This window comes from Chenopodium album, chromosome 4, assembly GCF_948465745.1.
Source record: "Chenopodium album chromosome 4, dcCheAlbu1.1, whole genome shotgun sequence".
NCBI classification, from domain to species: domain Eukaryota; kingdom Viridiplantae; phylum Streptophyta; class Magnoliopsida; order Caryophyllales; family Amaranthaceae; genus Chenopodium; species Chenopodium album.
Window position 1 is genome coordinate 27,837,653 of NC_137837.1, and position 72,089 is coordinate 27,909,741.

Here is a 72,089-nt window from a genome sequence, read left to right on the forward strand (position 1 = left end):
TTCACCAAGGAATCATAAACCGTATGTTAGGAACTCCATGAAAGAAAAACGACGTCCATTCCTCTTCATTCTTATGCTTATAAAGGATTCGACGTCCAAGAAATGTCTTTACTCCATTAGCCTCAAGGTTTTGAGGCTGATAAACAATTCGCAAACGCTTCATGAGCCAAATCTGAAAAAAAAAAAACAAAAAAAAAATTATTATTTTGCGATTTATTACACGAGCAGGTGGCGCGCACAGCTAAATCAGTTGCGCGCAACTCTGAAGATTGTGTTGGTCATGCCAGCGCAACTTCTTGCCTTGCCCTGATAAACGCCTAAAAAAAAGACATACGTGTAATAGGAGTGGACTTCCCGTGAAACCGTTTTCGTTAGGATCTTCTCTAAGGCGATTCAAGCACATAACGGTTTCCGCCAAAACCAATGGAACGGGTGAATGACATCCCTCTATTTGCTCTATTATGGACACCATTGAATAATCTCCGTATTCTTTGCCTGTCCTAAGTAAACAATTAACAACAAGTCAATAACATAGAGCACGAATTTTAAAGCGTTGTTTAGTCATGTTGTCACGAGGGGCGACGAAGTGTTCAATAAATTGAATTAAGTTCACGCCTTCTTCAGTTCCTATGTTGGTCATATCATTGTCGGACAAACCAAAAAATCTTTGGAATATAGGTTTGGGATCCGACAAGGTAGGCGAATAAGTCACAGGGAGAGTGTTTGTGGGGAAACCTAGAAAGGCCTCGAACTCACCAGGAAGGGGGACAATTTCATCCCCTCTAAACAAGAAAAGATGGTGGTTAGAGTCCCAATAGTTGACGGCGGCATGAAGAAAATCAAAGTTAACCACTAGTTGCATGTAATTCAATAAAGGGTCTAAGTGGTAAATTTTGAAAGCTAGTTTGTCCTCGGTTGAAAGGGAGGTGACCCATTGCTTCAAACGTTGTTCAAAGGTCTTTACCATTGTTCAAAAAAAAAGAGAGAATAAGATTTTAGAGAGATTAATTCTTTTTAATTTCTTATCTTACTAAGCGAATGAATGCGAGATAATCAAAAGCCTACACAAAACCATGTTTAAATAGATCCAAGAGTGGCAAATTTTCGGCAAATTCGGTTTAAAGAAAAGTTCACTGACAGGTGGCGCGCGCAACTCCTGAGTTGCGCACGACACCCTCGCACGACACGAAGTTGCGCGCGACTCCCCTGACGCGGCATGTAATTATGGTTAATTTCCGTATTTTGGCTCATATAATGATGGAATCTTCACAAAATCTTAAGACGAATCATACGCTTGCCTTCTAACACTTTGTGTCCCTTTTCTTGCCTACTTTTTATTTTCTTTTCTTTTATTATTTCCTTAATTTCTTGTTTTCTTTTATTTTTCTTTTTTCCATTATTTTCCTACTTTCTTTTTATTTTTATTTTCTATTATTTTCCTACTTTTTATTTTTCTTTTTTTTTTCTTCTTTTTCCTTCTTTTTCCCTTCTTTTTGGAGTTTGTTTATTTTTTCGAGGGGGGTAAGTCGGGAACCCTTTCCCTCCCTCAAAAATTTTTCGCATTAATGTACACATGGAAACAAATAATAATAATAATAATAATAATAATAATAATAATAATAATAATAATAATAATGACATATATACAAATGTGTCATACATACAAAAAATATATATATATACTTAAGTTTCCTAAAAAATATATAAATTTATACAAGAGGAATCAGGGTGCTCGGCGACTACTAGACGGTTGTTGCACATCCTGCAAAATCCAAAACAAAGATTAATACATGAAACGTAATAACTTCGTTGCAAAGCAAAAAAAAAATAATAACAACTTACCGAGATCATCCGATGATCACGGCATGACAAAGTCACGAGGGCTCTCCGATAAGCAGCTCGGAAAGCACGTAAAGTCCTCACCATGTCGTTCACGGTCTCTCGCGGAACCTGTTCCAAGAATACAAGGACAGTTAGTAAACAAATGTATATGAAACAAAAAATAAAATGAAATATTTAAGTACATATACATAAAAGACATACCGACTCAACCGTCTCAGGTACGAACGGTATCCCCTCATCATCCTCCGCCGCTGGAAGGGTCTCACGAATTACCGATCCGGTAGCATCGGTATACGTGATCTCCGCTGTAAGAGGCACCCAACCACCTAGCTCGACCTGCTAAAAATACATATGACAAAAAATGATTAAAGGGTCAAAATTCCGAAAAATAAATAGAAACACGAAAAAAAAGAGTTAGGAAACTAACCGGAACAAAGGTCAGAAAAGGAGTCAGCCTGGATGCTATAAAAGCCAGATAAGAAGCATCCGGCAGCACCAGCTGCTCCATTGGATAACCAAGGATCGCTTGAGCTCAATCCTCGGTGACAGCAGGTCCGGACGGAGCATCCGGATCGGAGGATCCGCAGGAACCAAAGGCTCCTCGGTCGAAAGCTGCCAGAGAACACGCTTGCCAAAAAACCAAGCGTCGGTCCTCTGGAACACCGAGAGTCCCGTAAAGGGGGCCCGGAAACGGCAACGAACCATGCCACACCGGATAGCCTCAGGGACTCCGACGATTAAACTCCAAGGACGGAGATCGATCTATAAAACACAACCACATGAAAATCGTTAGAAAATGAGTAAAATCAAAAAACGAAAAGAAAACATAAAGTTTGGAATACTCACCGACGCACGAGTCGCCGAAAGAATTCTCTGGCGAAAGTCGCCAGCAAAAGTAGCTCGTCTCCTCTTAATCTCGACCAATCGATGGTCGATAGGGAAACAAGTAGCCCCAAGCACCCTAGGGGCTAAGAAAGGCAGGTACGAGTATCCCCAAGCCTGAAAACAAGAAAAGATAAGCCTAAAGGAAAAAACAAAAGTAATAACCGAAAAAGCTTAAAATACGTACCTCAGTAGCTGCCGCGAAATCCATGACCCGAAATCCGAAATGCCATGTAAGCGAGATCCGAGGCACCTCAGTAGCTGCCGCGAAATCCATGACCCGGGTCACCTTGCCCATAATCGTAAGCATACGGGCATACGACACCTCCGCCCAACTCAGGTTACCTACTTGCCCCAAATCGTTGAGGCAAATAAGTAACCTAATGGCGAAACGCTCTCCTCGATCACTCAAGATGGTGACGGAAAGAACATGGGCAATGTATATCTGAGCCAGTTGCTCAGGTGTACATCAAGCTCGTCAGTCGATAACTCGTCGGCAAGAACCAAGTACGGACAAGATTGCGCATACACGTGAAGGGCCGACGCAAGATCGTCCCCCACAAGGTCGCGCAATCTCTCGTCTGACCCTTAACGAGCTCTATAACTACAGGCTCGCCTCCAAAAGGAAAACCTGTAATCATAGAGAAATCGAAAGGGGTAACCGTCATCACTCCCCATGGATGGAGGAAAGTGTTGGTGGAATCCCACCAAAACTCCAGCAATCCACGGAGGAAAGCTAACGATGCAGACTTGCTCGATAAATCCCGAAGAGCTTCCAGCTGGGAGTCAATCCCAGAAAGTGCTATAATCTCCTTTGCCACCTCGGGCAAACTCTCAAAACGGGCTCGCAGGTCACCAGAGCTGTACAAATGGATGATAGGCTCACTCTAAAAATAAAAAAACGGTTACGGTTTAAAAAGGAGAAGAAATAAAAGAAAAAAAATAGACGAAGGCGCGGAAAACTCACGATGCCGCGCCACCCTCGGATCGAAACGTGGTGGTCTAGGTCCCACTTAAGGACCCTAGGGTCCCAGTTGGGAGGAGCCTCCCAAACCACCTCCTCCTGGCGACGTCGATCGACTGCGATGCGTCGCTCTCAAACCTCCTCTCGAGGACTGGTTACCCTCTTCCGAGGGCGAACCGCCTCGTCCGGACCAGCAAGAACCTCCTCGGCATCGACAAACGGAGGCGAGTCCATGCTATGACGGATAAGATTTCTTTAATTAGTTTATTTTATTTCCTAAACTAAACTAATATACATATTCTAGACCCATTTTGGCAGCATAACAGCTACCGATAGGGCAAAATACGAAAATCGAATGCCACCCACACTTGGGGTCTACGATACCTGCAATTAAATTCAGTAAATAGGGGCTTTTAACACCCACAAAAGCCATCCTATACCAGTTTCAACTAAGCATTCAAGGGATTATATTCTAAAATCTCAAAGAATCAACTAATTCTAGACGAATAACAGAAATATAAACATGATTATTGTCTACCAAACAATTTTGGAGTTCGAATATGGTGACCTATGTATACACTTCGCGCCATTTTTTCGGATTCAAAATTTTCAAAATGATAATTATGGAAGCAAAAACTAGTTCCAATACTACAATTGTTGCATAATTAACAAGTATAACCAAAATGGGCAAACAAAATAATAGAAAATCAAGCAAAAACTCGAAAAAGGAAGCAAGAACAAACTTGAAACAAGAAATGCTCACACAAGATTCAATACTTAACCATTTTTCATGAAATTTGTTGTAAAACACTCCTAAAACATAACATAACAACATAGAGGAAACAATTTCAAGAAAAATAAGTTGAATCAAAAACCCCCAAATTCGAAATTTGGGGTTTAACGATTCGAAAATCGTTCGAATTCAGCCAAAAAAAAGAAAATTTTAGCAAAAAATTTACATTGAATTACGACAAATATGAATTGAGAACGAGATTAGCTTCCTTTAGCTTCAAAAATTGCAAAAAACCGAGCTTTTTAGAGAGAGAAAGAGTCGAAAATGGCGAAGGAAGGAAAAAATGGCGAAATGAAAAATCGCGCCTGCGATTTTCATTTTACTGACATAAATGTCGCGCGTAACTTTAGATTTTGCGCGTGACATACCAGCGCAACTCAGAAAGATGCGCGCGCCTGGCCAGTGCGACCTTCTGAGTTGCGCGTGGATACTGGTCACTAAAAGACCGAATTTTTTATTTTGATCCGTTTGATCATTTTTGAACGGTTTTTGCTCGTTATTAAACGTAATGGCGCGCAAATCATCAAAATCTTTTTAATTGATTTGCATATTGTAGTTTATTTTCTTTTTCATTAGTTTTTTTCATCATATTGCATCACACCGTGCTTTGTGCCTTCCCCAAGCATACGTTTTGAACATTTTACGTAAGAATGCCTTAAGACGTTTCGCGGTGGTGCTTTACGTAAGAGCACCCATAGACAGGTTTGTCATTTTACTGTACTGGCGTTACAAATGTCCGGGTTTTCTTCTTTTTTCACATCCGAAGCAAAAAGCAAGGCGTTTTCATGCAGCATAAAAATGCAAATGGTGTATCGTACGACGCAAAATTGTATGGTGTAGGTGATGCGTAAAATTTCACTCAACCCAAGCTTTGCGAGATCTACCTCTCGAAACTAATAGGTAGAAAATTACTGTAGGCGTTATCTTAACGAGTTGACAGGCGCGCCGAACCTTCAGGAACAGGCACTTCTTGAATGGGAGCAAATACAGTAGTTAGTGCGCTTACTAACTTACCGGACAGTTAGGGTGTCTAATCCGCCCCCTGTATAAAGAAGCGATGAAACGATGTCGCGCCTATGTAGTCACGTGCCCCTAGTCCTGAACACGTGTGCTCATCTTGTGGACAAAACTGATGAGAGAGTTGCTGACTTTCTTCCCTCTCGCTGAATTTGGATATATGCCTCCAGTCCTGGGACATGTATTTCTATCTTGTGGACGTCCGGCTCGAATACCAGACCATTTCGGCTCGAATACCAGACCGTTTTGGCTCGAATTTCGAAAACCCCTTTTTCATCTTTTACTTTGTTAAAGTCAGGCTAAAGTTTCAATGACATATCGAGGGACTTTAGACCAACGATGACACGATTGAGAAGAAATCCTCCCCTTTTATTCTTTTAAAACCGATTTCTTCTCATGACCTAACATCACCCAGAATACTTTTACTTGTAAGAGCGTTCTACAATTGAAAAGGATCAATCTAGATTCTTTAGCGCGTTAAGACTAGGAAAGACTTTTCTAGCCTTAATAGATACTTGTTTTAAACACTTAGCGAACCAAAGATTGTTTCGACATCCGTAAACATTGCTGAAAGATTCTCTATCCTTAGAGAACTTTGCAGAATGAGTCTCGAATTTATTTCCTTGACTACTTTGATCATCGTCTATTCTAGACTCGATCAAAGTGGGGGCTAACTGTAGACATCTACTTTTGGCCTCCTGTCCCGACAGGAAGTGCAATGACGATAAATAAAGCCATCTTCGTGTTGGATCAAAGTGAAGAATACTTATGGATAACCGATTAAGCCACAAAACACAAAATATTAGCCCAAGTTAAAGAAAAAAAAGCCAAAACAAAGGTCCAATTAACTAAACCCGATCATAATTAGGCTTAAGCCCGTGCTTAAACCCTAATAATGACGGATTTAGGAGCGCCTAGTTTAAAACTTAGTATTGCCGCAAAAAAAGTCGCGCGAAACTCACTAAGTCGCGCTGGGAGGCTGCTGCGCGCGACACCCAGCGCAAATTCCAGAGTTGCGCTACATAAGATTTGTATTTATTCGGAAATTATACGGAAAATATAAAATCGAATCTTACAATAAAGCCGCGCGCAATAGTTGCGCTGCACATAGCAGTGTAACTCTAAAACTTGCTCTGGGTTGCCATGCGCAACTTCATCTATTGCGCGCAACACTTGCTGCGGCAGATTGCTCGAAACCTTAAACCTAATCCTTCTCTATAAATACGAGCTTAAACCGAGGCTTCAACAGACAGAAATTAACCTAAAAACTTTGGCGAAATAACTTGTGAACTTGTGTAACCTAGCCCTCTTGTCCTAAACACTCACCCTTTTGATACTTTGTTACTACGGTGGAGGTTCCCTAACAAGAAGGTGTCCATAAGTGTTCTAAACGAGATCTAGCAAAGAGAAGTGGTAAATTCCCGAGCACTTAGTTAAATCACCTTTATTTTCTTGTTTAAATGGACTTTAATTAATTAATTAGTGTTGTTTGATCACTTTTAAAATAATTAATTAATCAATTCCATATAGTATCTTGCGTTAAATAAAGACTAGAATTGAATTAAATAATTGTTGGTTGATCACCTAAGCCAAGGCGAATCTTGTTTATTTATTGTTCTTTCACGAATATTGATTAAACAAAGAATAACGACTTTTGCAATGTAATTCCTACGTGATTAAGGCTTGTAAATAAAATCAACTAATATAGTTTTAGGTATCACGTTGCATATATTGTTTGGTGATGAAATTATGAAAAAGGAAGAGCTAGTAGAGGCCGTATTAGGGCTAGGATAACTATTCCCCTCTAAAAGGAACGTTATCTTAGTACCCTTGCTCCCAAACTCATTTCTGGTTTATAGACCAATTTGGGCATGGGTAAAACTATGATTTGTGATAATTATTCCATGAACTCCACATGGAAGAAAGGCATGAACGAGGTTTATGAGTTTTTCCTAAAACTCATTGGCGACTCCTACTTGTTACTTATAAAAAAGCGTGATGATAGAATCAATTATAATTCAAGGTCCCAAACAGTCAGGAATTCAAATCCTACAACACTCTAACAAGTGTAAAGTCCTAGGCTTTTAAGTGGCCAATGGCATTTAAGGAGAGTACCCCTTACGATGAGATCACCCTCCTTACAATGACAATCCACGTTGAGGAACTTTTGCCGAAATTTATGATGAATAGAGACCTACGGCAATCCTTTGGGAAATTTTTCCATAGGGAACTGGGTGTATGACAATCCAATCTCGGAAAACTTGCCAGCGATGACAATCCAAACTTGGAAAAAATTGCCAAACAAAGAAGGAGCACGACAATCCAATCTTGGAAACTTTGTTAGAGATGACAATCCGATCTTGGAAAAATTGTCGTTTAAGAAGAATGCATGACAATCCATTTTTGGAAATATTGTCAGTTGGGGATGACTATCCAATCTTGGAAAAATTTTCGTTGAAGAAGATGCGTGACAATCCATATTTGGAAATATTGTCAATTGGGGATGACATTCCAATCTTGGAAAAATTTTCGTATAAGTGCTTGCTTTTGAACCGATGTGTTGGTGCTTGTAATGAGCCGATGCTTAGGTGCTTAAGCTAAGTGAGACGATCATCGTCAGGTCAATCACTTACTGCGATTGTAATCAAGCCAACTACTAATCATGTCAATTGCTTATAGGGGCTAACTAGCGTACCAAGGAACCCGAAAATTGTTATATGAGGTCCGCATAATCCAATATGGGGCATGTATCTCATCGCCGCACCGGCGTTTGCCGAAAGACTCTATCGTCGCGTTCTCGCTCTGTCGCCTGGCGACAGCCTTGTCGTCTGACGCATGAGTCAGGTTTTCATTCGCAACTTTTCAAAAAAATCCGGGAATGTTCTTGCTCACTGGAATGTACCTGCATTTATATTTTGGACTATAGGACTTTGCTTATCCTTCTTTAGGGTTGACCTAAGACTTAGTGTTGTTTGACTCATTGACTTGACATGACTCAAGGTATAAACTTGACTTAATGATGACTCACTTCGTGTGACTCGTGTGTGCATAGTATTGACTCATGAAGCTCAATATGTACATGACTAAAAATGCAGAAAAACAAAGTTTTCCATCATTTTTTGTGGAGGGTACCGACTTTCTCCCGAAAAAGAAAGACGCGAAAAAAGAATCAAAGTGTTTGAGGGTGCATGTTAAATGAGATTAGTCAAATATATGCGTTTGTTGCTGTCTCTTAAGGTGCAAAGGTTAATTCATCCTAGGCTATCCTAGTTGACTCAATAATGAAAGTATGTAGGTAACTTAGGCACGGAGGCTAAGCACTTCATACTTCGTAATGTGATAATAATTACAAGTGATGAGTTATTTTGATATGACAAGGCATGCTTCAATTTCGTGTTAAGATTTCATGACAAGGGGTTCCTAAGGGAAGTATATTTGGTCATGTATCTGTGATGTGTGTGATAGTGACACTAAAGTTAGGCCGCAAGGGCTAAGTGTATGCGAAAGCATATTGAAAAGAGTCAAATGGTGGTGACTCTTAGGCTGGGTAAGCTAATGATGTAGGGATCAAGCCCCCAAGTCTAGCTCTAAATGAATAGGGATGAGCATTGGAGATCCCTTGATATGATCATGATGAATATAAATATGAATGAATGAATTTTTATTACGGTCGCACCTCGATGTCAGGTTGCTTGTGTATCCGTTAGGAATCAGGCCGAACGTAGCTCTAACCGAACCTCGCACAAGTGTGTGTATACCTCAAAAAGGTTTTTTTTAAGGGTTGTAACGTGGTTAGGCTAAAGGTTGAAAAAGAAAGGGATAAAGGCTCAAGACCCTAGATAAGCCCCTAAGGTGTGCAACCTTGCTTTTGAATCTTTATATTTTCATGCTTAAGGCTTTTAACATTTTTTTTCCTCTCTTTTTTTTGCTTTTGCATTTTTTTTTATAAGTGTGGGCAATCCCGATCATGCGGTCTATCACTCACTTGGCAATCATGTTTCTCAGGCACGGTACCGAGCACTCGGTAAGAGACGCAATCTGAGACGTGTTCATATCAAAAACATGTTCATGTCAAAGACATTGGAACATTTCCCCTTTTGTACACTTTTATTTATTTTTTTGCTTATTTTTTGCTATTTTAATCTTTTGAAGTCACTCAAGATTTTTATGAAATCAAAAATTGCATAAGTTGCACACCATCCCATCCCAAGGTTAGGTAGATATTGTTTGAAAAAGAAAGGTCAATCGTTAGATGAGGCTCAAAGTGGTTTGTCAAAAAGGAATGCATATTTGTAGGGTGAAAGGTGATATGATGTGGCTACAAGAAGTGCCTCAAATCATTGGTATACCTTGTGCTTAGTTTGACATGATTTTTTTTTTTTTTTTGTATGCAATGCAATGCAATGGTCATATGTAAGGAAATAAATGCTCATTTTATTAAAAGGAAAAATTTCTACAAATTAAATCTAAGAGAAAAGAAAGATTCCTATGCTAGACTTATTGGGAAAAGGAATAAATAGAAAAAGAGGTCATAGAAATCTTGTCGTTGAAGCTCGCCTCTTGTCTTGTGTCGTTTGCTTCATCATCACCTAGTCTTCTCGCTAGCTAGAGGCAATGGGATCTTATTTGCTTCTATGAGATCTTGAATGAGATTTCGAAACCTGTAGCATTCTTCAGTGGTATGACCATTTCCTTGATGGTACTTGCAATAGGAATTGGGATCCCATCTTGAAGATCGCTTTTCTGGCGTTAGATCCTCGGTAGGGCCAATAGGTGTGATTAATCCTCGATCGTAGAGACGATCAAAAGCAACATCGTAGGTCATTCCAATGGGTGTGAACTCTCTTCTGGGTTTCTTTTTATATCCTTGATTATCCATAGCTAAGACTTCATTGTGATCAAAGGTACTAACATTATTACTAGAGTGGGCGTTTTCAGAAGAAGAAGGATTGTCGTTCTTCTTTCTTTTCCAGCCACTGTGGTTACTATTGTTAGTATCTTTTTGCTTTGCGAGGTCATCTTCGATTTCAATTCCGATGTCATAAACGGCCTTGAAAGTATTTAAGTTGTTTTGATATTTTAAATGCTTTGAATACTTTTCTTGTAAATTTTTGTGAACATCCTCATAGATTCTTTTCCAAAGGGCACCTCAATCATCTTAGCAGAAGTTTCCCTCCACTTATTAAAGAAAGAAGTAAAGCCTTCATTATCTTTTTGTCTTAGCATCTCAAGTTGTCTATAATCGGTTTCGACTTAAATATTACACTTATATCTATCAATGAAAGCGTTTACAATAGCATCCCCAGTAGAAGTTTTCTCTTTATCGAGAGAAAAGAACCATTGTTGACAAACGGTTTCAAGAGATAAAGAAAACAAGGAATGAAAGACTTTCCTATCAATCCCCTTAATGTTCATTATGGTTTCGAAAGCTCTTAAGTGGAAATAAGGATTATTTGTTTCCTTGAACTTAGGGATGTCAGTGGCATTGAATTTTTGCGGAAGAAGCTCCTTGTCCACTGAGACCTCTTGTGAACTAATGCCCTGGAATCTGTAATCATTAGATATCTTGCTCAAACTCTCTTGCATGAGCTCCATTTGTTGTTGCTTCACGGGGTCATTGATTTGGAGGTTTAGGGTCTTCAACACCTCAGTCACGTCAGTCATTTGCTTCTTAAGCTCATTGACTTCTTCTTGACTTGCCATTATCTTCTTAGCTTTTCTTTTTTGACCAACCGGTTTATCAAAAAGTTTTATTTGAATAAAGGTGTTGTCTTTGATCTTCTCTTCTTGACCAAGTACTGTGGAAAGGGAAATTAGGGATATTCACTATTAATTATTTGACTTAAACTCTGTTCAACATGCATGGATGGAAGAAGGTAGGAAGAATGAAGGTTGTGATATGGAGGAATCATGTAGAGAATGTAAAGATGATGTAGATGGAGAGATATGAGAACATTAGGAATAGAATGTACCCCCAACTCAAATGACGGAAAAAAAACCGACTCATGCATGAACCTAAGACATGGTCATGGTGACTAAACACAAAGTGTGTGCTACGACTAGTGAGTGTAGGTGACATGTTAAGACTTGTAACATGACCATGTGGCTAGACTATGTGACTAAACTCAAATAAGGACTTAACAAAGGTACTGTTAATAACAAAATAATCGAACTGATTAGCAAATTGTGGAATTAGACTCGTTGTGATGACTCGAGTAAAATGTTGAACTGTCACCAAAGCAACAGGGCTGTCGCTACACTCTGCAGTGCAGCGCCAGACGATAGAGTTGTCGCCCGGCGTTGCACAACAGCGTGTGGCGCTGCAGCCCAAATTGTGGCGCCATTAATGGAGCATTCATCTGGGACTGCTTTCAGCATTTTTACTCTACGGGACATGCCTAAAGTCGTACTAAGTCAATTCTGATTAAATTATTAGACTTTAATTATTCAAATTAATTAATTAATTAATTAGGCAAAGTCCTTTTAGTCATTAATCAGTTTATTTAGACTTAAACACAAGTCAAACAAACGGTTAGGAAAAGACACATGGAGTATGCAGAACAAATAATACACAATTAGTCAAGTAGGCACAATATGATGCAATGAGTTTGCAACCTAACCATGGCTCTAGTTCTCTAAAGTTTGGGATATGGGTTAGTCAAAGAGGGTCCATGTTTATGAGTCCAGATGCACCGCGCGGAAGCCTTACCTTTTGAAGGGTTGGCGCGAGTGGATGGGACCCTGCGAGTTAAAAACTCGCTTCCATGGTTTGGTGAATTCAACATTCTCGGATGTACCCCTTGTTGCACAGAGAGTTCAATCAGGTAGATGGAGCATGAATTCCCAGAGGGTTTTGTCCATATGTAGAACACATATGGGTTTCAGAAAAGTGAGAAAAACTCAATCAGGAAGTAGAATCGAGCCAACAGTGCTAAAACATATAAAAATCAAAGCTTTAGCCCTAACACGATACTAACATGATATTAGGAAAGAAAATAGGAAGCATCATAGGAAGCATACTTAATATTAGGAATTTTTAGTTGTTACCCTAAACATGATACTAGGAAGCAATAAAACATCCTAACATGATACTAGGAATCAAAATTACAATCTAAACCTGATTTCTATATCATAATATCAATTGAACAATTAACTCACTTACTTGGATGCCTCGTATCTCTTTCTAATAACAAAATACACACATTAGTAACTTCAAGGAAAATATAAAATCAAACAATTAAATTAAATAATTGAAATAGAGTTTAAGAAAGTTTAGACTAGATTTGGGACCAAACCCTCAGAAATCAAATCTTTCACATCTAGGGCGAAGGCAACTTCGAATTATGCTAGGTGTGTCTAGAACTTGTGAATGCTGAACTTTGTTTGAGAGAAGGCTAGTTTAGAAAAGAGAGAGAATATCAAGAATTTCTTTGATGAGAGTTGGTGAGAATTAGATGGAGAATTGATGAGAATTGATGAGAGTTGATATTTAAAACGGATGTTTTAGGAGGCTATTTATAACGAAAATCAGCCGGATATGATAAAAAAGAATCAGAGTTTCGAAAAGAATAAAACGCGACGCTGTCGTCAAATACGCGCCTGTCGCCAGACGTGTCGCAAGGCGATAGACCGTAGTTGCGGCGCTGCAATCAGTTTTTCCATGCGTTTTCTTATTTTGATAAAATTTAAGCGTACAAGAGGGTAAAATTGTAATTTCCTTAAAAAAACTTCTTTTATTCCAAATAAAACTCTTAAAACTCATTTGTCAATGTTAATCAAATTAAGATTTAAAAGAACCTTTTCCTCAAAAAAAAAAAGATTTAAAAGAACCTTCTAGAAGATTTTAAAAGACTATAATCAATCCTAATTGCATTAGGAATGATAAATCATAATAGGCCCTCCTCTAGATCATTGGGCCGCATATAAAGGTCAAACCGGGCCCAGATTAGTAATTTCGCCATAACTTCCTCATTATTAATCGGAATTGGGCTTATAATATATCGTTGGAAATCTCTTTTCCAGCCTAATCCAACTACACTATTATTGGACCATTGCTATGGACCAAACTAAACTGGATTGACTATTTTCATAAAATAGGTTTTCAAAAACAGAGAGAAAGAAAAGAATTAAAAACTAACCGCAACACTAGACTTTCCACACTTTCACTTCATTCGATTATGATTCGACGTGAAAGGTATTCATCACTGGGTTTGGTTTTGGGGAGACACGAATGAGTGTCTACAATACCCCTTACTAAATTGCCTAGAAAGCTCTGCCAAAAGTCGAGCAACCCGCATAGAAGCGGGCGCTCCAAAGTTAGTGCACTGCCTCTCCTAGGTGCAGCAGTGAGAGGTAAAATCATTCCAGACAGTTTGGAGCGGGCGCTCCTCATAGGGTTCGCGCCCCGCTCTTATCGGACTAGGCAAACCGCTCTGCTTCAAATGAACATATCTCCCATGTTTTACATCGGAATTGAGCATATGACCTTTTGTTGGAAAGCTCTCGAGATAAGATTTCATCTACAATCGGAATCACCCCAAAATGTTTCGTAGATCAAAAGATATAGGCGTTAGAAGTTTGATCTTTGCAAATGAAGTGCACATTTCTTCATTATTTGTTCTTTTATGTTTTATATTTCTTCAATCTTGAGCAATGAACTTATCCAAGTGTTCCTAAACATAAGAATAAATCAATATAGTTTAATCTAATGCCATAAACAACCAAAATATGCAAGAAAAGGCAAAATTAAGCAATAACAACATTTCATAGGCAAACACGACAAATGTAATAAAACATTTTTAATCCAAGTATAAAGACATCAAAACTATGAAAATCTAACTAGAAATTCCTAAAACATAGTGACATATTTGACACTTATCAGAGGAGAAGAACAAAAATAATTACAGTCGAAATTCTCAATACATAAACTAGTAGAAACACATTGTTTATACCCATTTATAATGTTTTTTTATACAATGCCCTAGTTTTTTATCCCAACACGCAGGGTAACTTAATTGTATACATAACCATTTATAATGTTTTTTATACAATGCCCTAGTTTTTTATCCCAGCAAGATACTATGAACACTACAATGTTAAAAAAATTGTAAAATTTACTCCGAATGTAGGGATCGAACCGAGCACAAGGAAAACAGAGACCACTATCAATACAAATTTAGTAAGGGGTATCAGCACAAACATTTTAATAAAACAAATTTATAATACACAAGAAATAGAGTGCGGGTCGACTTTTTCAATACTATAATCACAAAAACGATGAGGGACCCTGTAGACACCTAAAAATGTCTCCCCAAAACCAAACCCGATGATGAACAACCTTTCACCGCCACTATTGGTCGAGTTCAGTATTTAATCCCAAGAGTGCTTAAATAATCTTATTTAATTAAATTCAATTTTTTTTAATAGTCCATGGATCAGTCTTGATGTTTAGTCAAAGCATAGTTTTTTTTAATTTCAGCCCAAACCTTTTTTATTTTTTTGTTTTTTCCCAAACCTTGTTATTTTATTATATTATTTATATTAGACCAATTAATAATAGTAAATCAGAAATGGCCCGAAATTATCAATCGACACTTAAAAATGTTCAACGAAGTTAGGGTTAAAAATGAATTTAGAAGGAAAAACGGACTACAGACTCCCGCGTCACGGCATTTGTCCACCGTGTCACGGGAAACTGCCCCATCTGACGGTGGGAAACCCCGTGACACGGTGCCCCTGCTGTGACACGGGAAATTCCGTGTCCTTTCCGCGTAAACCCTTCACGCGTTTTATTCCCCGTACCCTAAATATTTCCTGCGTCACACAAATGTCCACCGTGTCACGGGGACTTGTCCCGTGTGACGGTGCCAAGCACCATGTCACGGTGCCCGTTGACGTGTCGCAGTGTAAATTTTTAGGGTTTTTATCTTTTTAGGGTTCCGTGTGTTCTCTCAGCACATTTTTTCTATAAATACCCCCTCATTTATGATGTACAAGGCATCAATTAATTCTCTATTTTTCTCTCCTCTATGATCTAGCCTAAACACTAGCATTACCCTTCTTCTTTCAAAATTCCTTCTTCAAGCACTCCAAGGAGTTCATACTTTACTCGTGGTTCTGTCCTTAAGCCAAGACGTGAAAGGTATAACTATTTGAGGGTTTGGCCCCAAATCAACTCTATTTAATTTAATTTAATTTAATTATTGTTTTATTATTATTTCCTTGAAGTTACTAACTCGTTTATCATTTTATAGTTGCAAGCAAGCAGAATCAAAGTAAGAATTATGTTCCTTTTATTTCTATTATTTTTCTAACGATTTTATATTGTTGGATTTATTGTTAAATTGCTTTCAATATTGATGTTTATTCTATTATTATTTTTATTGATCACCATATTGCATGTTTAAAGGGAATATGTAATTGAAAATTACGTCTAATAAGATAATTTGGACAACCGGTTTAGGTTCCTTTTTAATCTTGTTGTTTAATCAAGTGATCACAAATTTTATAGAATTATATGTTGCATTAATATTTAACAAATTTAGCTTAATAATAGTTTGGAGCAAATTAAATCTCTGTTTGTATGCCTTTGAGATCGCAGGAATGCTTTTCACTATAAGAATGGAGTATAAGCCAATACGGGCGAATGTGACTCCATGACTCACTTCGTACCATCATCCCCGATCCTCCTTTCGTGGTTCCGAACCATATGGAGTTAGTAATATCATGGATTATGAATGGGGTGTAACCTTCATGGGTCAATCGTTGTTGCCTATCGTTGTCCCTTAATCGTGGTTGCCTTTTATGATCCGTGAACGGTTTACAAGTTCCTTAAAAACTTATTGGCGGCTCCCTACTTTCCTTGTCCCTAATCGTAGATGTCAATTCCCACTTCCTAAGAGTGCCAAGAATATTCACACATGCTTTAACGTAGGCGCACATCGAACGACGCCTACAATTTGGCGACTCCACTAGGGAGGATTCTTGGTTATGTATCGATTTGAGTGATCGGTAATTAATTGAGATGAGTGGATGAGACTTGAAAGATTCTTGAAAAAATATTCCTGTGATTAATTTGGCATTTTTTCATAAGCATAGACGTTTAAACGTTGCATTTAGGTCTGTCCCGTAGGAAAAATTAAATAACTTGGTTGCGTACGAAGGAAAACAGGGCACCAGTCAGATTTTTTGACTCCCGTGTCACGGTGCAGTTCACCGTCTGACGGTGGGCTGCACCGTGGCACGGTGCTATCTGTCGTGTCACGGCAGTCCTAAAATCAGTTCGGAGGCTTATTTTCTCTTCTCACAGTCAACTTCCTTCGACTTTTCTGAAGAAAAAAAACGTGTGTGTTCTACATGCGTCTTAGCCCCGGGGGATTTAAGCTCTAACAACCCAAAAACGCTCATGGCAATAAGGGTTCATCCGAGTTATTAAATCCACCCAAACCATAGAGTCGAGTTTGATTTCATCACGAACTCGCGGAGCCGCCTATTGGCATACACCCTCAAGGGAGGATGCCTTGCTAACGCGTCCAAACTCTTAACCATGGTACCCTTTTGACACCCAAAGCTTGACCAATAGTTGAACATAGATCTTGACCTTAGGTTGCGAACTCTTTTTACATCATTGGGACTAAATGCTACAAGGTTTGTTTGGTGCTAACCCTCATGTGTTTGCTCTTTTTGTTTAACCCATGACCGAGGGTTTTTATTTCCACATAGTAATTAGTACGGACTAAAATTGATTAAAATCTGGAAATTACACAAACTTAGGCCTGGAATTGCGCACCGTGTCACGGCAGGTCTGCCACGCCATGGTGTGCAATGTCGTGGCACGGTGCATTGCCCCGTCTGACGGTGCTCTGTACCGTGTCACGACAGTCAGCACCGTGACACGGTGCCCAAGAGGTTTGTCCAGTCAGTTTGTTTTTTGTCTTCGTGCATGCTTATGTGGTTCGTATGTCTGGTTTGGTGTCCTGTCTAGCTATGCAGTCATAACACGTGTCCATAACCTTCACTTAATCACTCACATGTTGTGTTCACACACTTTTTTCCGTTAGTCGTGCACCATTTCATGACCATATTTTAGGGTGGTATTGTGTCTTTTTTTTTGTGTCGTTTTTTTTTCGGAGTAAGTCGGATGGTATCCTCCCATATACTTTTTTTTTTAAAAAAAATAAAAAAAAATAAAGTAAATTTCAAATTTCAAATTTCAAAATAAATTTTTTTTAATTATTTCCGGATAGGTTAAGGTTAAGTTTGGTCATTAAAGGTGTGTTTGTTTCGATGTCACAACACTTGGTCAAGAAGCAGGGGTAGATTGTTACGGTTCGAGTCAATACCTCAACAACCTCTTATACCAAAGAGGCGTACAAGGAAACCACCCCAATCATCTCCACAAGATCCATCTCCAGTCTACTTTCAACCAATGGCTACTAAGGAAGATATCGAGAACATCAACATGACAATTGAAATGTTGTCTATAATGATGCAAATACTCACCACTAGAGTCAACACGGTAGAGAAAGACAATCAAAACAATGTCACTGCCGCTGCAATGGACAAGATCAAGGAACGGATGAGTAAGATCTCTGAAGAGTTCACTTATGTGGAGCAACCCGTCACCTCTTCGTCCATAAGGGACAAACTTCCTGAGAAGTTTTCCACTGCTGACATTCCCAAGTTCAAGCCTACTGACAATCCACTTTTCCACTTGAAGGCCTTTTCTGCGACCATGGCTCTTAAGGGAATAGATGTGACACTCTTCCCTACTGTGTTCCCTCTTTCCTTGGAGCATGCCTGTCAACAATGGTTCTACTCTCTGGAATCCAAACATGTTGCGACCTAGGAGGACGTTACTGAAAGCTTTATGAATCGTTACAAGTGTAACATCTAAGCCAAGACTTCTAAATGTGAACTCTCCATTCTCAAACAGAAAGAGAATGAAGGCTTCACTACTTGCTTAAGCAGGTGGAGGGAAACAGCTGCACTATTGGTGGATCCTCCCAAGGAGAAAGAGATGGTTCGCCTGTTTATTGCAAATTTGACTCATAAGTACAAGCAACACTTGAAGTTTCTGCCTTTGAGTACCTTCGAAGCTATGTACGATATTGGAATCAATATCGAAGATGAACTAATGAAGACTGCTGGTAGCAACAATAATAACAACAGCACTTGGAAAAACGAGAAGAACGACACTCCTTCTTCTTCGTCTTCCAAGCCCAATAATGCTACCAACAATGTCAATATCAATGATGTGCTGGCTCTTAATGCTCCCCCTCAAAGATTCCAAAGGCAAAGGAGGGTTTACACGCCTTTGGGAATGACTTATGATGCTGCTTTTGATCGCTTGCATAGTCAAGGACTAATTATGCCAATTGGACCTTTTCTAGAACCTCGGCTAGAGAACAGAACTGCTAGCTATGACCCCAATGCTCATTGCAAGTTTCATCAAGGCAAGGGTCATAATACTGAGAAGTGTTGGAGGTTGAAAAATGTGATCCAAGACCTGATTGACGCTAATCAACTTCCTGACCCTCCAGGGGGCAAGAAGCCTAACATTCAAACAGGTCCTCTTTCTGATGCTTTGGCTATCATGGGAGATGAAGTCTCCTTTGATCCTTCAATACTCATTCAACCTGTGAATGAACCTCAACCAGAAGTTGTATTTGTCTCGAACTATGAAGAAGTAAATAAAATTTGGGATAGTGACGATGAAGACGTCTATCTCAAAGATATAACCTGTTCGTCTCTTAGCACAAGTGAAGATATTTGGGGAGACCTTGAGGTCAAGGTTCTGACCAGAAGTGGACGGTTGCAACAGCCTAGTCCACCTCCACCGCAATCACAACCAATAGTTGATCCCATCGACCTTGTGAACAACGATGTGGTCAAACAATTACAAAAGGCCAAGGTGGAAATGAATGTATGGAAGCTTTTAGCCACCTCTCACGAGCATCAAAAGGTTGTGATGAATGCTCTGGTGAAGATAGGAGTTGATGATGATATGACTACTCAAGGACTGGTCAACTTTCTCACTACTGAATTGCCAAGTACTAGCAATCTGATTTCCTTCTCTGATAAGGATCTGCCCCCGGAAGGGGACCAACATAACAAGGCCTTACATCTCACTGTGGTGTGTAGGCAGATGAATGTTCCTATGAGCCTGGTTAATAATGGCTCTACAATCACTATATGCCCACTCTGCACTTTAAAGAAGTTGGGCATAAAAAATGAATAATTGACTCCCTCTACTCAAGGGATTTGTGCTTATGATAATATTCGCCATCAAGTCGTGGGTACTATCATGATAAACATAACTACTGGAGCCATTGAACGTCGCACCAAGTTTCAGGTGGTGGACATTAAGGCTTCTTTTAATCTATTTTTAGGACGTCCTTGCCTTCATGAGCTAAAGGCAATCCCATCGTCGTTGCACCAAAAAGTGAAAGCCATAGTTGAAGGGGTTCCAATTACCATTGATGTCTCCCCCATGCGCATTCAAGTTATTGATACTCCCATCGTCCATGTCGAACATGATGAAGAAGATGAAGATCTCTGGGGGTTTTCGCTCGATGATGTTCTCATGATCGAAGAAGAGGAAAAGTGTCATCTCAACTTTGATCCTTATTCAAATACCAATGTTAATCCCATTATGAAGAAGCAAGGGCATTTCCCTGGAATGACCCTCGGACTCAAAAAGAAAATGGCTGAACTTTGGGGCCATCCTGGTGCACTCAAGAAAGATACCTTTGGCTTGGGATTCAAGCCAACAAAATAAGATGTGAAACAAGCTCTCCTGAAAATGAAGGCTCGCAATGATGCTCGAATCATGAAGACGAAAATGGCCATGGATCCATATCCATTCACCCTCAATGGCCAATATATCAAAGAAAGGGAAGACTTCCCATGTTATGAATTCCCTGAGCCTTTCGTCCACGATGGGAGGCGTGAGCCAGGGTTTGAGATGTTCCTTGATTGTGACTTCGTCGATGAAGGCAAAGATCTCTTCACGACTGAGAAACTGACTAGTCCAAACTCTGATGATATGAACATTAATCTTCTTTTTTGGACTAGAAAAGAATGAATCCAAGCCTGTCTGTAATAATGATTCCGAGCTCATTCAAGCTGTCATATCAAGCAAGGATTTTGATCCCTCTGAGTTAATTGTCTAGGCCGATAATGTTTCAAAGGGATGGCGCAAGACGGTGAAGATCACTACGCCAAGCGGAGAGAAGTTGGAAATAACCGCTGCTGAAGGTCCTATGTTTAACGAATTTCAGTCGTCTAGGTCCGAGTCCGAGTCTGAGTCTAAGTCTGTAGCCGAGTCTTTAGGATCTGAGGCCGACCCTCTTTCTGCTATAGAGTCCAATCCTAAGTCTCTTGTTGAGTCTTCTCTTTCTGTCCCAAATAATTCCGGCGAGGTCACAGCTGACCTTGCCCTCCTTGATGTAATGACCAATGAATTCAATCACTAGTGGAAAAATAGCTATCCGTAACGGGAAAAAATAGCCTATCCGTAATAGGCAGCGGGCGTTACGTATGCTGCCGTTACGGATGACTGCCCGTTACGAATAACCCGTTATTTGTAACGGGCAATCAGACTGCCCGTTATGAATAACCCGTTATTCGTAACGGGAAATCAGATTTCCCGTTACGAATAACCCGTTATTCGTAACGGGCAGTCTGATTGCCCGTTACGAATAACGGGTTATTCGTAACGGACAGTCTGACTGCCCGTTACGAATACAATTGAACCCAAATTATAAAAAAAAATCCAGCAGGTGATACCTGCTAGTATGCTACCAAATTTTAATTACTTTTATAAATTATCAATTACAAAAAATAAATAATTTTAAATAATAATTTATACAAATATACATTTCAAATTCAATTAGCAAAAGCTATACAACATTCAAATGATTTTATCAATTAAAGAAATAAAAAAACAAGTCATGCACTTGCTAATTGCTATAACTAAGATGAGATTCAAATTCAATACGTTGCTCTCTCGTTTGCTCATAATTCGAAACTGTTTCAGCAACAACAGCAGATTGTTGTTCTTTCTGGGGTTATTCCTGTTGTTGTTTAATTTTGGCGTGATTTCAGCAAAGGGGGGCAGCGGAGGAGGAACTAGAGGAAGCACTACCAACCGTGTTGATTATTGAACTGTTGAAGCCCCGGGAGAAGATCTGAGTAACATATCTTGCCGTACTCTTGGTTTACTTATCACCATACCCAAACTAGCAAAGAAAGATCCAAAATCAGAAAAAAAAAAAATAATAATAATAATAAAATCGATAGATCTTAAGCAAAAAAAATGCAAACTACACTAGTGAAGAATCAAACACAACATGCCTATATTATTTATTAAAGTTAAAAAAATAATATATACAATTTTAGCTTTACAATTTTACAAACCTGATTTTCAGCTCCCATAGGCACAGCAAGTGAACCGGGAATGCTAGAGCCATCACTACTTGTCATGTATCTCTCCTAATCAAGAAGAACCTGCAAAAAAAGAACTATTAAATATTAATTTGCATAGTTAAAAATACACACACACACATCAGGCTGAGGGCAGTGCTTGTAAGCCTTACATATATACTGCCTATGAAAATTATACAACGACACACACACACACTACACATTTATCAGGCTGAGAGCCGGAAAAGATCGAAAGGAAACCAGAGTAAACTATGACAGTTCTAGTGCTTATAAGGCTTACATATATACTGCCTATGGAAATCATACAATGAATACAATAAAAGGAAAGGAAAATACTTGCTTAATAGTCTCTTGATGGGTGGCCAGAAGCTCTTTGTATTTCTCCTGCAGCTTTGACATCTCAGTCTGAAGTTTCTCATATTCAGCAACAGTAGGTCCCCCTAATTTTTGTTGCACACATCTGTAAAACAAAAACTATAAAACATTAGGGTAGATGTTCATAATTAAAACAAGTTGTCATAACTTATAATCAATAGTTGTAGAATTATTAATAAAAGCACAGGGCATCTGTTCGGGAGTGGAATGACTGAATGAGCTCCAATCCCATCCAAAAAGAAATACAACCACTCCGAAAGTTGCCAATAAAATAAGTGTCTATAAACGAGTAACCAGTGAAATATATACGGATAAATCCCACAAGAGAATTTAAACGGTAGACAACAAATCCAACAACAAATCATATAATAAACTTGATAAGAAACGATTTGGTAGGGCGTTTAGAATATGGGACCTTGATAAGAGTCTACTTAGTATCTATGTTCATAAATCTTGCAATAAACATGAAAATGACAGTAGCAGGTATCTCTTTAAGTGGCAACTTAAACCACACGACATCTTGGATGAGAAATCACCAGAAAGTAAGATCATAAGGAATGTCACTGGTATCAATTTCCTCATTTCAAGGACACTTGAGAACGAAACAAATAAACAAGAATCAAAACAAATCTTAGTCATATGTCAAGTTATACTACAAATTTTGTAGAACAAACCAGAAAACAAAGACGAACAACTGCCAAACTACACAACTCGAACTGCATTCGTTCCCAAAAATCATAACTTTCCTCTAATTCTACCAAGTTAAACCACCATAAACATTATCTCGCTAGTACCTTTGAATAGCAGGCAGTTAATGCAGACGCTAACTTTCTATAATTAGACAACGTATACAGATGATGCTTTTACTCATATATCAGTATCAATTGTAATTCTCTGATATAACCAACTTGAATGTTCATCTTCTCTTTGATAACAAAAAGGCAGGTTATGCATTAATACAATCTTAACAAGTCATTGAATTTCTTCTCAAATCTAAGCGGCCAACTACATACTTTATCTTAAAATCGCAACTATTCATGGAGTCAAATTAAGTATATACCAGTAATACCACCATTTAATCATCCATTTTAATTTTAATATTAATTAATTCCCCCATAATTCTATAAGATCTGAGATCTTAAGAATCCAGAAATGAACAACCCATTTCGAATTATTTATTGCACAAATTAAACACTTATTCATTTTAAACTCTAATTATATACCAAATCCCACTAAAATTGATTAAATAATTTAAGTATATACCACCAATTTTATCATTAATCAATTAACCCACAATTCTTAAAATAAAAAATCACAAGATCTGAGATCTTGAACCCTAAAAAAACAGTCCATTTCAAATCAAAAATTCTACAAATCAATTATTTACTCATTTCATTAAAATCATCACAACATGAATCAAACCTAACAAGATCCAATCCACAAAAACAATAAAACCCCATTTAAGATCTGGAAATTTCCAAAATCAAGGGCAAATCACAGATAAAAAAAAAAGGGATTAAATCGAAAAATGACGAGATAAATGAAATTATACCTGGGTAGAGAAGATGTAGCAAGAACACCAACGAACTTCAGCAACAAGAGTAGTATGAGTCTCAATAAGAACAGCAGTTTGAATAGTCATATGAAGAGATCCAGTCATCTTAGCACCTTTAAAAGGTTGAGAAGGACCAAATTCAGTACGGCAAGACATAAGTCCAGGCATTTCGACTTCAGCAAGCTCGATTTCGAGTCTACCAGAGGTGGTCTTCTCGACTGACAATGGAGTCGCCGCCATTGTTGTTGAGCTTGAAGAACAGGAAGAGAGAGAAGACGAGTGAGGAAGAAGAGAAATGCGGGAAGAGAAATGAGCAGTGTTGACAGTGATTTGAGGAGAGAGAAAGAGAAGATGAGTGAGGAAGAAGAGAAATACAGAAAGAGAGAGTGATTTGTGGAGAGAGAAAGAGAAGAGGAGTGAGGAAGAAATGCGGCTAGGGAAGTATATAGGAACCGATCTTTAACCCTAGAGAGTTATTTAGTTGTAACGGAATTTATATTTGTCCGTTACAATTAATAACTATTCGTAACGGGCATTAATTTGCCCGTTACTGTTATTAATTATTCGTAACGGATATTTTTTTGCCCGTTACAAATAAGTTTTTCCGTAACGATAAAAAATTTTGCCCGTTACAATTACTCTTTTTGTAACGGATTTTATCATGTCCGTTACAAATAGGGTGTTACAAATAACAATTTTTCCACTAGTGAATGAAATGAGTACCTTTTCTTACTATGTGTATCATTCCCCTAACCCTGATCAATATTGCTTTGCTAATGATAAAAATGACAAAGAAATAATAAAAGCAATGGAAGAACACGAAAATAAAACAATAATTATTGAAGATACAGAAACAGTTAACATTTCCAATGATACGACTATCAAAGAAGTAAAAATTGGATTAACACTAAGTCAAGACGAACGCAAAGAGCTAATTAACTTGCTTAGTGAATTTATTGATGTATTTGCTTGGTCATACCAAGATATGCCAGGAATTGACAGGGATATAGCTCAGCATACGATACCACTCATCCCAAGTATGAAGCATGTCAAACAAAAGTTGCGCCGTATGAAACCGGATGTGGCTCTCAAAATCAAAGAAGAAATTAGAAAGCAATTGGCTGCAGGTTTCATCAAAGTATCCAAATATCCAGAGTGGATAGCAAATGTGGTTCCAATTCTGAAGAAGGATGGAATGGTCAGAATGTGTGTTGATTACAGGGACCTCAATAAGGCAAGCCCGAAAGATGGGTTCCCTCTACCTCACATTGACATTCTGGTCGATAACACAGCAAACCATGCACTCCTATCGTTCATGGACGGTTACGCCGAATATAATCAAGTATTAATGGCTGAGGAAGACATGGAGAAAACCACATTCATCACACAATGGGGTACATATTTCTATACGATAATGCCAATCGAGTTGAAAAACGCGGGTTCCACCTACCAAAGAGTGCCACAGCATTGTTACATGATATGATGCACAAAGAGGTGGAGGTCTATATTGATGATATGATCGTCAAGTCAAAAGATCTCCCAGGCCACATCATTGCACTTCGCAAGTTCTTTGAAAGACTCCGCAAGTACAACGTGAGATTAAATCCATCAAAGTGTGCATTTGGGGTCACATCAGGCAAACTACTTGGATATGTGATCAGTTCTCGAGGGATTAAAATAGATGCCACAAAAGTTAAAGCGATCATGGCCATGCCACCACCCAAGAATGAGAAAGAAATTCGAGGCTTCATTGGAAGGCTGCAATATATAAGTAGGTTCATATCAAAACTCACGGCGATATGTCAACCTATATTCAAGAAGCTTAAGAAAAATGTCCCAGTCACATGGGATGATGATTGCCAAAAATCTTTCGAAAAAATCAAAGAATACCTGGCAAACCCACCCGTGCTAGCGCCAGCAAAGCTTGACTTTCCTCTTCGACTCTACCTTACGATCACAAGAGAAAAGATGAGGGCAATGCTAGCACAAGAGATCAAAAGCAAGGAGAATGCAATTTACTATTTGAGCAAGAAGCTTCAAGGATATGAGACACGATACACACCGCTTGAAAAGTTGTGCCTTGCACTTGTGTAGGCCGCACAGAAATTAAGACATTACATGCTCACTCATATAGTGCATGTCGTGTCCAAGATGGATCCTCTCAAGTACTTGTTCGAAAAAGCAACACTCAATGGCAGATTATCAAGGTGGATAGTCAACCTTGCTCAGTTTGACTTGAAATTTGTACCACAAAAAGCCATCTATGGTTCTGCGGTTTCTGACTTCCTAGTAGATTTTCCACTAGAAGTAGTTGAAAAGGAAGAAGATGAGTATGATTTCCCTGACGAAGATCTACTCATGACCGAGGATGATAGCTGGACGTTCTATTTCGACGGAGCTTCAAACCAAAAAGGTTGTGGTGTAGGGGTCTTGCTCGTATCACCCAATAATAAGCATATCCCAATTTCCATGAAGCTCGACTTTGATGTCACCAACAATGCCGCATAGTACGAGGCATGCATCTTGGGATTAGAAACAGTTGTGGCCTTGGGAATTAAGAAGCTCATAATCTACTGTGATTCATCACTAATCATTAACCAGGTCTCTAAGAGATGGAAGGTGAGAAGTGAAAGTCTCGCTACGTATCAAGCTCATCTGGAAACTCTCACGGAGCAACAAGATGAAGTGGAATATATGTACTTGCCTAGAAAAGAAAACCAGTTTGCCGACGCACTGGCTAAATTAGCATCAATGGTGCGAATTCCAACAGACACAATCATAATGCCATTGACTATAGAAAGAAGATATGAGCCGGCTTATGTTCACGCACTTGATGATGAACAAGAAGCACAAGAAGAAGATGAAAAACCATGGTGCACAGATATCCTTAATTATGTGACAAAGGGAGAATACCCTCCTAATACTGATAAAAGGGCACACCGTGCTTTGAGGCTCCTGGCCTCAGAGTATGTGCTCATCAGGGGAGAACTCCAATAGAGGACTGCACTAGGGAGAAATCTCTTATGCATAGCCAAGAAAGAAGCACACAAAACCATGGAAAACCTTCAGGCTGGCATATGTGGAACGCATATGAATGCTAAGATGCTAGTCCAGAAGATTCAACGACAAGGTTATTATTGGACTACCATGGAGAGAGATTGTCACGAATACATCATGAAATGTATGAAATGTCAAGTCTATGCAAATTTACAGCACGTTTCACCTTCGCTTCTCTACACATATACTTCTCCATGGCCTTTCTCTAGGGGTATCGACATCATTGGAAAGATAACGCCACAAGGACAAGGGGGGCATGAATTCATCCTCGTAGCAATCGACTATTTCACCAAATGGGTCGAAGCTGCCTCATATGCTAAGTTAACGGCAAAACATGTAGCTCAATTCATTGAGAAAAATATCATATGCTGCTATAGGGTACCTCATGAGTTGATCAGTGATAATGGAACGCATTTCCAAGCCGAGTGCGCGGAACTATTACAGAAATATCATATCAAGCATCACAGATCATCACCCTACAGGCCACAAACAAATGGTGCGGTCGAATCGGCCAAAAAAATTGTGAAAACTATCATCGAAAAGATGACGGCAAATTACAAAGATTGGCCAAGTAAGCTACATTTCGCCCTTTGGGGTTATCGAACCTCTGTCCATACATCAACGGGGGCTACCCCTATCTCTTTGGTCTATGTAATTGAAGCTGTACAACCAATAGAGCTCGAAATCCCTTCTCTTCGAATCGCGTTGGAAAACCAACCAGATGAAGTCGACTGGATTAGAGCAAGATATGATGAACTAGTCTTACTTGACGAAAAACGCTTTGCAGCTTTGCATCATGTCCAAACCTACCAACAGCGTATGGCGCGACATTTCAATAAAAAAGTCAAGACTAGGCACATCAAGGAAGGTGACTTGCTTCTTAAGGCACTTCGCAAAAATGTGTTGGATCCAAGAGGAAAATTTAGACCAAATTGGGCAGGTCCGTACATTGTTAAATCCATCTTGTCTGGCGGAGCGGCACAATTGGTAGACATGGACGGTAACGGTTTCCACAATTTAACCAACTTGGATCAACTCAAGAAATTTTATGCCTAGTTGCATGGGTTTGTAACCCAATAGAGCTACGTTTGGCCTGATTCCTTTTTAAGGATACGTAAAAAACCTCTCAAGGGGGCCCGGCCACTTTAAAAAATAAAATCCTTCCTCCGTCGATCAAGTACACCCGCTAGTTCAGCATTGCGTCACGTCAAAATGGAGCTAAAATCAAGAATATTTGCCAAGTTCAGCATCTAGGGTCCACCGCGCCATGGGGAACTGCACCGTGTCACGGTGGAATTGCACCAAAAAAAACAAAAAAAAAAATTCCGCGCCACGGGGAACTGCACCGTGTCACGGCAGTTTGCACCGTGGCACGGTGGAATTCAAAAAAAAAAATTGTCATGCCACGGGTAATTCCACTGTGGCACAGCGGAATCCCAGACTTTGCGATTTTTTTCTGTAACACAGACTTTGCGAATTCTGCTATTTGTTCGACTTTTTTTTATTCTTCCATTGCGTCTGACTTCTTGACTCGAATATATAAACAAAAAAAAAAGTCATTGTAATTTTATTTAAGGCGAAAATAAATATGCTTTTATTATTAAAATAAATGTGACTACAATTATTGGCATCATGCGCCTTATTTTAAAAAATAAAAATTATAAATCATATAAGCAAAGAAATATTTATCTAATCCTTCTTCACTTTAGGAACCTAATTCTCTTTTTCAATTAGGTCGGCCTTCACCATTAATGTGTCTTTTGTAGCCCGAACCGTAACACCCCTAGTCGAACTTTCACCCCTTTCACCTTTTTTAGAATTCTTTGATTGCTTCTCTCTATAAACCATCTTTTCCTTACCCTTTCCTTTCACATAATTCTTCTTTTTAGGCATTATAAGAGTCTTAAACTCAATTCCTTGGGTTCTCGGACCTAGACGATCTTTAGGAGACGCTTTCTTACTTCCAAGACGGCCCTTCACATCAAAGTTGCGTGATCCGACTCATTCCCTTCTACTTCTAGGATTCAATCATGCCTTGTATGCACTAGATAAGGGAGGAGGAGCTTGGCTACTTGCAGAAACGATCCACAAAGGTCTTCCAACCCAATAAGCCTCGTACTTGTGAATGTTACTTTCATGCAACGATACTTCACGAGGACTATCGTTATAGCGTGGAACTACTTCACAAAGTAATTCTTCTTCCTGCGGACTAGATCGTTGGGACCATATTTTTCAATATCGTCGGGGGCTTCAAAAAGTTCTAAACGCTCCATCAACCAAATTTGCAAAATAAAATTAAAAAAAATCAGTCGAAGAATTTTAAAAAATAATAATAATAAATAAATAAAAAAAATTGCAGAACCCACCGTGACACGGCATAATGCACCGTGTCACGGTTTCTGTTTTGTGTCACGGGGGCTACTCAAAGAGTGTTTTTACCTGCAACAGTACTAGAGAGCCCTTCCCGACGGCTTTCCGGTCAGCTTTTGCTTCGTCAAGACCGCGCAAAGTTTCTCCAAGGTACGTAGGCATAGGAGATCTCCTAGATTCAACATGTTCAAGCACAGATGCTAAACAAGCATGTCCTACCCTACCGTTTGAAAATAAAAGCTTGCTAAACATGGAAAAAATATAAGTCCTTCTACGGTATACATGATAAGACTCAGAGACGGGGCGATTGAAATATAAATTTGCAAGTTTTTCTAAGTCTACCTAATTACCACACACAATTTTATTTAAATCTGGATCTGTCAGATTCAGATGGCGTTAAAAGTCTTGGTAATAATACTCATGTAGGGTAGGCATGGCAATGAGATTTCTGGCAGGAAACCCAAAGATGGCACCGAATTCCTCCGGTAGGGGACATATTTCATCATAATCTAATTTAAAATAATGTGTTTCTGGACTCCAATAGTCTAGAGCTGCCCTAATAAAGTCATGTTCAATCGCTACATGTCTCAAAGCTAATAAGCCTCTGACATGGAACAATTCCAGCTCTCTTTTATCAGCATTGGTCAAAGAATAAGACCAGTCGCGCAATGTATTATCAAAATTCTGAGACATTATTATTGAAATATGAAATTCTAATTATTTTGTGCTTCGTAATTATGCATATCACGAATATACTGGTCCTATTTTATAGCAAAAATGCTTGGAAATACTCAAAATCTATCTTTCTATACGCGCAAACCACACCGTTGCAGAATACGCGCACCGTGACACGGGAATTTATACCGCGACACGGTAGCTTTTGCCGTGACACGGTGTAATGTGCCGTGTCGCGCCGCCCACGCGTTTTCATTTTTTATCCTTTACCTATTTTTATCCGGATTTTTTTTTGTTTTGTCTTCGCCGTTTATCTTTTAATTCTGTTTTTCGAGAGTTTCATTCCTAATAAAATTCTCAATTTTTTATTATTTTTTTTTCTTTATGTTATTTTTATCTTTATTATTTAATTTTATTATTTTTTATTACTTTATTCTTATTTTTATTTGTATTTATTATTTATTATTTATTTATTCTTATTTTTTTTTTCTTTGGGGAAGTTGTAAAACTTGTCCTATTTCAATGCTTTTTCTATTTTTCCTTCTTATTTTGGAGGAGTTGTAAAACTTATCCCTTTTTTCTTTTCTTTTTATTTCTTTTTTCTTTTGGGGAAGGTCGGTACCCTCCACTTACGGTTTTTTTTTTCACGTCATTAATAAATACACAATCACACACAATGAGTCTCAAGCACACACTAATATACACTAATAAATGCATAAACTGTGAATAATGTATAAAGTGAGTCATGATGCGTAAGCAGCATCAAGTGTCATCAACTAAGGTACAAATAAAGACCCTCGGTCAAAAATTTGTAGAATTAGAAGGTGAGGATCAGTGTCATCTCCAGCCTGTGAATACGGGAGCGGTGAGCCAAAGAGTCCCGCCATCATCTGGGTACGAGGAGTAGTATCCCTACTAGTCCCTGTAACTCCAGTAGCAGTCAAACTCAAAGCAGGACCCGTCCAACTGGCAAACGGTGTAGACTGACTCCAAGAGGTAGGAAGCGTCGGTGGAGGCATCGTCCCATACACTGGAACTGAAAACAAGCCACGCACCATTGGAGGAAGCGCCCTAGACGATGGAACTGAGTATAGGCCTTGATCCACAAGAGTGATGACTGGCCTGAACTCAGGCTGTGAAGACTGTGAAAATGAATGTCGCTGCCACTGACCCTGAAAGTGCTGGAATGGCTGGAAAGACTGAGGCTGCTGCCAGTGAGCCTCCTGAAACGACTGAGAAAGCTGAGGCTCCCGCTGAGACTGAGAATGCCGACGAACCTCAGGAGATCGTCTGCCATGACTACGCTCCCCCTCGTCCGAGCCTCTATGTCTCGAGCGCAAGCGGGACTTCCATCGCTCCTGAAAGATATAAAATCAAAAGATGTTAATGGTGCAAAATAGAACAAATGGTAAAAAAGAAGAAGTGAACATACCTCAAGAACATCGCCAGAACCGCCCCGACAACTCGCACCACACTGAAGCTTGATGATGCAGTACTTCAAAGCGTCAACCAGCTTCATGAATCCTATCATCTCCGGGTGGTTAGGCTGAGAACAAAACAAATAAAAAAATCAGGAACAAGCGGTATTAAAAAGGATGAATAATGTGTCAAGAAGATTATCGGCTCAAACACATCAGGCAAAGACGTCTGCGCCTGTCTAAAACCCTTTGGCGCGTCAGCAATATGATCCTCAATAATACCGATCGGCCCCGGGTAGCGGATGGATTGAGGCGGGACCTCAATCTTCCCCACACGACGAACAGTCGTCTGAAAATACGATCGAATAATCAGGTTATTCGACGATTTAAACAGAGACTAGTGACATAATTCTCAAATGAAATTATACCCCAGGAAGACGGGGTGGAGGAGCTAAAGAGGGAAGCAAGTCCTGCAAATAATCGCCCTCCATACGCACAAGCTCCTGCCAAGGAAAAGTGTAGCGCTCTCCCCTGTTTATTAATTCCCTAAGCAAGCGTGAGTCCATCATCGACTCCGGTGGAGACAAGGGCACCACAAAACGATCACCACTGTGCTGACAAATGACACGCTCCCCAAGATACCAGATGAAGCATCCAGTACCAACAAAAACAGTGCGGTACGCCGAAAGCTGCAAGGCCTCGAGAAGATTAGTCATCCTAGCCCAAGGCCGATACTGGATATCAATAGCAACCTGAAAACCATAAAAAGTAGCAATGAAAGGCCGAAAATAACATCAAGGTAGAGAATAACAAGCTACAAAACTCTTACACCAACAGAAGAGGTGCCTCAGCGTAGCAGCCCGCGTAGCGCAGGTACAGACTCCACTCGTGACTCGCCTCGGTCACTCCAGCTAGCTCCGACAGGGAAGTCATGGACCGCTCCACGACGCCGTCGAGGGGCCAATCTCGAAAAGTACTCATAGAACCATAGCTGCAATGAAATGTAATCTCTGAGCACATGAGTCAAACAAATTAAACCAAAACAAGAATAGGAAAGATCGTCACCTCTACAACTCTCCATAAACCGTAGACAGTGACAGGGTCCTGGTCATTCAGCTGCCTACAGCCATGACGTAGCGACAAGAGAAGATCGACATATCCAAGGCTTGCCCAACTAAAGGTTCCTATCTCACTAATCCTGACCAAAGAAGTAAGGTAGCAAACGAGCGCACGCGAATTCCTATCAGGAGAAAAAGTCATGGAAATGAGAATCAAAATGAAGATCTGCACTCGCTGCTCAGGTGATGTGTCATCCATGTCAAAGCCACGGGCCAGAACAGAATCCAACTCTGATCGCCCACTCTTAGGAACACCTCGAGGCACCAGCTGAGTCCTAATGTGCTAAACGATTGGACCTAACAAATCGGCTACCTCAGCCGCCCCCAAGAAAGATTAGACATTTGTTGTACGACCCAGTCGGTGAAGCGTAGACCACTGATCATGCTAAAATCCAGAGGGGTCACTGTCATCTCCCCCCAAGCAAAATGAAAAGTGTTGGTAGTATCCCAAAAATACTCCAACAACGCGCGAACGACTGTCGGACCACAACCCCGGGGGCTGTGAAACCCTACGACCGCCGAATAAAAAATCTACTAAACCAGCAGATTGCCATAAGGCGTTCGTAACAAGATCCCTCGTGATAATCCCATAAAGTCGAGGAATCAAATCTCCAGCTCCGGAACCATGATGGCGAAGCGTGCCATCGACTATGCCGGCAAGTGGATGGTAAGAAACGTGGTTCTCACGGTAGAAAACTGACTCATCTAACGACCACGGAGGCGGAACCCACCTGCCCCTACTCGAAGAAGGGCGAGACTCGGTCTCTAGGGCATTGTCGTCCATGCCCTCAGGAACTGTTGGAGTGTCCTCTTGAAAAGCCTGACGCCGGCCACGAGTAGAAAGATCGCGATCCTGTTATCTAGACATACTATTACAAAAAAAAAAAAAAAAAAAAAAAAATCTAAATGCTTAGCATCATTTCCTAAGTTATTTAGTTATTTATTCAAAAGCGACTTAACAAATGGCATTTTCTATTATACGCAAAATTTTTACCTCAAGGCTAAAAATTAGCAAAATAATGGAATTATTTCTAATATTTAGTTCCTCCATGACGAACTAATACTATGTTCTCCTAATTGCATGATACTATGTTCTCCATGACAATGTAGTACATACACAAAACAAAACATGTTTCAAAATTGCACAAGAACGATAAATTGGCACATCATGGCATATTTTACAAAATCTACAACCAATATATCATCATTTCAAGTGCAAAAGAACAACATGAACAACAAGAACACCATTTCACACAAGTAGTACCAAAAATGGTGATTTGCTCAATTTCTCACCAAAACACACAAACTTAGTCTCAAATTGCTCACAAACACACACACATCCATAAACAAGCCAATTCATAGCAAGAATTTTGACATGAAAGCTCAAAATTAAAAAAAACCCCAATTTGATTTTTTTTAGGGTTTCAACCAAATATGGAATTTACAACATAATTTGAGACAAAAATCAAAGGAAACTTACATGGATCCTTGTGAAGAATTGAAACTGAGGAAAGTAGCAAAAAATTCGAGCAAAATTGGTGAAGATTTGAGCTCCAAAAGCTCGAAAAGCCGTGAAGGCAGCAACAGCAATCACCGCGGCACGATGAACAGCAGCCGTGACACGGTGGCCAAAATCCGTGTCACAGTGAATATGGAAAGCTGGCGGAGTTCCGGCAGCAGTAGCGGTGATCTTTCAGACAGCAGGGGCGAGCAGTAGTGGCAAAATTGAAGCAAAAACAGCAAAGCAAAAAGCTGTGACACGAGTACGGAAGCCGTGACACAGTGGTGTTGTACGTGCGCCGGTGATGAAACGTCGTGGCACGGTAATCCGTGAAATTAAAAATATAAAAAAAATGGAGAAGAAAGAGCAGAATGAGAAAATGAAAATGGCTCAAAAGAGGTAACAAAAGAAAAATGGGAAATCATAAATGAAATGGTTCGAATTTAAAGCAAAAAGGAAATCCCGTTACACGCCCCGGATTTCCCATGCCACTTATCCCATTACCGCGTAACGGCGTTTACAATTTCAGCCGAAAGAAAAAAAATAATAAAAAAATACAAAAAAGGATCCCGTATCACGGGGATTTCCCCCGTCAGACGGGGCAACCCACCGTGACACGTGATTTCTTCCCGTGACGCGGTGCCCCTTTGTCTATCCTGCATGCTCCTTCCAATCTTCTGGCGAAGATTCTAGAATCTTTGACCAAATTGGAACATTTTTCCACAACTTTTAGCCAGTTACTTTCTCACCGGAATAGTGCGTAAAATTTTAATTGATATTTAAAGGGTACCAAAATTACCGATTTATCCCTAACAAGCATTGGGGTTACATTTTCGACATTTTAAGCGCCTAATATAGTCGGATAGTCGACTTGAAGGTAAATCATCTGCACGTTCAGGGATAATCGAACTATCATGCACTTACAAATTTCAGCAATTATATCAGTTGTCGATTTTCCTCGGGCATGGAATGTTGGGGTTTGGTAAGTCCAACTTACCGCGGAAACAACCCCGACCCAAAGAACCACTCGCAATTAATAAAACAATAAAGCATAAATAAATTAATCACAAGATTAAGACAAGATAATTACCTTTGGAGTGTGCTTCGCCCAAACGGAACGGGCTCTTACTTCGAAAGCAAGCCTCGAAAATACGACGGCCTCCAACGATAGTCCACCCACAACTCGACCACCGAAAATGGTCCAATGCCTTAGAGTTAGCATGGCCCGACCAAAAACCCGAGTGATTAATGAGTTTAAAGGTTTTCACAATGGTGATGCCTATTTCAACTCTCACTCAAGTGATTTTCCCAATACCCCAACTTGGGTATTTATAGGGAAAATAAGAGAGTGAAAAGCTCTCCCATCAATGTGGGAGAATTTGATTTTTTCCATTTTATTTTAAAGCTAAAATAAAATTAATAATCAAACTAGTAATAAATCAACAAGTGGCAAGCTCATGTGAGAGGTTAGGTGAGGACCATTTGGAGGAGGGGGGGACCAAACTTGCTCCCCACTCCCTCTCCAAAAACCGGCCAACACACCCCTTCAAGTTCCTCTCAATTCGCGCCACGTGGCACCCACCCTTGGGCATCAAGGCACCTAAGGTGGGCTGCCTTGTCAGTGGCTGCCTCGCCCAGCAGGCCCAGCACAAGCGTACCGGCTGCTAGCGTTGCCAGCCAGCAAGCCCAGCATGCTTGTGTGGGCTGCTTGCGCTCTTAGCCAGCGAGCCACGCACCAAGGATGCGGGCTGCTGCTGGCCTTGCGCCTTGGCCCAGCATTGCTAGGCAGCACGCATTGGCCCAGCATTGCTAGGCAGCACGCATTGGCCCAGCCATGCTGCTGCTAGCTGCTGCAGTTGGCGCGGCTAGCCTTGCGATGCTAGCATTGGTGCGCTAGCATGCATCAGCCAGCCTAGGCTCGGCTTGGTGCACATGCTAGCCACCATGCTAGGTCATATGCTCTTAGCACTCGGTTTGCTCGGGGCATTCCGATGCTAGGGGTATTTTGGTCTTTGTTGATTTATTATAATTTTCATGTCTCGTCTTTTACTATTTTTCGACTCGACTTTCGACGTTCGATTTCAACGCTCTAAGCTCGAATTCCCAACGTCTAAATATTAATTACTCGGTTGACTTATTAATTAATTCATAATTAATTAGTCGCTTCGGTTCGTTAGTTGCTTGGGTGTGACCCGAAGGGTTCAGTCAAGATTAAGCTGTAATATTAATTATGCATTAATATTGCGACCTCCACCTAGGCATTCCGATCACTTGACCTTACTGAATATATTAGCTTTCTAATAATTCTGAACCCACTAACGGAATAGTACACTTGTTCGAAGGACACCATTCCTTTCATGGAAAACATTATCGGTGGATTTTTCTTCAAGTATAGAAAACTGCAAGTCGGTTTTCCTCAGGCATGGAAAACATTATCGGTGGATAATTCTTCAAGTATAGAAAACTGCCAAGTCGGCTTTCCTCAAGCATGGAAATTATTATCGGTGGATTTTTCTTCAAGTATAGAAAACCGCCAAGTCGGCTTTCCTCAAGCATGGAAGGCATTATCGGTGGATTTCTTCAAGCATAGAATGACACCAAAATCATACGTCGACTTTCCTCAGGCATGGAAAGTATCATCCGGTAGGTTTCTTCAGGCTTAGAAAGCTACCAAACCCGTCGGTCGGCTTTCCTCAGGCATGGAAAGCATTTCAACGGACGTCATTCGGTGGATTCCTTCAAGCATAGGAAGCTTCCAAACTCATTTGTCACCGATACACTGGTGCCAGATATGTATTCTATCCCTTTACTCTTTTATCTGTGGAACTAACATTTTTCTGCAGGTATCGGCGTATACAGAGTGATCTGGGATCGCAGAACGTCGATCTTAAATCATTCTCCGTCCCTATCGAATACTTTGACTATCGCTTTCAAAACTGATGTTTCTACAAACTCAGTCAAAGTGAGGGCTTCTGTAGACACCTAAAAATGTCTCCCCAAAACCAAACCCGATGATGAACAACCTTTCACCGCCACTATTGGTCGGGTTCAGTATGCAATCCCGAGAGTGCTTAAAAAATCGTATTTAATTAAATTCAATTTTCTTGAATAGTCCATGGATCAGTCTTGATGTTTAGTAAAAGCATAGTTTTTTTTTTTTTAATTTTAGCCTAAACCTTTTTTATTTTATTGTTTTGACCCAAACCTTGTTATTTTATTATATTATTTATTTTAGCCCAATTAATAATAGTAAATCAGAAATGGCCCGAAATTATCAATCGGCACTTAAAAATGCTGAACGAAGTTAGGGTTAAAATGAATTTAGACGGAAAAACGGACTACTGACTCCCGTGTCACGGCATTTGTCCACCGTGTCACGGGAAACTGCCCCGCCTGACGGTGGGAAACCCCGTGACACGTCGTCCCTGCTGTGACACGAGGAATTCCGTGTCCTTTCCGCGTAAACCCTTCACGCGTTTTATTCCCCGTACCCTAAATATTTCCCGCGTCACACAACTGTCCACCGTGTCACGGGGACTTGTCCCGTCTGAATGTGCCAGGCACTGTGTTACGGTGCCCGTTGACGTGTCGCAATGCAATTTTTTTAGGGTTTTTTTTTTATCTTTTTAGGGTTTCGTGTGTTCCCTTAGCACATTTTTTCTATAAATACCCCCTCATTTCTGATGTACGGGGCATCAATTAATTCTCTATTTTTCTCTCCTCTATGCTCTAGCCTAAACACTAGCCTTACCCTTTTTCTTTCAAAATCCCTTCTTCAAGCACTCCAAGGAGTCCATACTTTACTTGTGGTTTTGTCCTTAAGCCAAGGCGTGAAAGGTAGAATTGTTTGAGGGTTTGGCCCCAAATCAACTCTATTTAATTTAATTTAATTTAATTATTATTTTATTATTATTTCCTTGAAGTTACTAACTCGTTTATTATTTTATAGTTGCAAGCAAACATAATCAAAGTAAGAATTATGTTCCTTTTATTTCTATTATTTTTCTAACGATTTTATATTGTTGGATTTATTGTTAAATTGCTTTCAATATTGATGTTTATTCTATTATTATTTTTATTGATCACCATATTGCATGTTTAAAGGGAATATGTAATTGAAAATTACGTCTAATAAGATAATTTGGACAACCGGTTTAGGTTCCTTTTTAATCTTGTTGTTTAATCAAGTGATCACAAATTTTATAGAATTATATGTTGCATTAATATTTAACCAATTTAGCTTAGTAATAGTTTGGAGCAAATTAAATCTCTGTTTGTATGCCTTTGAGATCGCAAGAATGCTTTTCACTATAAGAATCGAGTAGAGGCCAATACGGGCGAATGTGACTCCATGACTCACTTCGTACCATCATCCCCGATCCTCCTTTTGTGGTTCTGAACCATATGGAGTTAGTAATCTCATGGATTATGAATGAGGTGTAACCTTCACGGGTCAATCGTTGTTGCCTATCGTTGTCCCTTAATCGTGGTTGCCTTTTATGATCCGTGAACGGTTTACAAGTTCCTTAAAAACTTGTTGGCGGCTCCCTACTTTCCTTGTCCCTAATCGTATATGTCAATTCCCACTTCCTAAGAGTGCCATGCATATTCACACATGCTTTAACGTAGGCGCACATCGAACAACGCCTACAGACCCGCATATTAATAAAAGTTGTTCACTTATTTACTAAAATGTCATGCTAATTGGGATGATTTGTTGATATAATTACGAAAATGCCATTAAATACACAAATTTTGTTTGTCATCAAGATGAATGGGGGCTCCCCCTTAGAAATTATAAAGGAATCAACCACTAGCCGCTCTCACAGTGGTGGTTAATTTACCAAATTTAAGAACACGAATTTTTTAAGGCACTCAACCAAATTCGAATTCATGGTTTTTATAAATTCAACATCATTAATCCGCTACTGAATCAAAGTTTAATATCCACATAGTCAGCAACCGGATATTTACACTACAAGAAATCAGCCATTTTGCGACAATTATTTTTGTCGCAAAAAATAATGAAAATTCTCGCTAAAAATAATTACGACAGTCAATTGTTGTAATCAAGAATGTCGCAGAATTTCATTTTTACGACAGTTTGGCTAGCGTAACAATTATTACGACGGTTTAACTAATTTAAACGACAGTTTAATATTTTGTCGTATAATTAGTTTATGACAGCTTAAAATTGTCGTAAACCGTTGTGATTAAGTTTAGTGACGACCTGTAACAGTCGCAAATTAAAAAAATAAAAAAAAATAGAAAACCCACCCCTGGTGCATCCCACCACCACATCCCTTTTCTTGTTTCCATTGCCCACCGCCCACTACAATAGCCCCTCTTTTTCCCACTACCACCGTTCCCATTACCACTTCCATCACCCAAAACCAAAATCAACATCAACGTCAATATATATATATATATATATAAAACCTAAAAAATAAAAAATTTAACATCGAAAATAAGAGAATAAACCAAATACACAATAATAATAACGAAAAAATAAAAAATTTACAGCAAAAACCCATAAAATAAAGAATACCCATTAAAATTAAACCCAATCAAATTTAAACCGAAATTAACATGAAAATTAACAAAGAAAAACTAGATTTGAAATTGAAGCCAAACAAACCAAAAAAAAAAACAAAAATTAACCAAAATAAATTGATAAACAAAATATTCATATACCAAAAATAACAAAAGAAATAAAAAAAAAACAAACAATGAATTAACCAAAATAAACCCCTTGAAAATCGTAGAGAAAAGGAGGAAGTAACATAGAGAAAGAAGAGGTAAAAGAAAAACAATAGGAGAAAAGAAAGAAGTTCAGAAAAAGAGAAGAAGAGGAGAGAGAAATAGAGATACTGAGAGTCTAATAGAGGAAAGAGAAACAAAAGAGAAGGAGAGGGGAGAGATGCGGCGCCTCATAAAATTAGGGTTTAGAGTTGGGTATTTAAAATACCTTGAATTTTTTTTTTTTTTTAAAAACAACTTTACGACAGCTATAAACCGTCGCAACTTATGACAGTTTTGCTAAACCGTCGTAATTGGTGAAAGTTTATAGCTATCGCAAATATCTAATTTTTTTATAATTATTTTTGATGTCTTTTTATTTTAAAATTATTTTTAAATAACTATTGCGACAGTTTTATTAGCTAAAAACCGTCGCAAATCATCGACATTTTAAAAAACCGTTGTAATGTTACGACAGCTATTAAAACTGTCGTAAATTCAAAAAATTACGACTATTATGTTAGTTGTCGTAGAAAAACTATCGTTATTTGACCGGATTTTAGTATTGTTAAACAACATGCAAACGCAATGACGGAGAACAAGCGACTGCGGCTGGAAGTATTCCAGCGAACATTAAAACACTTTCCAGCATATAATAAGGTGGGGATTGGTTTCAGGAAAAATTTTCATTTAATTAGTTGGCTCAAAGTTTAAGTTCAAGTTCAAGTTCAATTTGAAATTTGAATTAAATTCCTTTAAAAATTTTCAGAAATTTTCATTTGATTTTGAATTGAAAAATTTTGGGCTCACAAAAAAAAAAAAGGATGTCATTTCACTTAATCACAAAGGAGTATTACACCAACTCTCTGCCAGTCCGTGCCCTCCTTAAGCACAGGCACATGACTTAAGACGATAAATGTCCATGGTGTTTAACTGAAATCGAGACCCTTAACCATGCTCTCTTCTCTTGTACTGCTGTTAGTGATTTGTGGGATGCAACTAGTTGTAGCAAGCTTGTGCGAGTGAATGAATTCCCTGACTTCAAGGACCTGTTTGAAGCTTGGGGCAGTGAGAATGTGAAGACTCAGCAACGTGGTGCTGCTCTGCTTTGGCTCATTTGGGAGCGCCGCAACAACAAGGTCTTTAATAATAAGGAATCCTCTCACAACTCCGTACTTAGGCGTATGACAAATCTGGTTGAAGACTACGATAAGTACGCTACAAGAATCTACTGTTGTAAAACTCCTAAGGCTCCCAAAAGTCCGAAAATCTGGAAACCCCCTCCTCAAGGTTATGTCAAGGTGAATTGTGACGCTGCTTTGAATGTTGAGGGTTGGGTGGGGCTGGGTGTTGTTGCTCGAAACCACCAGGGAGAGGTCTTGTTTGCTGGCGTCAAGAGGTACAAGGCCTTCTGGTCTCTCGAGCTTGCAGAGTGCAAAGCTGCTGTCTATGCAGTAAGGCTGGCTAAGCAGCAAAGTTTTAAGCACATAATCCTCGAATCTGATAACAGTAGTATCATTTCCAGACTATCAAAGGCCTCTACCTATCTCTCCGACTTGGATTCGTTGCTTGATGATGTTCTAGATACTTGTTCTTTCTTTGACTTTATTTCTTGGTCTCATGTAAAGCGGGAAGAGAATTTTGTTGCACACCACTTAGCTCGTATTTTTCCTTATAGTGTTGAACAACTTTGGGCGAATTGTTGTCCCAACGATATTTCTCCCTATGTACTTATGGACAATTTGTCCAACAATGAATAAATTCGCTTCCTAGCTTTCCCTCAAAAAAAAAAAAAAAAAAAAGGAGTATTACACACTGAGTGTACATGTAGTGCCTCCCGTCTTATAGTATGTAGTTATTGATGATTTCGAACGTACAATGTAATTTTAATCATTGGTTATACATCGTATAAACGAATTGGTGGACTCATAGACATCCACAATTTTTACTCATTTTCATTTTTCGTGTCACCCTATTGTGTTTCTCTCAGAGGTGATCAAAATTTGGGTCGGCCCGAGCCTTAACACAATTTCTCGTGTTTAAACCCGCCAAAATGTAGCAGGCTTGTCCGGCCAAATCGGCTTTTCGGGTCAGATTCGGACTTTTTAACAAAAAATGCGTTTTTAAGTTTGCCCAAATCCGTCCTATGTTTGGCTGAATCGGGTCAGGTGAATGTTGATCACCTTTGGTCTCTCTTCCCTCATTGTTCCATCATCTATTTTCTGTCTATTAATTCATTCAATCAGTTGTGTAAAAGCTTAAAGAACGCAAAAATGGCGACTGTTGCTAGACTGCAACTTCTCCAACTACATCCACACCCTAAACTCCTCAAACCCTGTTTTCTCTCTCCTCACATCAAATTCAAACTCCCCAATTTCTGTTTCTCCTCTTCTTCGCGAAGCTTCTCTGCCTTTCGTTGCCTTTCCTCCAATACCGATCAAATTCGTCAGGTTTTTTTCTTCAAAAAGAAATTCATTTCTTCAAATTCGTTATAGTATTTATCAATTTATTAGTAACTTCAATTTATATGTAGAATTCTTCCCATAATGAAAAAGATGGGTCAATTGTTGGGGATTTGCTAAATTATCTCAATGAATCATGGACCCAATTTCATGCCACTGGTATGTTATAAGAACAATTTTAACTTCTTTTATTTTGTTTTTACGAATTTTTTGCTGCAAATGTGTAAAATTTGAATTTTGCGTCAATTTTATTTGAGCTATTTATTTATATTTAGACTTTTAATTGTGTGTATTTTAATCATGCTGAACTTATAGGTCAGAAAATAATCAATGTGATGTTTATGGTTCGATGAATTTGCACCGGATTACTAAAAGTTAGTAAAGTTTTTAGTGAATTAATTCAAGAAATGTACTCAACTACGATTAATAATTGTAGTCGGAAGAAATAGTGATTACCAGACAGATTTGTATTACTCCCTCCATTGCCAAAACTTTGACTTGCTTACTGTAGAGTTGTTAAGAACGCATGGAATAAATGAATGGGGTGTAAGTAAAAAGTGAATAAAGTAAGAGAAATGGGTGAAAAGTTGAAGGGTGTAAGAAAAAGGTGGATAAAGTTTGTAAAAAAGTTTAAATAGTCTGGGGTATGAAGTTAAACTATCAAAAGGGGGTTTTAAAAGAGGGAATAAAGTAGAAGTGTGTCAAGTTTTTTCTTTATTAGTTTATTATCACTCAAAATGGAAGGTGAATCAAACTTTTGGGATTGGAGGGAGTGTAAGAAAACTCTATGTGTAAACGTATATGCTGGACAACACACTTCTTTGCATAGACAATTTTCCAATTTTTACGGATGCATAATTGATTAACTCTTTGGGTTCTGTGATTTTCTGTTATGAGGTTAGTAATTTAGTAGGTATCTATATTTGCATTGTAATTGGTATTGAGAAAGTTATCAAAATATCTACGCTATAGTTATGTTTTATTTTTTATTATTTGTGCAATAATTGTTGCACATTTGATTTTGTATTGTGTAGAGTATTAAATATTAGAAATTGCGACGGTTGAGTCCAAGATGGAAAAAATAGAAGGTGGCTTTGAAAATTGCATTTTGTTATTCGCACTAGATTAGACAACTAGACTAGCTTACTCCAAAATTTGAGATTTGGACTGATGATTTTTCATTCCAAAGTTGAAATAGTTTCTCCTCTTTCAAGCAACTAAGTCAATCAACTCCTCAAAATGACTGTATGTTTGTCATGAAGTTCGTGGATTTTTTTTGTTGGTTTTTAAATTAATGATGATTTTGTAGTAAAATGAATATATCTAATGTCAAATCATATAACGGTAGGCTGGGAGACATGAGGCATTGACTGACTGTTTTATGTGGTTCTTTCTCCATGATAAGATGAGTAATTCTTAATACATTTATCTTAATTAATCATTGAATAAAATGTTCTCGTATCTGTTATTTAGTTAATAATACAGAGTAACACCATGTGGTATTGTTGTGGAGATAAAGGTGGTAAGATGGTAAATAATGTGTGCCAAAATTTGAATAAAGTAGAAGTGGGTACATAAGAAAAAAAAATAAAAATAAAAAACAATAAATAGTCATAGGGGGTAGTAAATTTACGGATCTAGGACTACTGGTGTTGTTGATTCCTACATAGCATTTTGTTTATATTAGTAAAAAAAGACTCTTAGATCAACTTCTTTAATTTGGTAACCACATATTCTCCTGCTGCTGACATGAGGCCTCTATGCACATTTACCTGCAATCGATTAGCTCTTATGAAGGCCTTTTTTTCGAGAAGAGAAACATTTTAAGTCCGTCCTTTCTTTCTGATCACAGTAACATCATTGCAGCTGAAGCTAAAAGGCAACTACTTGCTGCTGGCTTCCACCTACTGAATGAGAATGAAGAATGGGAACTCAAGCCTGGTGGTCGATACTTTTTCACAAGAAATATGTCTTCTTTGGTTGCTTTTTCCATTGGTGAAAAGTAAGATATAAGCTTGTTTAAGTGCAATTCTCATATACTTAAGTTATTTACTAAGTAATAGTTGTTTAAAGATTTAAAAAAATTGGCTTACTTTTTGATAATGTTACTTCTTTGATTGATGGTAGCTTGCTCTCCTACTATGTACTTTTAGTTTCTCCTCGTTTGATGACACTCGCTCTCTTCAATACCTTGCTGTATTCTATTTGAACTTGTATTTGACCATAATTACCTAATTTGTATCACGTTTAGGGCCTTTAGGCTTAAAATGTAGTATGGGTATGTGATATGTCTTACAGGGAATGTGTGGGGATATATATTATTGATGGTCAAAACTTTGTGAATCTCTCTTGACATTTTTTTTCCATGTGTAATATTGCCTTTAAAGCAGAAAAAAAGTCAATGAAATAGCTTTCATAATGAAATAAACTTTATGTATACTTGCTGGCTGCTGTAGTTTGGTGTTTCATGTATACCTGCTGTATTTAGTTCAAGCTCCATAGTGTTCTTTTGTTTTCCTTTAGTGTAGGGTCATATTTATGGTTGCCCCACACTCCACAGGACTCTGACTCCGAGCTATGTATCTAAAACAAGAATAAGAACAAGAACAATAAAAGCCTTAATCCCAAATTAATACCAAAGATGGAGCAGGCTACATGAGCCAAGATTTTATCTCCAGTACTTGCCAATCATGATCCTCTCATTCCATTTTCTTTTGTCAATGTTAACGCAACTTCTTGTCCTTGACTCCTTCCATCAAAGTCATCTTTGGGGTTTATCTATCTTCTTAATCACAACCCTCTACTTGCCTTACTGGTGTGTCTTTCGTTCTCTGACATGCCAAACCAATATGAAAATTATTCACCTATAACAAAGAAGTTTCGCAGGTTAATTAGAGCCTTACATTTTAAGTAATCTTTTGAGATTAATTTTATTTTTTGAGTTCTGGAATATTTGATGCTCTAAACATACAAGTTTTTTCGTGTAGGTGTAAAAAAAAAAAAATCTCTCCATCCCATGTTAGTTGCCACAAACTCATAATGGTCATCCAAATTTATTTTCTTATTTGCTAAAGTGGAGCCCATCCATTTATTTCATATCTACCCTCATTAACAAAAAGGTCCAAATATGGCACCTTTGGTACTCCTTTCAAGTGCCTTAAAATCTCACCCAACTCATTTGTGGTAAATTTTTTAGGACAGAGGGACGATTGGATTTTATTTATAAAACTAGTTTTAGATCCCGTGCAATGCACGGGGATTACTAATAAAATATATGAAAACAAAATAAGTTTTATTTCAGGTGTCATTTAACCTAATTTTGTCTATCTAATTTTTCAAGAAAATAGACTAGTAACTTACAAATCAAAATAGAATATTGAATTCAATTTGTCAAAAATGGAAAAAAAGACCATTGAAATTTATTACTTTTCAATGATTTTATTATTTCAATATAGAAATAAGATCTTTAAAATTTGTATGCATAAGATATACTACCTCCGTTTTTTTTAAGTTAGACATCGTTTGACTTTTACACTATTCACACACTACACTCTGACTCGTTTTTGTGATTTATAGATATGATAAAATATAGTCGTGTGGGATCTTGTTTGAATCGTCTCAATGTATATTTTATTAATATCCACTTTTTATAATATTACAATGTTAATAATTAGAGATATTAAGCGTTAAAAACATGTGCTGGCAAGCGTGATAATAGAATTGTGTCAACTAAAAAAAACGGAGGTAGTATATGTTTGTTTCCATCGGTCATATTCATAAAACTGTCTTCACAAGCAAATACGACTAAAACTTGAATAACAAAGAATGTTAACAATTGATTTTATCATGCAACATTGCCACCCAAATACATAAAATAAGAAAATTATATACTTATAGCTGTTCAATTTTGATTATATATAATATATTATTATTTCATAGTAATAACAAAAAATGTTAACAATTGATTATATCATGCCACTCCATACATAAAATGAGAAGATATTAGTAATACTAAAAATATTCTTATAGCGGTTTGATTTCGATTAGATTATCTAAAAAAAATCTTAGTTATTTTTCGCAAATATTCTGTACCACATACAAATATGATAAATATGAAAATATATTGTTGAGTTGTTATGGAAGAAATATGGTTGCAAAGTAGCGCTATTTGTTAAGTATAAAGTATTTTCTAAGAAGTCTTGACCCAAATAAATTGTGTGAAAAGATATGTCTAAATTCATAATTTGTACAATACATTTTTTCCAAATATATATCATACTATTTAATATAAATGATGTGAATAATATAAAAGAATATTTAGTTTAATATATGTGGATTAAATATATATGTCTGTAAAAAGTAATATAATATTGTGTGTATACATGTAGAATATTTTCTTAGAAAACTCAACAAAATAAGATATGTAATGTCAATTTTTAAGGAATAATTACTATATTTTTAGATTCTCTAATATTTGTATGTCTAATTTCTTTTTTTTTAAAAAAAAAAAAAAAAAAAAAAATTAAAGACACACCGGGAGATTACACGTGTCATTATTGGTTTGTCTTTTAGTATATAGTTATTGATTGATTATTGATGGTTTCTTAGAAAACTCGGCAAAATAAGATATGTCATATCGATTTTTAAGGTATAATTACTATATTTTTAGATTCTTTAGTATTTGTATGTTTAATTTTTTTTTTAAAAAAAATTATATAAAAATAAAGACCCACCCGGAGATGACACGTGTTATTGTTGGTGTGTCTTTTAGTATATAGTTATTGATACCATTTATCCATTGTAAGAATGTTTTGTCATTCTGAAATTATTTCTAAATATTAGATTTTAGAAGGATTCAGCTCTTACAATATAAGGCTAGACCGGTAGACCAAATGGTAAATGTGGCTAACAAAACAATCACCCCCAACATTGTTGGTCTGCCATGTAGTACTAGTAAACTTAAATATTTTTTACTATCTAATGGTCTTCTCTAGTACTGTTCGGTTACTAGATTTTCTACACTATCACATCACTTTGTGTCTATAAGGAATAGATTTTAGACATTTTTTCGCCTTCTCTTTAACATGTGGTAGCATAAATGGTGACAAACAATCTTGACTGTTCTTTGCAGTATCTTCTGAGTATGCTTAACAGGTAGTGAAGACTAAATATATGCTGAGCAAATTGTGAACAAAAAGCTATCATCTGTTTTGCAGTTACAATACTGGCAATGGATTTCACATTATTGCAGCCCACACCGACAGTCCATGTTTAAAGCTAAAACCAATATCAGCATCGTCAAAACCTGGATATCTAATGCTGAATGTTCAAACATATGGTGGTGGCTTGTGGCACACTTGGTTTGACCGAGACTTAAGTGTTGCTGGAAGAGTTATAGTTAGGAGTGATGATGGTTCCTTCATTCAGAGACTTGTGAAAATAAATAGACCACTATTGCGAATACCTACTCTAGCCATTCATCTCAACCGGTATGTGTTGCAAGACTTGCAACTCTGTCAAAGCTGACTTGTGTCCCCAACATTTTTTTGTTTTTGCATGCCTTAGAAATTTCTAACAGCTGATTGCCAAAAAGGAAAAAAAGGAAACAGTGCTGTTAGCTGCTGGATGGATATCTATTTTATTAGGTTATTACCATTCTACTAAAGGTGGGCAGTCAATAATGAAGATTTTTACTTTTTTGAATTAGAATATTAAAATCATAAGGTCATTTGATGTCTGAAAATGTAGAGGGAATGCGAATAATCCTGTTATAAATCAAACATCTAAATTTGTGTTATCCAATTGAAGATGACAACTAAGGCAGTGTTCTCCTCACCTATTCTCACTTATTTGAGTTATTTCAGGTCTTTTTTTTTTTTTTTTTTTTTTTTTTGAAAGGGAGTTATTTCAGGTCTAATAACTTTAGATAAGATAATATAAGGGCTAATCAGCTCACATAAGACAATGCAGGGGCTAATCAATTTAGATAAGACAAGGTTTATTAAATTCCACTAAATTCTAAAAGGACTTTATAATCAGGCCCAATAAGGTCAAATTAGATTCTATAAGATAAAATAATGTAAGATGGGATAAGATAAGGGCTAATAAATTTTGATAAAGTGAGTCTAGGTATAAGATAAGTGAAATTCAGGTGAAGAAAACACTATCTAACTTTTACTTTTCCCCTCCCCATTGGGAAGAACCTGATATTGATCCATGATACTTTATTTTCTTCTTTTGCCTCTTACCTTATAGAACAGTGAATCAGGATGGTTTCAAACCTAATTTAGAAACACAGCTTGTCCCATTGCTGTCAACAAGATGTGAAGAAGAGCTTCCAGAGTCTAAAGAACAGGGACCAACAAAATCTTCTAAGGCTTGGCATCATCCACAGCTTCTGGAGGTAATTACTGATTGTTGTTGTGGACTTCACCATGTATTTGCTCATATACTGCCATAGGCATGGCCTTTTGTTGCAGATTAAATTGTTAAGATAATAATAATATCATTGCAGATAATTGTATTTACTATTTAGTGTTCCCTATAATTGATAATCTCCTAAAGCAATTGCCATATATGTAGTTTAGTGTAAGTAGTTCAGTCATTTAGATAACCCAGTATATTACTTATACTGCTACATAAAAACTTGTGAAGCTGAGACTGGACATTTAAAATTTTGTATTTTCCTACAAAGGATTATTTCTTGGATATGCTTATGGATTTTTGTTATCTGGGTGTTTCATTTTATGTCAAAAAATAATCTCTAGACACTTGGATGTGTCAGGACCAATTTTACATTGTCATATGGTACACAATACAATACAATTCGTGGTACGAGATTAAAATCAGAATTCTGCCCGTAATGAATTGAATACATCCGGGAACAAATGAATATAACAGAAAGACCTTCAACGATTGGGTCATAGGCTTGTTGAACAGGGTCTTATGGTTCAGCAAATTGGATCAGGTTTTGGAAAGTAATTATTTGGTTTACCGAATGGGGGTCTGTATCATGTTCCCAGTAACACTTGCTGGGCCACTTTGATTCTTGGACAGATGGACATGTAAAATTATATAAAAACAGACCTTACTCTAAAAATTATGATAATATGGCAGCTCTTTATCCCACCATTATTGATCCTTGCAAATTTGAGCAATTTGCCTATGTATTAGACACATTCCCACTCCTGTTTTTTAATGCATTTTTTCTATAATATTATTTGGCAGGTTCTGTCTGAAGAGTTGGATTGTTGTGTTGATGACATAGTGAGTCTCGAGCTTAATGTTTGTGATACTCAAGCCAGCTGTCTGGGGGGCATGAACAATGAGTTTATATTTTCTGGAAGATTAGATAATCTTGCCTCTAGTTTTTGTGCACTTAGAGCTCTTCTTGATTCTTGTTCATCTCCTGGAGATTTATCTAATGAAGATGCTGTACGAATGATTGCTTTATTTGATAATGAAGAGGTAGGATTTTCTTGGTTGCCATTGTTTTTCTTGCTGTTGGAAGGGGATTATGTCCTATAATATGTTGATGGATATATATTTTGAATCAGTAGGCTGACTTGGGTACTTATTCTTATGTTCCTCTAATGATCTAGCTTGTACTGTCGTGACTCTATAATTTGAATTCCATTATTAATTTGTCTATCTTGTAGAGTCATAGGGTTGTCTGCAATTGGGACTGATGTATTTAAAAAATTTACTGTTGGACGTTTTGCTATTTTCATATTTTTCCAAAGTGATACTCTTGCATATGATATGCTGACTCTGACATTCCATGTCGTTTTACTATGTGCATTTGAATCTTTTTTTTTTTTTTTTTTTTTTTTTTTTTTTTATCTTTTATGTGGAAATCCAAGTAGGCATTCTCTCTCTGTTACTCACTTTTCCTGATCACTTTTAGTAATCTAGTCATGTATTTTTAAATATATTTGGTAATTACCTGTGTTGCAGGTGGGTTCTGACTCAATCCAGGGTGCTGGTGCACCCACAATGTTTCAAGCTATGAGACGCATAGTTAGCTGCTTGGCTGGTGAAAATGTTGGTGAAGGGACTGTAGAAAGAGCGATTCGGCAATCATTTTTAGGTATGTCTGCCAAGGATCATAAATACTTAGGTGGATATCTAGTATTCTTAATGCCACAACCCCTACTCTGATGAATTTATTCTGCTGATGCTTTCAATCTATTTCAGTGACCTCCCCCTAGTTTTGAGCACTGAGTTTTTAATTTTTAAATAACTGCCTCTGTTCCAGAATAGTTCAAACAATTCTGGGATGGAGGGAGTACATAACTGAAGCAGTCGCTATTATGTAAAAAAGAATTCACTTAAATTATTAAATTGTAAGATCACTTGCAAAGTTGCAATAGTGACTAAAAGTATGTTGTTTTGAACATGACATCGTATTTCTGTTTGGGGACAATGTTTAATAGTCTCAGCTGACATGGCTCATGGAGTTCACCCAAATTTTATGGACAAACATGAAGAAAACCATCGGCCACAAATGCAAAAGGGGCTTGTTATAAAACATAATGCTAACCAGCGCTATGCTACTAGTGGAGTTACTGCTTTTCTTTTCAAAGAAGTTGCAAAAATTCATAACTTACCAACTCAGGTACTTTTATTGATGTTCAGCCTCTATTGCGAGCTTCAATTGGGCTGTTCCTTTTCTTATGCATGATTGATTACCGTGTTTTCTCTGAGTGACGATTCAGCAATAAAATTGAACTATTTTTGCTGTCATCAAGGATCAAATTGTAACCTTAGAGGGCAGTGGAATAGATACAGTCTATCACTTTCTTATTTCTGCATGCTGGAGTGATTCTACCCTTTAATTAAATGTTGAAGTTGGGGGACAACAAAGGCCATAGTAATAAACGAATAACAGAGCTACTAAGTTTATAGTGTTTTCAGATAGTGGGACCAAACTCCAAAGGCTTGTGACCTTTTGATTGTCATCAAGGCCATTCGTTTTGGACTGAGTAAATTTGAGGGAACCTTCTAAATTAGTCCTTATATACGTCCTCCGTTGTTGTTGTTGTTGACACAAGAAAATTCATATTCATGTAATGCAAACTGCATAGAGTCGTTTCCAAAGTTAGCAAACCATATCACATTAGAGGAAGACATGTGAGGTGATATGGCCATTCCTGACTGCTGTTTCGGAGCATAGCAATCGGTAGAGCCTTATCAAACCTAAAGTGCACACTTTAGCTCACCTTAAAGGGGACTTTTGTCTTCCAAATGATATTCAATAACTGAAATCAGCACAAAGCTTAAAAAGGGGGTTTTACTTGGAAAACACTCCTAACAATCACTCATCCTCAATTCTACGTCCTTTTATTGAATATCAAATGGCTATGCACAGACCCCTCTATCACTCGGTTGTGGGATGGCCACCTCAAGTGTAAGTCCCACGCTTTGCCAGTATTGAAACTCAACACTGGAACAGTATGGAGTAACGATAATGAAAAAAAGGCGAGAATTGCAACCATAGAGAGGCTGCTTGCATATCCAAGCATCTCCCTAAACGGATTTGCTTTGAACCTTGCCAATTTTATAACTAGAATAGAAGCGTAAAAATAAATTATCAGGGTAATTTAGAGTTAGCCGAACATCTTGTGTATTCCACTCATTTTGTCGCAGACCGTACCTGCTTTTATGACATTGTACCATAGAGTTTTGTTTTTTTTTTATTTACTCATTTTGACTTTTTGCATCATTTACATAATCCACTTTGACCAATCTTGTTAGAATCGTTGCAGTCTTATTATAATTTTACTTGTTTACATTGGATAAATGGTCAATGTTCCATGTTGGGAAACGTCCTGAGTCAAAATGGATAGATAAAAGAAATGGTGGTTATCTCATTAGTTTGCTACCAATCTTAGGAAGGCTTTTACTATTAGGAGGTAAAGTGATTAGAAACCTTTCACTTCAACAGTTCCAAGCAGCCTGGGATATTAGGTGTTCTAACTTCTAAGCTTTTTGTGACCTTGCCTCTTTATGCTGATTACATAATTTTTGCTATTACATGCTTCTGAAATCATCTACTAGAGCATCCAACAACCACCCAAAGAAAAGACGTTTACCTTTACTAGTCTTTTAAACATCTGATGTTCATAACATTCGTAGATTGGAAGTATGGTCTCATTGCTGCATTTATAACTTTTAAGTATTCAAATCCAGAGTTGGACATAACTATATTGGAGTCTAATTATGGGGGTTAACTGCTTCTTGCTGTATCGCCTATGAGCTATTTCCTGATTGTATACTACACTGCATAAACTCAGCCATTGACTAACACACTAATAAAGAGAGTTAGGTAGCAGTTTTTTGTTGATTCAAATAGAATTTACTTCTACACCATTATAGGTTCACAACATGGACTTTCAAACCCCCTGCATCTCAATGACTACAGTCCTTGCTAAGAAAACATCAATCCCCAAAAGCATCTAAATTAAAAGCCTGGACATAGATGCTTCTACCATCCCCTACATGCCATAAATTTAATTATTTAAGTATTGGGTGATACACCAGATTACTGAGAGTTGTAAAGGATCACTATGTATTGACCAATCTGGCGATGCTTCACTAATGTGGAAGATACAAAGGCAATTTTTCAGGAAAAAGAAAAGCACAAATCATTTATGTGACATAGTGAAATAATACTTTGAGGGTTTGCTATTATTACCAGATCATGTCATACATTTTGCCTAAATCTTTCTTACAAGCCACCCAGGCTTCCAGTAATGTATTTATCATCACACAAATTTGTGAAGAAGGTTCATCTATTAGGCACCATCCTTGTTCAATAAGTATGGATTGAATTCCCAGAATCTATGCTTCTCTTGGAAACAGGAGTCATAAAGTTTCCCTTGACTTCTAATGCATTATCCTCTGAGAACACTTTTAAGCTAGTTATTTAGATTTGCTGTACAAGACTTGTTCCTTCCCTAATGACTTTTTTTGTTAAGTCTATATGTGTGTAATAATGACATGATCTAATTGTCTGCTTGTAGGAATTTGTGGTCAGAAATGACATGGGGTGTGGATCCACTATTGGTCCCATACTTGCTGCAGGTGTTGGGATACGAACTGTTGATTGTGGCATCCCTCAGCTTTCCATGCACAGGTATCAAACTGGTCTGTTCTGCTTTGGATTATAACAAGAGGGCTGATTTAGCATTGACTATGACATTGAGATGATAAACTTGATAATCTAGATGTGAAACAAGCTCTATTTCAATAACTATCCAGGTTTTAGGCTTTTATCACCTAGTATCTACTATCTGGTAGAGGAAAGCTTACATTGGATACATAGGAAATAATTAGGCAAATACTGTGGGTACCACATGGTTTAACCAATAGGAAGGTTTACCCAAGGCTAAGTCATCTCTGAAAGATTGGCTTATCAATGAAAGTATTTCCTTATACAGAAGAAAATGACTATTGAATGAGGTGATTGTTGTCCTATGAAGCAAGTTATTACTGTTGGTTCCCCAGTTTCCTTGATTGTGAAGAAAGATCAAGAATCTACAAGGATGTTAAATCTTGGTCATCAGTTGATCGCTGAAATACGTTGGGAAAAGTAAAGAAACTAGTCTATGTTAAGTGGATACTTTGATGCAGAGAGGAAAGGTTGTGTGCACATACAAGCCTAATTATAGGTGTGAAAAAAGAATAATTTTGATTGTGTTCTGTTCAAGTTTAATTGAAGATGGTTTAGTTTAGGTCATAATCGGGTGATTATTCAATTGGTTCGATTCAGGCTATAATCTGGCTTGTATCTGGATTTGTTAAAATTATTTAATTATTAGAAACTCGTCATTACTAACTGTATTACTTTTGGTGCTCTTTGGATTGGGTTAGTTTTGGCGTGGGTCAAATCTAAACTATTTTGTTCTGTGTACACTTGAGCTTAATTTTGGCAGTTGTAGTTATATATTATTAATATTTGCAGATTAATGTTATTGTACGCCCCTATCTCCACAAAATTCTTTCCACTTTTGCATTTTTAAAGAAATTCTATTATTTTACGCGAACTTGATCCATTTTGTGAGGCTTTTTATTGTAATCTCCCACTTTATTTTATTTATTTTCCTTGATATGTGGATCTACAATACGCCAGAAGAATTTTGTAGAACTAAGGGAGTATGAATATGATATATGCTTCCTTAATTTTTTTAGTGCTAGAACTTTTAATTTTGGAATATGCTGCTGACCCTGAATGCTTGTTTTCTTGTATGTAGTGTGAGGGAAATATGTGGAAAGGAAGATGTAGACACTGCTTATAAGCTTTTCAAAGCATTTTACAAGACATTTTCCAGTGTTGACAGAAAATTATCTGTTGATGAGTAAGTCTAATATCAGACTTGATTCAAGCTTCTATAACCTTGACTAATGTGTCTGGAGCACCCTATCCTGCTGATATGGCTGGCTGATAAGCGGTCAGTCCTTTCATTTATTATAGAAAGAGACTTTTTTTTTTAGGTTTTTCCATTGAGGCAGCGGTAGCCCTGAGGGAGACAGTATTGAGAATCATCCTATTAGTTCCTCTATCACATGTTATCCATAAACGACTAATTTATAATTTCAAATGAATTAGTTGCTGATTGGCCAGATTCTGAACATTTCAATGAGCCGGGTGGAGACTGCTAGTGCATATTGACCTTGTGAAGGGGGTGTAACAGACTTCTGGAATCAAATAATCTGTCACTTTCCGAGGATTGTATCGAACCTTGGAAGGTCACTCAAAGTAGTTAGGTTGCAGTCATATATTATCCTTGAAAAGCTTTTGCTGGAGTGCAGGATTGACGGCACAACTCTTGATCTCATATCTTTTCAATCACATTCTAAAACGGCAGTATTGGATTTGGAAGTTAAACAATCATTTTTTGTTCAATAATTTCAGTTGTTTTACTAACTTTATAAACCATTTTGCAACAGTTACAATCACTGTACTACATTTCACGTAAAGTTTCTGTAGCTTTCATATTTCTGGTGAAAGGAAGAAATAATAAGTGAATTTTATATTTCATAGTGCATATTGCGGTTATCATAAGTATAAATAATACAATACTACCAAATTATGAAGTGTTACATCATTGTCTTCATTATTAGCATTTATGATCTCTCTGCCAAATGCGATTTACACTTTTTTGTATATGATCAACCAACCAAAACGGGTAAACGGTCGTCGTCTTCCTAGCACCAAACATCTGACAAGTCTTAACCTTCAAACTAACTCTTTCTTTTGTCTTTTTAAGAGAGGCTGAGTTTGTGCTTTTGGATGCTCAAATCTGTCCATCATCAAATATTCAAAATCTCAATGATGGACAATCTGGCCCCCGCAACACCAGATGCAGATAGCAACTCCACAGTGGATGCCTCTCGGCCTTTTCACTCAGTCAAAGAGGCGGTTGCCATCTTTGGGAAACGGATACTTCTTAGAGAAGTTCAGTCACCTTTGCAAGCACCCTCAACCCCTCACATCGAGCAGGTTACTTTATCACCTTCCTTGGAGTTGACACCAAATTCAGAAAAATCTCATGGTGTTTCTCTCGAAATTGGTACACCTGATTCATATGAGTTTACACAGAGTCCCTATAAGCCTCAGAGTAATGCTACTAGTGAAGCTGTAGACTCATCGGTGTATGAACCTACACCAAGTCCTGAAATACCGAAAAATGAGAACAAATTTTATCCTTGTTCAAATTCTCCCTGGGATAAGAGCATATCACCATCTCCAAGTACTTCAAGTAAAGAAATTGAACCGATACCAAGTTTTGAGAAACCAACTAATGAAAAGCAAGGAAAAATAGTGCATGGAAATGATTTAGTGATGATGTTAATGATATTGAAGAGACTAGAAAGTGAGTTGCAAGAAACAAAGACAGAAGTGAAGCTGCTAAAAGAAAGAGAATCCGAGACAGAGGTGGCATTGGCTTCTTTGAATGCAGAGCTTCACAAAAATATGTCAAAGATAGCCAAAGCTGAGGCTGCTGAAGCCGGAAAAGCAGCAGCAAAATCTTTAGCAGTCGTTGAAGAAGGAAATCGAGAGATAGGAATGAAAGATGAGGAAACGAGAAAATTTGAAGTGATGGTGAAAAATGTGGATTCCCCTACATTAGCTCAGATACTAAGTATTACTGACTATGATTGCTATTTCGGGAATGGTATGAAAGCGAAGAAAAAGATGAAGAAGAAGCCTATTATTCCGTTGGTGACCGATATATTTCCATGGAGGAAGAAATCAACACCAACCAAATCAACTCCTTTGTATTCTTGGCAGTGACTTCTTTTACTTCATCCTTTGTTCAACTGTTAAACGATTCTTGTGGCCATTTTGTAAGTTCAAGTGAATTATTCCCCATCATATTAAAAATAGGAGAGTGAGGGACAGTTTAAGTGGTTAGAGCTTCCCTCCCGATCTAGGAGATCTTGGGATCGATTCTCACCCCGTCCTTCTCTAAAAAAAGAATAATTAAATAAAGGGGTAAAAATAAGAGGCAATTTATTAAAAATAAAAGTTTTGTAAATCTATTTTGATGGTTATCCGATGCAATAATAATTCTTGTATTATTGCATTGTAAATTAAATTATGTACTCGCACTTTGTGTAATTATTATAATTTTTTTTAATAAGAAAAATACAAGAGTTAGGTAAGTCTTCTCTCAAGACTGTACCCTAACTTATCTAAAGAAATAAAATAAGAAAACTTAGCATCTACATTAGGGTCAATGTTTACATAGCCTGTAATGTGATGGCCTATAGCTGCAACATAATTTGGTGCATGATTAGCTCTCGATACACATGGCAAGAAGAAACAACCTCAAAGTGAGCCAACAATTTCTTGATGTCATCCATTAGCAATTGTATTTTCCAAGGACAACGTGCTTTATCCTGCAAAATATTTATAATTAAAAGGTTATCACCTTCAATCAAAAGTTGTCGTATATTATGTTCAATAGCTAAGAGAAGACTGTTACAGAAAGCTGTAGCTTCTGCAATAATAGGAGTCGAGGTACCAAGATTATAAGCACGACTAACTACATTATTTCCTGTATAATCTCTAATAACAACTCCGGCTGACCCAAAGTTATTATGAACAGAACCATCAAAATTAATTTTGAAAACACCAGGGGCAGGAAGGGACCAAGCTACTTTGTGAAATTATACAGAATGCACAAATTTTGAGTTTGGCATTTGAGGCATGCTTGGTGATTTAAGACGGTGGGAAACTCGCCTTGTTTACATCTAGAGCTATCAATTTGGGTAAACGAGACGGGATTGGGTCGGGTAAGAGTTGGTTGGGTAAACTCGGGTTGGGTCAATTCAGATTAATGCTGTAACCTAAGCAGGTCGGGTTCGGGTTGGGTCATGCTTGAGTCGGGTCACGTCGAGTCATACATCTTATCGGGTTTGGGTTCGGTTTAGATCGTGTTAATATCAGGTTGGGTTACATTCGAGTCGGGTAAATAATAGGTCGGGTTTAATTAGGGTTTTCACAGGTTAAACGAGTTAGGGTAATTCTCGGGTACGAGTCGGATTCAAGTCAATAATTTGCAGGTTATAATCAAGTCAGGTCATTCTCGGGTTTCCGTTGGGTTTGGTTCAAGTCAATAAATTTGCGAGCTATAATCAGGTCGGGTCATTTCCAAGTCGGGTCATTCTTAGTTTCCAGTCGGGTTCGGATCAAGTCAATAATTTGCGGGTTATAATCAGGTCTGGTCACTTCGAAGTCGAGTTCGATTCAAGTCAATAATTTGCTGGTTACAATCAGCTCGGGTCATTTCAAAGTCGGGTCATGTTCAAGTCGGGTTTGGTTTAAATCAATAATTTGCGGGTTATGATGGTCATTTCAAAGTCGGGTCATATTTGGGTTCGGGTCAATTACTTCAACTCAATAATTTTCGGGTTAATCATTATCAATTACTTCATTTATTGTAAGAGAAATAATTTCAGATAAGCTTAAATTCGAGCTAATAAGTTTAAGTGAGATATACATAATAAATCCATCTTAATTACAATAAGATAGGTTTGGTTTAGATTTTAGAATATAAGTTCAACCCTATTCTAATCTATTCACTTTGATTCCACTCATTTTAGGAATAACACTTTCAGATTAGTTTATATTCGAGATGACATGTTCAAATAAGTTTAGATAAAATACAATAAGTTCATATAAATTCGCTTAAGATAAGATTGGTTTAGATAAGTTAAAATACAATAACTTTTTTTTTTTTTTTTTTAAAAAAAAACTTATTTTATTTGAAATTATCTAAACTTATTTATTTTTTATACGTTCACATCCGAGTTCTCGTTTTTCAACGGCATTTTTGTTTTGAAACATTTGAATGGCATAATAAACGAGCAATGGCAACATTAAACTATTATGATTTATTTTGGAGATATAATTATTTACTTTTGATTTCATTTCGAGCTATTTTAAATTACTTTAAATATGTTTTTTGAATTACTTTTGAATTTCTCTATTTACTTTTAAGATAGTTTGATTTACATTATGAATTTTTTTTTATTTACTTTCGACTGTTATGTAGACAATAATTCTAACTAGCCAATACCTTTTGTATGCATCATTTATTTGTGATATTAGAAAAAGGTGAGATTGTTATAAGTTGAAATAGAGCTTAGTTTTTGACATGTAGCTTATTTACTACTACATATACTTCTATTGATGTGATATTTACTTTTTATTTAGGAAAAATTGCTCCCATTAAACTGAACTTTACCTCGTCCGTCCAAATTAATCCCAACTTTCGTTTATTATCTATCACTCCCAACTTTAGGGGGTATTAATTTTTATTGCACCCAAATGACTTGCAACCGGTAAATCAGGTAAACATTTGTGAATTTTTTTTTGCACACATGTCAACATGTAATTGGTTGAGAAAAATAGAGAAAATAAAAAAAAAGAAAAGAAAAATGTAAAAAAAAAACTTAAAACTAACCAGCAGCTGCCCCACCACACGAACACCACATTCACCACCACACGAACACCATCGACGCACACCACAACACCACCACCGATGGCCGAAAATGGCCGATGTTGGGGCTCAATACCCTAATCCGGTCGATTTTGTGGCCGATTTCGTGGCTGGGCTGTTGGGGAGGGGTTTTCGAGGTTGCCTGGGTTGCTGGGGAGGGGTTTTCGAGGGGGATGAGGGGTTTTCGAGGGTGGCTGGCTGTTGGGGAGGGGTTTTCGGGGGTGGGGGAAGGGAAGGGGTGGATGGGCGGCGGTTTCCGGCAGCGGGGAAGGGGTTTTCGGGGGTGGGCGCGAATTTCCGGCGGGGTAGGGGTGGTGATGGAGTGTTTTCTGGGAATGGGGGGTGGTGACTGGGTTTGGTAGTTTTTTTTTATTTTTTATTTTTTATTTTTTTTCTTTTTAAATTTTTTTTTTTTGGACCTATCACGTGTTGACATGTGTCTAGGTAACTTGCTACATCAAGTTGGATGACCCGTTGGGTGCAATAGAAATTAATACCCCCTAAAGTTGGGAGTGATAGATAATAAACGAAAATTGGGATTAATTTGGGCGGACGAGGTAAAGTTCAGATTAATGGGAGCAATTTTTCCTTTATTTTTTTTGAATAACTTTTGGGTGTTTTATATTTACTTTTATAGATAATAACCTATATAGGAATCGAATCTACAACTCCATGCATCCGCATAGTGCTCTACCACTTGAGCTAATAGGTTTACTTTAAAGTATTTTTTATTCACTTCAGTGTCTTTTTTATTTACTTTTTTCACACAAAATACCACTTGAGCTAATCTGATGTGTTGGATACAGTAAAGTGTATGGAACCTTAACCGGTCCCTCGTGATTTTTAAGTATCTTGTCGTTGTTCCTATTTGTGTTATTCTTTTCAATATATGATAGCATCATTGAAAATCTCTGGAATGCAGCAAGTAGTTTAGTCCACTTAGGGGTATCCTGTTGTACAAGGTAGATCTCATCTGTGGAGTGACACGAAAAAATTTCAACTAATGAAACTCCGAGGAGTGTCGGAAAAACTGGGTTGTTATTGTTTTATGAAAGGCTCTCTCAAAATCAGACTTGAGCTCAACGTATTTTGGAGTGCGTGGTTGAGGCATGAACCGCCTGGTTACAGTAGGCCAGTTTGGGAGGTATCCTGCATAAGGATACTGCCCGATAGCAGCATGGAGTGCAGAAGCAACCCACTTGATAATGGTGCATGTGTTTGTAAGATCATGCCTGGGTTTTCATTTCTGACCACCATGGTTCATCTTTCTTATCACCATGGTTCATCTTTCTTATCACCACTACATAGTAGATTTCTTTCCACCATGATTGAAGTTCAGAATCTTATTCTACTAGGCCTTATGTTGGGTAGTTGTAAGAGTAGTAGTCATACACCCATGTCTCAATTGAAGATTAGATTTCTAGTGCGTCAACTACAAATGGATAATCCTCAATCAATAACTTTAGACCATGGGGTTGGCTGGAATCCTCAACTGCTACCATTCTGAAAAGATGCAGAACAAATGTGTCAGACTTCATAGGCGGCTTATTTCAACATCGTAGTCTTTGCTCTAGGAGGCCCTCGATCCTGTTCTCCGCCTTCGACAATAAACAATAGGAATGTGACCGAAAAAAAAGATCAGATCAACCTAGTTGAGGCTACAACAGCAGCTAAATGCAGACCTGAAAAAAATTGTGACAGAAAAATCAGTTACTTTAACTTTAAAGTCTAATGTGGCACATCCGAGGGGCTTGATTTCTGATAAGTGGTTTATTTGACCACTTATTGTGTTAATTTAGACCCGTTTTTGAATGAAAATGTTTTGTCTCGGCCTTGTCCCCTCTTGGTTTGTGTTTGTCCATGTTTTGCAGGTCTATTGACTCAATTTGGCAAGCATTCAATGCATGGTTTGTGTTCAAGGCAAGGAAATTAGAGAATGGAGAGGGCGCTCCAGGGAAGCGGGCGTGCACCTCTCCTGGAGCGACCGCTCCTCAACTTCAGCAACAATCTGCCCAAGTTCAGAGTCTGTTAGGAGCGGGCGTGCTCTTGACCAGGAGCGGGTGCTCCTCCCTTTGAAGTTGAATTCTGCCTATGCTGTGGAGTAGGGGAGCGGGCGTGCACCCTGTGAGGAGCGGGTGCTCCTCCTTGACACTTTCAAATCTGAATTTTCATTGAAGCATCTGGAGAGGGCGTGCAGCAGAAAGGATCCCATTGCTAAACTAATGAGGAATCTAAGTTTAGTAGTGTGAGTTGTTTCCTAATTGCATGAGGTTGATCTTACATATAGTCCTTGCTATATCTTGTCTATTTTACTCCCCGTTTGTCTATTTTCCTTGGTTGAGTGGATCCCATTCCCTACTGTCCTTAATCTATTGATTTAGAACCATAGTTTGTTTGTCTTCTTGATGAACCCCAATTCACCATTGACTTCGAATTAGCTTAAGTGTTAAGATCTTTGGCAACCATATCCCGTTCCTTATGGACCGAACTCTTACTTGTCATTATGATTGGTTTGTAAGGTGTTTGTTAATAAATGTGTTTGATTGAGTGTGGAATGTGCGATCGTTCTAACGCCCATCAAAATGGCGCCGTTGCCGGGGAACGGTGCTGTTGATTGCTAATTGATTACTTGAGTCTAGTTCACCATAAAACAACAAAAATTCAAAAAGATTATTTCTTTTTTTTTTGCTACACTTGTTACTAATTGCGTTTATTGAGAGTGTATGCGCAGAACTCATAACAGGATCTTGGTACCTTACGATCCCGAGGTTGAGCAAACTTATAAAAGGAGAAAGAGAGCCGGTTCTAGGCCGTTTACTACTCCCCCAACTAGAGAGACCAATTTCGAGGAGGATCGAGATCAAATGGATGACGTGGAACCACCACCTCAAATACCTTTAAAGGAGTTGGGAACTCCGGGAGCTTATAGAGCTTCAAGCGGCATTGCTTCATCCGTTACTCAAGCCAAAGAATTCGAGATTCGGCCCGCAATGATTAATTTGATTGAAAGGAGGCAATATAGTGGAGCAAAACATGAGAGCCCTCTTGCACACTTGAACGAGTTCGAAAAATATTGCAACACGATCAAGGTAAATGGGGTAACTCAAGAGTTTGTGAGACTAAAGGTATTTCCTTTTTCTTTGATAGGAAGGGCTCTTGAATGGCTTGAGAAAGAGGTGAGGCCTAACTCCTTGAGAACTTGGGACGAGGTCACCACGGCTTTCTTAGGGAGATTCTATTATCAAAAGAAGATGGCCGAGGCAAGGGCTTTGATCCAAGGTTTCCGTCAAAAAGCTAGTGAAACCATATATGAAGCATAGGAACGATACAAGGAATATCAAAGGGAGTGCCCTCATCATGGAATTCCGTCATATCAAGTGCTTCAAATTTTCTATGGGGGCTTGAGCCCACAAGGAAAGACTAGCTTGGATGCGGGAGCGGGTGGCCCGATTATGAACAAGACGGAGGAGCAAGTCATAGAGATAATTGAGGATGTGGTGAGGCACCACATGGATTGGCAAGAAGGATAGAGAGAGTCTCTAAAAAAGGGAGGAAATGCGGTTTACTCCGTTGATCACCTTAATGCCATCAACAATTTGACTTCCCAAATCGCCAACCTTGGAAAGGAGATGACGTCCATCAAGGCAAAACTAGAGACCTCTAGTTCAACACAAGAGCATCCCTCCCAATCTAAGGGGAGAGGTATGAATTCTAACTCTGCTCCCTCTACTTTTAATAACATGCCTCATGGATGTTTGTTTTGTGAAAATTGTGGGTCATATGACCATGATACCTCTTCTTGTAATTATGATTCCCAACCTCAACCCCAACCCCAATACGAAGATGGTAATGAAAATGAAAATGAACAAGTCAATGCCTTGTCTTATGATAATAGACATAGGAATGACAATCAAAGATACTTACCACCAAATCGAAGAGAACAAGGGGGGAATTCCTATAACCAAAGAGGAAATGATTACGATTACCATAACCAAAATCAATGGGGAAATAGGAACCAAAGGGACCAAAATCCCCAAGGTAACTACAACCAACAAAGTGGTTATGGTAACCATAATCATAATAATCAAGGAAACTATGGGAATCAAGGGCAATCTCACCAAGGGGGAAACTCTAATAATCGGAATAATTGGAACAACAATAATAATAGAGGTTCTTCTAATCAAAATGAGTCCAATTCGAATGTTAGAGGTAATAGAGCTTCCCAAGACAACTACTATGCACAAGCACCACATAGTAGGTCTAGCTTGGAGAAAATGATGGAAAGTCAAACTAAAATGTTCAATACTTTCATGGCCTCTAGTGAAAAGAAATTTAGTGAAGTCATGACCCGTAATAAAATGCTTGAGACACAAATTTCTCAATTGGCCAATGCTTTGAAGGAAGGGACTAACACTTCTAAACTACCACCCCAAGGACTAGATCCTAAGAGGCCCGTAAATGCTATATCAACAAGGAGTGGTAAAGTGTTGGAAGAAAGTGTTCCTAAAAAAAGCAATGAGAGAATGAACATGAGTGAGCCTCCCCTTAAAAGTGATTTTGAATAAGAGAGAGCAAAACCATGAGAATGAAAAAGAGAAAGAATGTGAGAAAGAAAAAGAATTTGAGAAAGAGAAAGATTTTGAAAAAGAGAGTGAAGAAAGAAGAGAAAAAGAGAGAGAAACAAAGCAATTGCAAAAGCTACCATATCCTCACAAATTTGTTAGAAACAAATTAGATGTGCAATTTGGAAAATTTCTTCAAACATTGAAACAAATTCACCTTTCAATTCCTTTTACCGATGCTATCAAGCAAATGCCTAACTATGCTAGGTTTTTGAAAGATATTTTCAGTGTAAGGAGAAAGTGTGAATTGGTTGAAACGGTGAGTCTCACCGAGAATTGTAGTGCAATTATCATGAACAAGATGCCACCCAAATTGAAAGACCTCGGTAACTTTTCTATCCCATGTGCAATATACAAGATGCAAATTGATAATGCTTTGTGTGACCTAGGGGCTAGTGTTAGCCTAATGCCATACTCGGTATGCCAAAGACTTGGGATATGGGAACTTCTACCCACCAACATTACCCTACAATTGGCCGATCGCTCTATTAAATTCCCAAAGGGTAAGGTAGAGGATGTTCCTCTAAGGGTGGGGAAGTTTGTAATCCAGGTGGATTTTGTTGTGTTAGAGATGGATGAAGATGTTAACATTCCAATAATTCTAGGAAGACCTTTTCTTGCTACTTCGGGTGCTTTAATAGATGTTAAAAGTGCTAAAATTTCACTAAAAGTAGGAGATGAGGTGATAGAATTTGATTTAAATGAGAGCATGAAATATCCAAGCTCTAGTCTTGATAATTGTATGATGATTGATACTATTGATTATATTGTGACTTCTATGCATGAGCACTTGCTCACTACTAACGATGCCCTTGAGAATGTCCTTTTGAATAAGGAAAAGATAGGTGAGCAAGGCAAGGAGATGACATTGTATGAAGAAATGCTTGAAGGAAGTACGAAAGAAAGCATTGAGCAAGTATGCATGGGAATCACAAGCAATGATGCTTTGGAAATAGCTATCTCAAGAGAAGGTAAGGGTGTTCCAATGGTAGAGTTAAAACCTCTACCATTACACCTAAGCTATGAGTTTTTGGGTCCTAATTCAACTTTTTCGGTAATAGTGAATTCTTCTTTGAACGAGTGCCAAACTCAAATGTTATGTGGTATTTTAAGAAACCACCAAGGTGCTTTGGGCTATACCATTGATAACCTCAAAGGTATTAGTCTCGCTTTATGTATGCACCACATAACACTTGAGGAGGGTGCTAAGCCTTCCATTGAGAGGTAAAGGAAACTCAATCCTCAAATGGGGGAGGTGGTGAAGAAAGAAATCACCAAACTCCTTGATGACGACATCATCTTCCCCATTTCGAGTTCTAGATGGGTTTCCCCCGTTCATGTGGTCCCTAAAAAGGGAGGAATGACCGTAGTTGAAAATGAGAATGGTGATCTTATTTCAACTAGAACGGTGATCGGTTGGAGGATGTGCATAGACTATAGACGTCTAAATGCATCCAATAAAAAGGATCACTTTCCTCTTCCTTTTATCGACCAAATTCTTGAAAGACTAACAAAGCACAAGTATTATTGCTTTCTTGATGGTTATACGGGTTTCTTTCAAATCCCCATAAACCCGGATGATCAAGAGAAGACAACTTTTAATTGTCTATAAGGTACTTTTGCATATAGGAGAATGTCGTTTGGACTTTTCAATGCACCGACAACCTTTCAAAGGTTCATGATGAGTATATTTGGAGACATGCTTGAAGCCAAAATGGAAGTGTTCATGGATGATTTCTCGGTTGGGGGCCTTTAATTTGAAGATTGTTTGTCCAATTTGGGCAAATGCTTAGCAAGATGTGAGAAGGTCAACTTGGTCCTAAATTGGAAAAAATGTCACTTCATGGTTGAAGAGGGAATCGTCCTTGATCACAAGATATCAAGCAAGGGGATTGAGGTCGACAAGGCCAAAGTTGAAGTGATTGAAAAATTGCCACCTCCAATTAATGTGAGAGGAGTAAGATCCTTTTTGGGGCATGCCGGGTTCTACAGGAGATTTATCAAGGATTTCTCACAAATTGCTAGACCCCTAAATGCTCTTCTTCAAAAGGATGCCATCTTTATTTTTGATGAAAAGTGTCTTCAAGCTTTCAACAAATTAAAGGAGGCTTTGATCTCTACTCCAATCGTGCAAGGGCTAAGATGGGATTTGCCGTTTGAACTTATGTGCGATGCTAGTGATGTTGCAATTGAAGGGGTGTTGGGACAAAGAATTGAGAAGAAACTTCACGTCATTTACTACATGTCCAAGACCTTGAATGAAGCTCAACGGAACTATACCACAACGGAGAAGTAGTTTCTTGCCGTGGTGCATGCTTTTGAGAAGTTTTGGAACTACCTAATTGGTTCCAAAACTATTGTTTATACCGATCATGCGGCTATTAGGTACCTTGTGGCAAAGAAAGAGTCCAAACCTCGTCTTCTTCGATGGGTCTTGTCTCTCCAACAATTTCATGTTGAAATCCGGGATAAGAAAGGGGCCAAAAATGTGGTTGCGGACCATCTTTCCCGATTAGAGAATGTGAAATCTAGTGATGATAAAATTCCCATTTGTGATGAATTGAGAGATGATGTGCTCTATATCTTGAATGAGAAGGAGCTTCCATGGTTCGCCGACTTGGTGAACTATTTGGCTTGTGGAGAATTCCCTCCCGATTTCTCCAAAACCAAAGGAAGAAGCTAAAAAGGGAAGCAAGGCACTATGTGTGGGATGACCCCATTCTCTACAAGAGAGGAGTAGATGGTTTGCTCCGTAGGTGTGTTCCGGATGAAGAAGTGCAAAATGTGCTCAAGATGTGTCATTTCGATCCTTGTGGAGGGCATATGGGAGCAAACAAAACAGCATTGAAGGTTTTGCATAACGGGTTGTGGTGGCCTCACATCTTTAAGGATGCTTGGGGGTTTGTGAAGACTTGTGACCGGTGTCAACGAACCGGCAATATATCCAAGCGAAACGAGATGCCCCAACAACCGATTCTTGAGCTAGAGGTATTTGATGTGTGGGGTGTTGATTTCATGGGGCCATTCCCTACTTCTTATGGAAATCAATACATCCTTGTGGCGGTCGATTACGTATCAAAATGGGTTAAAGCCATTGCCTCCCCAACTAATGACCACAAGGTAGTCATGAAGATGTTCAAGAAAGTCATATTTCCAAGATTCGGAATTCCTAGAGCAGTGGTAAGTGACAACGGTTCACATTTCGTTCATAGTGCTTTTCAAAAGATGGTAAGAAAGCACGGGGTTCACCAAAGATTCGGCCTTACCTATCATCCACAAACTAGTGGGCAAGCGGAAGTGTCCAACCGTCAAATTAAATTAATCCTTGAGAAGACGGTTGCAAGGAATAGGAAGGATTGGTTGGAAAATCTTGATGACGCTCTATGGGCATATAGGACGGCATACAAAACCCCAATAGGCACAACTCCATATCGTCTTGTGTATGAAAAATCTTGTCATCTACCAGTGGAGCTTGAACACCGAACTCAATGGGCAATCAAGAAGATTAACTTTGACTTGGCTAGCGCGGGAGAGCAAAGATGGCTTGATTTGCATGAGCTTGAAGAGCTAAGATTGGAAGCCTATGAGTGTGCTAGCAACTATAAGAATCGCACTAAGGATTTCCACGACCGGAACATTGAAAAGAAAGCAATTCTAAAAGGCAATAAGGTACTCCTCTACAACTCTAGGATGAAATTGTTTCCCGGGAAACTTTTATCAAGGTGGAGTGGACCTTTTGCTGTCAAGGAAGTGTTTCCTCATGGAGCCGTGGAAGTTTGGGATATGGACGGCAAGAGATCTTTCAAGGTGAATGGGCATCGCCTCAAGCTTTACTACGAGGGTGCTCATGTAGGTGTTTTAGAATCAACTCAATGTAATCTTCTTGATTGCTATTGACGTTAAAGAAGCGCTTTCGGGAGGCAACCTGAGTAAAAAAAAAAGAAGAAAAGGAAAAAAAAGGGGGGGGGGGAGTGAGAAATAAAATGATGAATGAGAGAGGAAAAGAATAAGAGTGTTGGGAATATCTGATTTTGGCTAATATTGTTGAATTTATGTTCTTGTAGTTTTGATATAGGAACTTGAAGCAAAAAGAGCCGAGGAAAACAAAAACAGGAAGCTGTTAACAGCTTGGAGCGGGCGCTCTTATCACTAAGCACGCCCGCTCCAAGCTAAATGAGAGAAACAGTGGACTTCAAGACTATTAGGAGCGGGCGCTCCTGGAAAACTGCACGCCCGCTCCTAACGTTCCGTACAAAACAGAAGCTTCAGGTATCTTAAGGAGCGGGCGCTCCAACAGACCTGCACGCCTGCTTTGTGCTGGATTAGAAATCAGAACCAAAGAACTGCATTAGTTCGGGCGCTCCAAACCTACAGCACGCCCGCTCCTGTCTAGGTTAGCAAAAACAGGGAAGTGGAATAAGGTTTGGAGCGGGCGCTCCACAACATCAGCACGCCCGCTCTATTCTGGGGTTCCAATCCAATGTCATAATATAAGAAAAGAGCGGGCGCTCCAAACCTACAACACGCCCGCTCTGATCTGGGTTGCCAAATCAGGTTTCACTTCTCAACATTGGAGCGGGCGCTCCACAAGCATTGCACGCCCGCTCCTGGCCAATGCCGTAGCCAAACTTTTATAAGGATCGGGCGCTCCCCTTCACCTGCACGCCCGCTCCTAGCTGGGACAGGAAAAAAAAAACAGAATCCCTTATGCAGTTTTGAGCGGGCGCTCCTTCCTCTCTGAACGCCCGCTCCTACCTGTCCGGGTAAAAAAAAAGGGGGGGGGTGAGATTTTTTTTATCTCTTTTTACCCTTTTCCCCTCATTCATCACCACTCATTTAAACTTTCATACTCTCTCTCCTCCTTCCCATCTACTTCTCTCTCTAAAAACCTCATATTCTCCAACTTCTCTCTTCAATTTCATCATAAATCTCAATATTTTTCACTAAAAATTCACAAAATCCTCTTCTCCACTAAATTCTCTATCCAACAACACAAAATTTACACAAATTCGAGCACAAAAATTTCAAACCCTAGAGCACCACCATTGAAAATCGAAGGAAAATTTGGATTTTTCAAGGAATTGGAGCAAAGGAAACAAGAATCGAGCAAAACTTGGAAGTTCTAGAGTATTTTCATACTCTAGTTGGTATATTCTACTTCCCTACTTCACTTTCCCTCTTCAAGCTTTTCAAATTTGTTTATTTCATAAACATTGTGTAATTAGTTGCATGATTAGGTGATTTCAAACAAATATGGTTGCTAATTGAAAATTGTTGGTGGAAAATTGTGATTGATTGTTGGAGTAGTGAAATTGTGATTGAAAAATTGCATGAGTGTGGTGAATTTGTGCATGTGATTGGTGTGAACTTGAAGTTCATTGTTGATTGTGAAATTGTGTGTTGGAAAATCCTTGTTGGTTGTGTTGGTATATATATATTGAGTTCTTGAAACAGGTACTTGGATTAATTTGGGGGTTTGAAGTTAAGGAGGTTGTGTTTGGTGCATTTTGGTGTTTGTGTGAGGTGTATTGAGTGACCCTTTTAATCCTTATTCCGCATTTGTCAAAATGGAACTAAGATTATTTGGAGGTGCGGCAAGAAAGAAGAGAAAGACTTCCGGCATCCAAATACCCGAAAACCAAAACCAAAGCCAAACACAAAACCAAGACAATGGTCCTCCTCCCATCAGAATTCCCGAAAAATTGAAAAAGTATCACTCCGAGCTTTCAAAACGAAAAATCCTTCCTACGAGATTTTATGACCAAAAAGCTTGCCATCTCTTAGGTGTAGATGAAGGAATTCGGCGAGTGGCCGATAATTTTGGATGGTTAAACTTCCACAAGAAGACTACGAATTGATCACTCTCGAGTTCCTTTCAACCCTAACCATGCGCCGAATCAATGGTGAGGGAGAGCCTCTTGAGTGTGAAATTAAGTTTCAACTTTTCAATCAAGAAAAGACTTTAACCTTAACTCGCCTCAATGAAATATTTGAGTGGCCCGTATATAATCAAATAGACAACCCCGATAGTTTCTACCTTTCTAGCTACGAAGAGCAAAATTGGTGGAATACTATTGCGGGGTATCCTAATTTCACCACCCGGTCTAGCCATGCTAGCCACATTGTCCACCCCGTACTCCGTATATTCATGAGAATTATGGGGTACGCTTGTTTCTCGAAACAAGATCTCGGGAAGCTAACAAAAGAGGAGATCAAATGCCTCTTTATAGCTTCCCGATTTGAGGGAGACCTTGAGGGTAATGTGAATATGGGATACTTGTTTATCCAAAGGTGCATTGAGATTAAGAGGAGTACGGAGTTGAGAGGGGAGATAAAATGTGGTGGGATGATCACAATAATTGCCAAGGCTTTGGGTTTCACTAATTGGGTTGAGCAATTGACCCCGGTGAACGGGTCCAATGCCCTTGACATTCCCGGACTTGCCTTAACGCAAATGCTTATGGAACTCCGTGATAATGTGAACACATACTCTTGGTTCATCAAGGGTAAGCACCGTTGCATTCTCCCTAATGTGGCGGTAATGAACACCGTGGGGAACACTTGGCAAGTGCCAATTGAGCCACTCCCCGTGAATGTTCCCGACCTTGACCAACCATCTTAACCTTGCCTCCATGGTATTTCTACCATTCCTAGGTTTTTGGGCGGCTCCTCCTCTTCTTCTTCCTCCTTCGACCTTGAATCGACCTTTCACCATCTCAATCTAACCAACCAAAGAATTATGCAGGAAAATGAATATCAAAGCTATGTGTCTCAAATGTCCTATCAAAACCAAGTTGAGAGGGGAGACTTTCTCCCCTATGTCAACTATCCTCACCGCCCCGTTCAAGAGGGGCCGGTTCCGGGTTGGAACAACAACCAACCCACCTACTCTTATTGGCAAGGACCTCGTAGCTCCATTTTGGAGTTATAATCCTTCCCTCCCTACGATCTTCCTCCATACGTGGATCAACCTTCCTTTTTCGGCGATGTAGACCTCAACTATAACTACATGCCATCGCCGCCTAGGGAGGATGATCGGGAGTAGCCTTTAGACATTTGTTTTTACCGTTCCCTTCTCTTCTTTCCCCATCATGTGTAACACCGAGGCCAGTGTCGAGTTCTAGCTTGGGAGGGGGGGAGATGTTTCTCATTGTGTCCATCTATCGTGGGAACGGTAATCAAATGTCTAGCTTGGGGGAAGTCTTGGGGTCTTTGTGTCTAGGGTAATTTTCAGTTTTGATAGGAAATGTGCTTTCATGTGATGCTATTTTGTACAATGTATGGAGAAATTTGAGTTTGTATGTGGAATGTTTGGCATGAAAGGCTTAGCTTAGCCTTTGGGACTTGTGGTAGGATTCATGTGTTATTATGTTCTAGATTGCATGCCTATTTTAGGATTGGTTGTGCTCTTTTCTCGATTTTATGGCATGCCTAGGCTAGAACAATTGCATAATGATGTTTTTGTCTCACTTCTCCTTATGTGTGTGCTATATGGAGCATCTTATCTATGGCTTTGATATTATTATGCTTTGGTTGGTTTGCTTGTTAGTTGGTATCATGGGTTGATTGGCATTGTCCTTGGCTTTTCTTGATGATTTTTTATGATGATTTGTGTGGATTTATGATGATGGTTTTCCCTAATATCCAAATTTCTTTTTCTTATCCTCTAACATCCAAATTCCCTAATATCCAAAACCCTAATATCCAAATTCTTTAATTAGTTTTCCTTTCCCCCATTTTCAGCTTTCTAAAAAAAAATAAAAATAATAAAAATAAATAAAAATGAGCTTCTAAAAAAAAAAGAGAGTTTTTTTGCCTTTGATCGGTTTGCAATGATGATATTGGATTTTATGTGATGGATGTTTGTTTTCTTTTTGTAATAAAATTTCGAGCATGGTTTAGATGCCCTTGGTTGAACATAGAATTGGTTAGTTTAGGCTAGTGTGAGAATAACTTTGCCGAATGTACGAGACTTAAAGTCTAGGTTGGTGGTAAGATGGTGTCGCCCATCTCAAAGGAATTTGATCCTCAATGTTAGTATTTGATCCCACATTGTTTAAAAAAAAAACGGTGAGGTTTTAATATTTTTCAAGCCTACTACATTTTTCATGAGTGGCAAGGATCCTCTTTGATTTAGTACCTAGATTGAGAACTTGAGTCTCAACTCCCAAGACCGCGGCCTAAACTACTCTTAGTATTGATGAAGGTTGTCATGTGTTGATAATTCACAAAAGTTAAGGC

General features: G+C 38.4%; 4 protein-coding genes and 1 non-coding gene across 10 annotated transcripts; 3 read left to right on the forward strand and 2 right to left on the reverse strand.

Annotated features, from left to right (window-relative positions):
• Window positions 1-21,332: 21,332 nt before the first annotated feature.
• On the reverse strand, window positions 21,333-24,292 carry LOC145626890 (adenosylhomocysteinase-like). Its single transcript, XM_081679354.1, has 4 exons — window positions 23,872-24,292; window positions 22,281-22,404; window positions 21,918-22,007; window positions 21,333-21,739 (listed from the first exon to the last, which is right to left on the reverse strand). Exons 1-2 carry the CDS (start codon window positions 24,112-24,114, stop codon window positions 22,366-22,368), a joined length of 282 nt encoding a protein of 93 aa, XP_081535480.1. The 5' UTR covers window positions 24,115-24,292; the 3' UTR covers window positions 21,333-21,739; window positions 21,918-22,007; window positions 22,281-22,365.
• A 10,073-nt stretch (window positions 24,293-34,365) lies between these two features.
• LOC145627822 (uncharacterized) lies at window positions 34,366-41,512 on the forward strand. Its single transcript, XM_081680167.1, has 2 exons — window positions 34,366-34,412; window positions 40,756-41,512. Exons 1-2 carry the CDS (start codon window positions 34,366-34,368, stop codon window positions 41,510-41,512), a joined length of 804 nt encoding a protein of 267 aa, XP_081536293.1.
• A 426-nt stretch (window positions 41,513-41,938) lies between these two features.
• On the forward strand, window positions 41,939-55,252 carry LOC145629072 (putative aspartyl aminopeptidase). 6 transcript variants are annotated; one of them, XR_014111542.1, is made up of 11 exons: window positions 41,939-42,202; window positions 42,286-42,373; window positions 44,081-44,216; window positions 47,431-47,703; window positions 48,470-48,617; window positions 49,442-49,681; window positions 50,171-50,303; window positions 50,650-50,831; window positions 53,239-53,351; window positions 54,469-54,666; window positions 54,825-55,252. XR_014111542.1 is itself a non-coding variant. In XM_081681549.1 (10 exons), exons 1-10 carry the CDS (start codon window positions 42,026-42,028, stop codon window positions 54,575-54,577), a joined length of 1,599 nt encoding a protein of 532 aa, XP_081537675.1. In that variant the 5' UTR covers window positions 41,939-42,025; the 3' UTR covers window positions 54,578-55,252. The 6 variants fall into 6 exon arrangements, 4 of the variants coding, with proteins under 4 accessions (XP_081537675.1, XP_081537676.1, XP_081537677.1 ...); XR_014111543.1 differs by having other exon boundaries at window positions 54,840-55,252; XM_081681549.1 differs by having other exon boundaries at window positions 54,469-55,252.
• Window positions 55,253-55,516: 264 nt separating this feature from the next.
• On the forward strand, window positions 55,517-56,918 carry LOC145629073 (uncharacterized). Its single transcript, XM_081681553.1, has one exon. The coding sequence runs from the start codon at window positions 55,548-55,550 to the stop codon at window positions 56,511-56,513; it is 966 nt and encodes a 321-aa protein (XP_081537679.1). The 5' UTR covers window positions 55,517-55,547; the 3' UTR covers window positions 56,514-56,918.
• Window positions 56,919-62,484: 5,566 nt separating this feature from the next.
• LOC145629825 (small nucleolar RNA R71) lies at window positions 62,485-62,590 on the reverse strand. The gene has a single exon (XR_014111959.1). It is a non-coding gene; the product is annotated as a small nucleolar RNA R71 (small nucleolar RNA).
• Between the last annotated feature and the right edge of the window lie 9,499 nt (window positions 62,591-72,089).

Coding starts and splice junctions, on each gene's coding strand:
- LOC145626890 (XM_081679354.1), bottom strand. CDS start 24,114: ATGGCGGCGACTCCATTGTCAGTCGAGAAGACCACCTCTGGTAGACTC. Junction 22,405..23,871: donor GCTACATCTTCTCTACCCAG/GTATAATTTCAT, acceptor TTTGTTTTACAG/ATGTGTGCAACAAAAATTAG.
- LOC145627822 (XM_081680167.1), top strand. CDS start 34,366: ATGGAGAAGAAAGAGCAGAATGAGAAAATGAAAATGGCTCAAAAGAG. Junction 34,413..40,755: donor ATGAAAATGGCTCAAAAGAG/GTAACAAAAGAA, acceptor GGATGCAACTAG/TTGTAGCAAGCTTGTGCGAG.
- LOC145629072 (XM_081681549.1), top strand. CDS start 42,026: ATGGCGACTGTTGCTAGACTGCAACTTCTCCAACTACATCCACACCCT. Junction 42,374..44,080: donor GACCCAATTTCATGCCACTG/GTATGTTATAAG, acceptor ACATCATTGCAG/CTGAAGCTAAAAGGCAACTA. Junction 50,304..50,649: donor GATTCGGCAATCATTTTTAG/GTATGTCTGCCA, acceptor AATGTTTAATAG/TCTCAGCTGACATGGCTCAT.
- LOC145629073 (XM_081681553.1), top strand. CDS start 55,548: ATGATGGACAATCTGGCCCCCGCAACACCAGATGCAGATAGCAACTCC.